Source organism: Callithrix jacchus, chromosome 2 (assembly GCF_049354715.1).
Source record: "Callithrix jacchus isolate 240 chromosome 2, calJac240_pri, whole genome shotgun sequence".
Lineage (NCBI taxonomy): Eukaryota > Metazoa > Chordata > Mammalia > Primates > Cebidae > Callithrix > Callithrix jacchus.
The window spans coordinates 199,583,411-199,655,499 of NC_133503.1; the positions used below are offsets into that span (position 1 = coordinate 199,583,411).

Sequence of the window (72,089 nt, forward strand, 5' to 3'; positions counted from 1 at the left end):
ATTTTCTGCCTGCTTAGTCCATCAGTTCTGGCAGTGACATGTTGAAGTTTAACTATGATAGTGGAGCTGTTTATTTCCCTTTCGGTTCGGTCAGTTTCTTCCTCATGTATTTTGACGCTCTGTTGTCTGACATATTCATGCCTTTAATTATGTCTTCCTTGAAAATTGACCCTCTTATTGTTAACGTCCCTCTTCATCACTGATCTTCCCTGTTCTGAAGAATGCTATGTTTGAAATTATTACAGCTATTCCTGCTTTTTATTCATGAGTGTCAGCATGTTACAACTTTCTCCATTCCTTCAATTTTAATTTTTCTGAGTCTTTATATATAATATGTGCTTTCTGTAAACAACATATAGCTGGATATTTAAAAACAAACTCATTTGACAATTATCTAAAAATAATTTCTCAAGCTATACACTTTAAAGTGCTTATTGGTAGAACTGGATGAATATCTACTATGTTGTTAACATTTCTCTATTTACTCCATTTATTCTTTTTTAAATTTCCTTTTTCTGCTATCTCTTATTTTATTGAGCATTTTATATAATTCTATTTTATCTTCTCTTTGAGCGCATCAATTTTAATTCTTTTAACATTTTTTTCATGTTTGCCTTTGAATTTACAGTATTTATTTTTACACGATCAAAAGCAACTTTCTAATACCACTCTACCTTGTCACATGTGGTGCAGGTACCTCATGCTGGAGCAATCCCAGTGCGTCTCTCCTATGCCTTGTGATGCTGTTGTCACTTATTCAACTTCACTGTGTTCTGTAACCTCCCAGGGCATCGTTACTGTTATTACTTTAAGCAGCCAGTTATCTTTCAGATAAATTAAGAATACCATCAATTAAAACATGTTGCTTTCATTTATTCCTTCTCTGACACTCTTCGTTTTAAAAAATGTAGATCCTGGTTTCTGATCTCTGTCCTTTTCTTTCTTTCTGGACACAGAACTTCTTTGAACGAATGTTTGCACAGTTCATTTGCTGGCAATGAATTGTCTCACTTTTTGCTTGTCTAACAAAGTATTTGTTCTTCATTTTTGAAGGATAATTTCATGGGATATAAGCATTCTAAATTGGTTGTTTTATTTCCTTCCATCACTTGAGATACTTCACTCCATTCTCTTCATATTTGCATAATTTATGATGACGAACACTGTAATGTTTATCCTTGATTTTCTATGGATAAGGTTTTTCCCTCCACCCCTGATTTCTTTCCAGATTTTTTTCCTTGTCTGATTTCTTGAAGTTTGAATGTGCTATGCCTATGAATGAACATATGTGTGTTTTGGTATTAATCCTGCTTGGTGTTCTCTAAGCTTCTTAGATGTGGCTCTTGGTATTATCCTTAATTTTGGAATGATCTGGGTCATTACTACTTTAAATATTTCTTCTGATGAGTTCTCTTTTTCTTCTCCTTCTGATGTTCCAATTACACTTATGTTACAACTTTTGAAATTGTCCCCAAATATGTGGGTGTTCCTTACTGTTTTTGTTGTTGTTATTTTTGTTGTTCGTCTGTTTTCTTGTTTTTGGTTTTGTTTTGCTTTTACTCTTCTCTTTCGGTCTGGAAGTTTCTATCGACATAGCTTCAAGCACACTGATTCTTTCCTTGGCTGTGTCTAGTCTCTCACAAGCCCATCAGAAGGATTTTAAAATTTCAGCTACAGCGCTCCTGATTTCTAGCATTTCCTTTAAATTCTCTCCTAGAATTTTCATCCCTCTGCTTGCATTACACATCTTTTTTGCATGTTTTATACTTTTTCCACTAGCGTTCTTAACATACTAATCATGGTTATTTTAAATTCTGTGTCTGCTAATTCCAACATCTGTGTCATGTCTGAGTCTGATTCTGATGGTTACTTTGCCACTTCAGACTATATTTTTCTTGCCTCTTTGCATGCCTTGTAATATTTTTTGAAAGTTGGATAATAAGAATGAAGCTTCATAGGCCTTTATGTGAGTATTCATGTGAATCTGGCTGGGAGCCAGGCTGCTGTTTTAATGTTTGCTGTGGCTCTAGGTGTTAGAGGCTTCAAATTCCCCTAGCGTCCTTGTGTTTTTTTTTAATCTTCCTTCTTGTCTTTGAGCTTCTTTTAGAACTCTCCTTCGAAAGTCTGTGACTTGCAGCAATTTTAGTTGTGCTCTACTGCTATATGGGAGCTCTGCTGGGCGTGGGAGGTAAGGGGCAGAGGAGGAGGCGTATCTGTAAGGTTCTAATTGAATGTCGGTGACTTGGTGGGCCTGTGTCTGTAGGCTGTGACCTTCACCAGTGTTTCTTCACGGGATAGGTTTCCCCTGCTCCCTGGCTGTAGCATTGTCAGTTTATTTCCTTAAAGCCTGGCCCCTTGTGACTAGTTTTCCGTTTAAGTGAACAAGAGCTAGAGATTTATTAATGCCCTTAACCCACCTGTGTTTTTCCCTGGAGAGTGAGCCTTTGCTACAGAGAAGATCTGGGTGCTTCCCCTCTCCCACTGCCTTTTTTTTTGTGTGCAAATGTAATAGGTACACATGCAGTTTTGTTATGGGAATATACTGTGTAGTGGCGTGGTGTAACCATCACCCAGATAATGTACATTGTATCCACTAAGTAATTTCCCATCCCACACTCCCTGCTCACCCTCCCACCCTTCCGAGTCTCTAGTGTCTAATATTCCACACTCCACATCCACCTGTACAAATGATTCAGCTCCTACTTATACATAAGAACGTGCAGCATTTGACTCTATTTCTGAGTTGTTTCACTTAAGAGTTTGATATTTCTTCCCTTTTCCCTGCCATAGCCAAAAGGGATCTTTCTTAGATCCTCACCATGGAAACCTGGTGTGTGTCCAGGTAGCAAAGCCCATGAACGTGTGGGCTCCCTCACGCCTCCTGCCATGCTGTGGTTTCCAGAAATTTCTCAGTCTCTTGCTGGTCTGCACTAAGCCTCCAGCAACTCAGACGAGCGAGTGTGTGCTTCCTCCAGTCCGTGGCTCCAGCGCTCCTGCTCCGGGTACACAGACCGTGGTGGGTACATAGCTCCTGTTGTGCCTGTTTTTCTAGATTTGGGGGTGGAGGTTTGCCCTTCAGTCTCATTTTTCTGATGAGTCTAATTTTAAAAAAATTATTTTCAGTTGTTGAGCTTCTAAGAATGGATGGGAGTGTTGACTTCCAAGTTCTTTATTTGTCAGAGCTGAATCAGCAAGTCTTATGGGTTATGTTTGAGCTTTCCTTTCCACCTTTGGTTTTCTTGTTTGACTGAAGTTTTCTGGCATGCTTGCCTTTCTTTCCTTCCTTCCTTTTTTATTCCCTTTCTTCCTTCCTTATTTCCTTCCTTCCTTGCTTCCTTCACTCCCTCCCCCCTCCCTTTCTCCTCCTCCATCCTACTTACAGTTAACTGAGAGCTACTTGTAACTGTGAACTGATTTACTTTAATTTATTTATTTTCTCAATTTAGAAAATTATGACCCATTCTTTCATCACTTTTCTTTTCCTGTCCCATTCTTTTTGTTTCAAAGACTTCATTGGTTTATCCTGTAAATTCTTTTCTGCTTATTTCAAAGGCTGGGCCATCTCTGTGTGTGTGTGTGTGCCTATTAATTGCACTTTTTCTCTTCATTATGGTCTCCCCCCCCTTTTTTTTGCTTCTCTTTATGTTTAATAATTTCTAACTTTATAGTGAGTTTGTTGGATGTTGCATTGTAGAAACCCTGGATTTTGATTTCTTCCTCTATAGGTTGTCATATTTGCTCTGGGAGGCAATGTAATCACTAGATGAACACTTCCATTTAGTTCAATCCTGTCTAGGGACAGATTATTTAGCTTTTGCTCTTAGCCTGAGGATGAATCTGTTAGTCCTAGGATGTGATGCGTATTCCCACTGTGTGGCTCTTTTTGGGGTTCAGTGGGAAGTTCGAGGCATTTAGCCAGCCTGTCTAACTTGGTGAGACTTTTATGCCAAAGCCCAAGGGAATGAAAAATGTGAAAGAAGTGGAAATAAACCACAACGGAGAGAAATAAAGCAGTTAATAGAATAAACACACAAGATGGTCTAGGCTTTGGATTCTGTAGAAAATGTTCTTCATCAATGTCATAAAGTTCTGAGTCATTAACTTCAAATATTGTTGTTTTCTTCTCTATCTTCTTCCTCCTCTTTTCCTAGTAGTCAAGAAACATCTGTGCTAGGCAAACTCATTCCCTCTGTTCTCTCTCCTCTGTTATTTCTTCTATACCTTTGTCTCTCCCTCTTTATGATATTTATTTTTTTCTAATTTATTTTCCAATGTACTGATTTTCCCATCAGCTATGTCTAATCTGTTGGTGAAATAACACTGAATTTATCTCAGTTATATTATGTCAGCTCTAAAATGTTTTTAATCAAAATTTTAATTAGTTATTAATGTATATGCACACATACATACACTAGTGTCTGTTGTGTACGTGTGTGTGTGTGTGTGTGTGTGTGTAGGTATCTACCTATTCAAACAAGTGGAATATTGTCCTTTCGTGGGCAAAGCATATATATTTGGCCAAATAGTTACAAAATTCAAAATCAGTATCTCTGCTGTAAAATGTTTACAAGTTTAGAACAATGTTTACAATGGTAAGAAGAAATTCTTATATAACACTTTAACACCTTTCATTCATGTAAGTTCATTGGATCCTCATGACCTTATTATGTGAGCTAGTCATTATTCTTAGTCCCCTTTAAGAAATTTAGCAACTGAAAATCAGACAAGTTAAGTGATTTTCTGTTTGTTTCCTTAAAAGTGTTTTAATACATAATTTCAACCTTGTCTTCTGTTTTAATATTAAGTTATAGTTATTTAAAATCTGTGTTGAACATCTGTGCCTCCTTGAGTTTTTTTCTATTATATGTTTCTGTTGGTCTTCTTTTGTGAACTTTTATTTCTTTAAGTGTTTTTCTGTTTTAAATTGTGGCTGGATATGGTATTGCCAATCTGTATGGAAGAATATTAGGTCTAGAATGTTATTGCTTTCCTTCAGCGTAGAGTTACATTTATTTTGCAAGATGCCTGGCTACACAAACAATGTGAGATTACTTCTGCCTGATTTCAGGGCTTGAGATTGTTTTAAATTGAACTGAAATACTGTGAGAGTCTGCATTATAGACCCTTGTTCTTAGGGTGCAGCCTTTGGAAATCAAATCCAAGAGAAAGACTTCACCAGGATACTTCCTGCATAGGGCCTGGCGGGCCCTGATGCTAACCTCCATCTCTTTAGCTTTAAGAACATTTTAAATGTGTCAACATGCCCCTTGGCCACTCAACTTCCTCTGAATTTGGCACATGCCCCTAAAGAAAAGAAGTAGCCTAGAATGTCTGGTTCATGTGCCATGTTATTCACATCTGAGCCTGGTAATTCTTTACTATTTTGTTGAGTTTCTTGTTTTTGTATTTTGCACAGGTTTTCAGTTAGAGAGTACTTTTAATTATCAAGCCCACTGTTATTGGAGGCAGAAATCTCCTAATCTTGCTTTTATAATGTAGTCTTAGTCCTTCTTTTCACACTACTAATTTTAAACATTCTTCTTCCATAGTCTTTGACAAATAGTTTTATTACATAAATTATGGATCCTGTTCAATGTGTTTGCTTCTGACTCATAGAACATAGAATTTATAGAACATTTCCGCTTCTGTGTGTGTTTTAATGTTTGCTTATGAGCTCATTTTCTTCCTGTGTCCCAGTTTTCTCAGGTCCTGAACATGATACTATGGCATTATTTGGATTTTCTTTGCTTGAAAGTCCAGGACTTCTGCCAATTTAGAAATTAAAAGTTACCATGTTGACTCAGCATTCCCTTTACACACAAAAACATTAAATTTAAACTCCTAACCAGCTTCTGGTACTGATGCTGCTTAATTTCTCATGGATTGAGATATATTTTTCCATTGTATAGTCCCAGTGACACATAAACTTCCTCATTGCTGTCATAGGCCTAAGAACACTGTTCTTTTAAATCTGCTACTGAGGAAGAAACCCTTCATGGTGTTGGATTTTTGCAGGATTCTAGATTACAGCTTTCGTGGCTAAGAGGACATGGCATCTTCTAGCCATTTAGTCTCATATCTAGTTGCTACATCCTCATGTTTTTCTGGGGCACAGCACGCTCTCACATTTTATCGCCGTGATTTTGAGTTTTCTTTATACGTCTAGTACCTGAAGACAATCTTTCACTGTGAGTTTGACTACCTTGGTTATTATTTATTTATTTTGTTGCATCTAATTTAGCTTCCATTTGTCTTTGTAGTGGAAGAAGGATACAAATTAGCTCAACCCCACCCATATTGGAGGACTTAATTTATGAATGATATGTTTGAATTCATTGAGAAAGTTAAATATGATACAAAGTGCTAAAGGAATAAAAACTTCAGAGCTGTTGGAATCCGGGGTAATGGCTGCAGATTGGGGTTATCACAGGGCACAGGGTGGGTTGTACTGTGGAACTCCCAAGCCAAGTAGAACCTGGACAGTAATAGTCTCTACCATATTCCTGTTGGAAACACCAATGCAGTTTTAGTAGAATGACACAATTTATAGTATTAAATTCAACAAAAGTATGTAACTAATAAGTCAAGACTAAAATGACAATTTAATTTGTCAACTTGTTTTCGTTTTATAGCTGCATAAAAGCTATAGGCATAAGGATTTCTTATTTGGATTTATTAATATGTTTGTAAATTTTCAAGTATTAGTATACTAAAAATTATATTAACACTAGAATTCCATGAAAATACTTTAATTTAAAGTAGTATACAGATTAACAAGCTTGCGTAAATTGTCTACACCATAAGAACCTTGGAACACACAATTGAAAATGTTTTCTGTCGTATGTTTCAAATTGCGAGCTGTGTTTTTATACCTCTATGCCAACCTAAGTTAAATAGAACTTAAAAAAATAACATCTCAGCTAACTACCAAATGAAACAAAGGAGCTAAAACTGATGGTTGAATTTAAGTCATAATCCTAACTAAAATCAGGTCACAATTAGCACTAAGTTTTTGGAGATTCCAGGCACTTGTGTCTCGTTTATGGTGTTGGACCATGAGCACAACTATGTGCAGAAGCCGGTTGGGCAGAACTTGGGAGGGACAGGGATGAGGAGGGGCTATCAAGCACTTCTTAGAACTCCCTGGGGTTGTTTGCGTCCTTTTTGGGGACCTTGGCTCCTGACTGGAGAGAAGGCAGCAGAGAGCCTGTTTTGGGAGAGGCGGAGTGCTGCAGTAGTGACAATGTTTCGCAAGTCTTACGGCCGAGGCCGGAGTCTGCAAAATGCTCCTTTATTCTCTTCCTCTGTACTTCTTCTGAAGCTTCTTCCCATTTGTAAGATTTTTCTCTCCAGTACAGTGTGGGGAAAGGTCTGGTTGTAACATCTCCTTCTGAATCCCCACCCCTTCTCCCTTTACTCTGTGCTCTCTGGACCCGTTCCAACATAAGCACAACAGCACAAAATCTTTGGAGATGTTCTAAGGGCCAATTACTTTTCAGTACAAAGAAACAGAAAGAATAATTCCATAGCCAGTAATGGAAACGTTGCACATTTTCACCTAAATTTGGGTCCTCTTTGCTCTGAGGGTTTGGTCAGATGGAAATGAAATCATCCTGTGTCTTCCTGCTTCCATTTTTCAAGACTTTTTCACTGCTTGTGTTGCTCCTGGGGCTAGAGCCCATCTGTTTCCTCTTTCTACTTCTTTTTCCCTTGCAGCCTTCTGGAAAAGGACCGGAGGCAATTCTGAACTGTAGCTCCATGGTGCAAACATCAGAGCTGACCTTTCACAAGTGCATTAGAGATGAAAATAGGGGCTCTGTTACAGAGGTGTTTCAGAGGGGGCAGCACAGGACTTGGTGACCTGTGGGGTGGGAGGAGGATGGGAGGTTTAAGTAGAGGGACGAGAAAGGATTTCACATTTCCAGTTTACCTGACTGGGTGGATTGAAGTATGCTTCGGACGTATCTGAAAAATGGATGACATTCAGTGATAACGAGAAGGTCGAGAGGACAGCTGCAGCGAAAACAGAAGCATTGCTGTGATCACATCTGCGCTTTTCCAGTGGGGAGCTCAGGAGAGTAGGAAAAGGACCAGTCACAGCGGGGCACTGAGATATTTTGGGGGCAGGTAGATATCAGGCTTTTCTCATCCCACCTTCTTGAGGGGATGGCTGGGGTGTTGTTGACACTCAGCCTGCTGCTTAGAAGAGGAGAAGCGAGCAAACACTGCAAAGGTTGCTCATAGCTCTCTGCTCGCTGCTTTGTTGTGACAAGGAGTTCAATGAAACCACCATTTTCAAAAAGCTTCTCTTCTGAGATATGAATGCTGTTCCTTTCTCGGCTTTTTTTTTTTTTTTTGCATTAACAGGAAGAAGAATTACCTCTGAGTCTAGCTCCAAAAGCTGCAGCTATCGTTTTGGCTGCTTTCTGTGTGATCAAATATTGAAGGTGAATGTAGGAAAATGGACAGCAGGGTGAAGGTGCAGAGTTATGTAAGAGCCGCATGAATGAAACATTAAATGCCACGAATCAGGAGCGGGCTCTGAAATCCTGGACCTAGTGCTGTGCTGCTATTTGGACTCTGTTTTGGAGTTCTGAGAAATCAATATGAAAAACCATATTCCAGGAACAACTTAAAAGAAGTGTCCGCTGACCTCGAAGCAAGACCCAGAGTGCTTGCATCCATTAGCTCGTGGCCTGGGAGAATTGCCAATATCAAATGAGAGGGACAACGAACTCTCCAACATCACGGGAGAAACATCTTCCTCTCAGAGCCTCGGAGCATGGCATGGCAAGGGACAGCAGCACCCAGCACCTGCAGGCATTTGGGTTCATGAGAACGTGAAAAGCGAGTATAGCAAAATGTTGAAAAATGTGTAGTTTAGACTTTACAAAAAAAAGGCAAGTCTATTACTTTTAAATACACAAATTGACTCAAGCTAGCCATGGTGAGTGCTACGTTTGAGGGGTCTTGATTTCATGAGGGATTATTCTAGCTCATATATGATTACCCTGTTGGCATTAATGATTTTTTTTCCCCAGATATATCTAAAAGCAATTCAGTTTCTTGAGGAGTAAACTTGTCTTTCTTTTTCTTACATGTTTTAGGTTAGACACTGTTGTTTCGAAGAGCCCAGGGAAGTGACTTTTGCACGGGCCTTTTGCAGATGGCTGCTGGCGGACCCCATGCTCTGGGTGACTGTGAGGACAGTGGTGAACAAGGGCCATTTGTGAGGACACACCCAGCCGGCCTCCTCTGCAGGCTCTGTTTGCAGATGTTGATTCACCGACAGCCTGCTGGGCTCCGGGAGGCCCCTCCTTCCCAGTAACTCCCACTCAGAGCATTGACTAGTTTCTGCTGAAAGGCACCTGGAGTCTAAGTGGGGGTGGCTTCTGCAGACAAATCAGCAAGACCATGTGACAGGGACTGCAGTATAAGTGAGCACGGGGAACACAGGAGTGGGGTACACAGGGAGGGAGAAGTTTGCTCTGCTGCAGTGGAAGTGGGGCTCGGGGTGTCATGCAGAGGTGCATCTATCGGTTTAAATTTTGAAAGAGGAATTGGCTGAGGAACTCCCCCGCCCCAGGGAGAACATTAATCTATTCATGAGGGGTCTACCCCATGACCCAAACTCCTCCCCACCTCTGACGTTGGGATCAAATTTCAACATGAGGTTTGGTGGGGCAAATATCCAAATTGTAGCAACATCCAGGTGTGGAAAGGTAAGAGCATCCTTTTCTATTGTTTTCTTGAGACATGGTCTTGTTCTGTTACCCAAGCTAGAGTGCAATGACGTGGTGAGACACAGCCTTGTTCTGTCAACCAAGCTAGAGGGCATAGTTCACTGCAGCCTCAACCTCCTGGAGTCAAGCAATCCATCCACCTCAACCTCCTGAGAAGCTGGGACTACTAGTGACTGCCACCATGCCTGGCTATTTTTTTTTTTTATTGTCTGTTTTTTTTAAACAGAGATGGGAAAGGAATCTGAGATAAAGGGGCAATGAAGGGCTAGGCCCCTGGATGCGAAGCCATGTGCTACCTTTAGGGGCCTATGTGGATAGGGTGGGATTGAATAGTGATGGCATGTGGGTATCTGTGTGCGGGGAGTGTATGTTGAGGGGGAGGACCTTTCATTTGGGATCACGACAGATGGAACCAGACTGATAGCAACAACAGGGGCTATGCTGGTGGGTAGTTTTCATGTCCCTGCAGATACTTGGTTTTACCCTACTGACTGTAAGTTTCAAAGGTAACACAGAGTTCTCATGTATCTTTCATCCAACTCCTCTACTATCAAATCTTCTATTACTTCAGTATATTTGTCAAAGCTAAGAAATTAATGCTGGCAATACCATTAACTAAACTACAGACTTTATTAAGTTTTCATCAGTTTTTCCTTTAAGGATTTTTTTCCATGCCAGGACCCAGCCAGGATCCCATCTGAATTTAGTCCTCACTCCTCCTTCCTCTCCACCAACCTGTGACAGTTCCTCAGTGTTTCCTCAGTCTTTCATGACCCGGACACACTGGAAGACTGCTGGCTGGGCACTTGGCAAAACATCTCCCAATCTGCATGTGCGTGATGTTTTCTCATGATCAGAGAGAGGCTATACTTTTAGGAAGAGTTCCACAGAGGTGAGGCACCCTCCTCAGCATCCAATCAGGGGTCTGGGATGTCCACGGGACTCACCACTGGGGATTTTAACCTGGATCACTGTTGAAGGTGTTTTTTTTTTGTGTGTGTATGTGTGGGATTTCTTGACTGTAAAGTTACTATAATTCCCTTTTTGATTTTGGAGGAGCTACTTTGAGGTAATGTAAAATCATTTTCCTCCTTAAACTTTTTCCCATTGGTTTTAGCATTCATTAGTGGCTCTTGCCTGAAACAATATATTTTTTTGAGAAGAAGTCTTGCTCTGTCACCCAGGCTGGAGTGCTGTGGCATGATCTTGGCTCACTGTGACCTCCTCCTCCTAGGTTCAAATGATTCTCCTGCCTCAGCCTCCTGAGTAGCTGGGATTACAGACACACACCATCACACCTGGCTAATTTTTATTTTTGCTGGAGACAGGGTTTCACCATGTTGGCCAGCTTTGTCTTGAACTTCTGACCTCATGTGATCTGCCTGCCTTGTGCTCCCAAAGTGCTGGGATTGCAGGCATGAGATACTACATCTGGCCAACAATTTTTACTGTGGTGTTCCCATGGTGATTTTCTGGTTCCTTCATCTCTCCTACATGTATTAAATGGATTTTTTGTAGGAAAGATTTGCCAGATATTTATTTATAACAGTGTTCACTCATGGACATTTATTTGAGCCTTTGGGTGACAATCCAGTATCTTCATTATTATGGCTTTGGCAGCTCAAATGATTTCAGCTTTGGACATTGGCTGCTCTTTCTGTTTGGCTTCTATGCTTTTTTGATGTGCTCCTGCCCATCCATCCATCTGTCCATCCATCCATCTGTGCATCTAGCCATCTGTCCATCTCCCTGTCCATCCACCTGTCCATCTGTCCATCTATCCATCTGTCCATCCATCTCCCCATCCATCCAACCCTCCATCCATCCGTCCATCCATCCATCTGTTCATCTCTCTATCCATCCATCTGTCCATCTCTCCATCTATCCATCCATCTGTCCATACATCCATCTATTTACTTACTTATTTTTGAGCACTTTTTTACTCTATGGAACTACAATATACTGCATGCTTGTCTTATCTTTCCCTGCCCCTAGCTAGAATTTTGTTTTCTTAAAGAAAGAATGGCATGATAAGAGACATACTCAGAAAGTTCACTTTGTGGAGGACAGATGGGCGTGTACAGGGGGCAAGAGTTGCCATGCTCAAGCTGGAGCCAAGGCTGGGTGGCAGGGTGGTGGAAAATGTGGATGTGGATAGGTGTTTAGAGCGCAGCATTGATCATTTCCCTGCTGGCTAGCGTGCTTTGTCTGTGGGAATCCTGAGGACAGGTGGATCCCGCGCCTTCATGGGATGGGAAATACAGTGGGGCTGGGCTTGGCGTACTCGGCTTCCAGCAGCCATTCTCTCCTTCGGGTTCTCAGCTCTCTTCTCTTTCTTCTCGGCGGTGGGGGAGGGGCGCTATTTTGAGGAAGAAAGTGAGCCTTCGTTCAGTGTTATCTCTGCTTTTAGTGTTGTCTTCTTTCAGTGTTGGCTCCTCTCCTTTCTTATCAGGGCAGAAATGAATGGGGCTGGTTTCTTGCTCGGCAGACCTGTCTTGTCTGAGTGGTGTGAGGCTGACATTTCTTCTTGCTCTGCCAGCTCCGTGATGGGAGCTGGGAGATGAATATCACAGCGAAGGTGACTGTTCTCAGGAAGCTGATGATTCTAGGTCACAAAATAAACAAGTGAATAAGCAATTCAGCGGATTCCAAAGAGTGGGCTAACGTGGGGTCATGTGATGAAAACGGGCTGAGAATGGGAGGGGGTTCATTTTGATCAAGTAGTTAGTGGAGATTCCATTAAAGAGGGACATCTGAGTGAAGGTCTTCATGAAAGAGCCATGTAAAGATCCAGAAAGCCACAGGAAGCTACCGACCAGTTGCTGATGGAGTGAGAGGGTTTATATTTAAATCTGTGGCATCTTTATATTGCAGGCATTTTATTATTAAATTGATTCTGTTTTATAACATAAGTTTATGTCACCATCTGGCCTCATCCTATTTAGTCCACATCCCACCGAGGCACACACATGTGCACACATGACCACACATGAACATGTGCAGGTATTTCGCTTGTCACAGTGGCCTTGCCTGAACATGCCTGCTTCATGCCTTTGTGCACACTGTTCCCTGTCTATGGAATATCTTTCTTCCTCCTGTGTCTGCAAGCTCACCTCAAGTGTCACTTCTCTCCTGTGACTCACTCACTGAGAGCAGCTGCACAGAGACGGGGCATGACTTTCAGCCGTGCATTCTCCTGGCATTTATGTTGCTGGGGTCCAGGTCTCAACCTTGCCCTTGCCCAAGGTTGTCTAAGTTCCAAAAGAATTACAAATATGACTGACACAGTCAATTTCCTTATTTATGATCTCCTTCTAGAGGCCAGAAGTCTTCCAAGCTCTGACTGCCCCAATTTAGGGCAATTTTTAGAATCAGCATCTCCTCAGTACTGAAGATTTTTATTTGCCTTTCCATCTCCTCTCTCCTCTCTCTGCTACCTGCTGTGTGCTGGAGAAGACTGACTCTCATGGCCCAATTCTCCAAGGTTCTCTTGCCCTCTGCCTTCCTATCGAGTTTGGCCAGTGGCGCTGGAAGATGGTCTGCCAGTTCCCACCCATAAGGTCGTGGTGCCATGTGAATTTCTGCACTGAAGGCCACAGTTTCTTCCCATGCAGCTGCTTTCTCTGGGTCCTGGGAAGCACACCTCCCCTTTTCCTTTTGGGTCTAGGGTTGCCAGGGTCTCCCTGGAGCTGCATCCCCTGTTGTCAGTTTCTCTTAACTCTGCACACACCTGTGTAAGTGCTACCTTTCCTCAGTTGACTTGTTGCTCATACTTAAACAAAGAGGATCCAGATTTAGATACTTGAGAAGCCAAATAATAATAAAAATAGTTAATAAGTAATTATTATAATAAACATAATAAAATATATTTTTTAATATACAATATATTTTTAAAATATAAAAATAATAAAAACTCCAGCAAAAGGAGTTCAGTTGTCTTAAGGAACATTCCATCAAGTCCTTTATTTTCCTTTTCTATTGCTGCACAGCATGTCACCAAAGACTTGGAGTCTGAAGCAGCACAGTTCTGCAGGTCGAAAGTCCAGGCATGGCTAGTTGATCTTTCACCTTGGGATCTCGTGAACGTGAAATCAAGCTGTTGGCCTGGCTGCTTTATCATCTGGAAGTTCTGGGTAAGTCTGTCTCCCAGCTTATTGAAGCGGATGGCAGAATTCAGTTCTTTGTGTTGCAGGATGGAGGTCTCTATTCTGTTTCAGGCAGCCACGTGGGGGCCGTTCTCAGTGCCTGGAAGCAGCACCTTTTCCTGCTCCATGGCCTCTCTGTCTTCAACGGCAGCAATGGGGGAATTCCCCTTGTATCAAATTCCCCTCAATTCTGAACCTCCTCCTCCAAGGACAGCCACATCCTCTTAGGGGCTCCCCCAGTGAGGTGAAACCTGCAAGAACCATCCCCTTTATTTAAAGCCAACTGTGCCATAAAACATGACCTCACCACTTGAGTGATGTCCCAGCATCTTTGCAGGTCCTGCTCACTGCAAAGGGGGTTCCAGAGGGAGGTTTTGGGGTCATTGCTGGTCATTTTATAATTCTGCCCACACAGTTCCAAAAAGGCCTGAGGGAACATCAATTGTTTTCTTCTGCAACGGAAAGAGAATGTGTGTTCTTTACATTCTGGGCCTTTCCTTTGAAAGAAATGGACAAAACCGGCTGCCTCTGGATCACAGCCCTAGCCTTTGTGTGTGTCTAGGATTCCCCTGGAAGCGTGTCGCTCTCCTGGGAGGTATCTGGAAAGATAGGAGATGGTTTTTGTTTTCATCACTACTAAGCGAGCTGCTGGCATTTGGGGGCTTGGGCCAAGGGTGCAGACCACTCCCACAATGCGAGGGACAGTCCTGATCAGGACTTCTGCCTATGTGGTTTTGTAGGAGAGAACACTATATGGTGAATTAGGGTTTTGCTAACTAAATTATGATCCCGTTCCAGCTGCCTCCAGGACAATACCGCCAGCTCATGCTTTTGGCAAACACTTTGATCTGTCTTTGCACAATATGTCCATTTTTAGATGATGAGTGGGCTCTGGGAACCTTGATTTAAAAAAAGCCTTTAAGTGACATCAGTGACACAGAGCTGAGGCTCAGGCTGTGATGGAGAAAATGATGCCAGAATAGTCTTTGCCTGGCTGCTGGGGAAGGCTGCACCCACCGCGGGCAATGCTGAGTCCTGGAAGGTGGATGTGGTGTTTGAATAGGCTGACCTCTCCCCATTTAAAATAGCTTCTCTCATTTTGGGGGGACCCCCAAATCCAGTGCTTGGATGAGCCTTGTGGATTTTGCTTTTTCAGCTTCTCTTGAATCTGTCTCCCGCTTTCTTCGGACGCTTCACAACCCTTTTGACCGACAGCTCCTTCACGACCTCACACCGCGTGTCAGGCACCATCCTAATCGCACCTGCTTATGACTTGCCCTGATGCTTCCTTTTGTTTCTCTTTCCCAGGCGAGGCTCACCCCAATTAATTCTTCATTCTGACAGTCTCAAGTCATCACATCAGGTTATTAATCACAACCTTTCAGGCCCTCCTTGGTTCAAAATCCTTAGCAGGCAAGAGCCAGGCCTCCCCCATGTGCTTCCAAACCAGCTGTTTGGTACTGTCCCTAAGCCCAGCCATCACCCTGCCATTCAGACCAGGTTTTCTGGGCTTAGTTTATCCTTTGCTGTGCTTAATCTGGGTGTTTTCCTTAAAATGTATCCTCTTGTCTTTGCTCAGCAAAATGAAATCCATTCTATAAGCACCTTACTAAAGACTTTGTTATATAAAGACTAAGCTATAAACATTTTCCTGAAAAGATGTCATTTGTTCCTGGCTGAGGTGGGGAGGTACCCGCTTTCTTTCTTTGAGTTTTCCTGTGTGCTCATCCATCAGGCAGCATGCCTGGTTTCTCCTGCGCATTTTCAATCAGCATTTGCAGGGCTGCATTTCTCGTGTGGTTGCCACAGGGCTCATAGTGTTGAGTGTTGCTAAGTATATAGGAAGTTCTTTCCTTCTCTGAAGACTTTGAAAATAGGACGTGAGACATATGTGGCACTGACAGAGTAATATATGCAAATGGCAGGGCCACCCTGACTGCTATATCACGATGGTGCTGCACTTTCAAGGCATAGGGATTTTCCCCACTCATAAGCACCCTCAGACAGAACTCACATTTGGTATCTGTTTTTCATTTCCTAAGGCATTATAGCATATGCTGTCTATTTGATGTTCTTTATAACCACTCTGTGGGAGTTGTATAATATGAATAATACGTAGGAATAGTATCCGTTGTGCTGTATTTCCTACATGCTCAGTATTGATTGGCATAGAAGACCTTTGTCATCATGGAAAATGAATTACACAAAAAGTTCAGTATCATAGTCTATATCACGTCTTTCTTCCCAAATCTGGCTGGAGCTATAATAGTGTATACAAACACAGCATCTCTATGTGTCACATAAGGATACATCACTTTTACTCAATGTATTTTCCCAAAATGGACGTGTCTCTAACCTCAGCTCTTTGCAATTGAGATGAGAGAAACTGCTGACTTCTGTTTACTCATGGCATTCTTGAGGAGTAGTGTAGCCTGGGAGCCAGGGCCTCTATAATCTTTCACACATTTCTTCCCTTACATGGCTGGCTAACATGGGAGTTAAAGACTTAAATTTTTTCTGCAAGTCTCCATTTGTTTCACAAAGAAACAAATATCCAAAGACCCTGCCTAAGTTGTCACGTTGGGACATCTCTGGGGAGTGTGTCAGGAGCAGAGGGGAGCCCGCTTTTAGCCACCATGGAACATACCCATATTCTGGGCTACAAGTGCTGAGAAAGAGATTTCTCCCACCCAGCATCATTATTGGAAGCAACCGGGCTGTGGTGCAAAGTCATTTTCATCATAAATGAGTCTCTTTGTTTGCTGGGCTTGCACTAGCTGGAGTGCTGCATCAGGCCACGTTTGTGAGCTTGCTGTTGGGGTTCAACAAGTGGGGGCTTCAAGAAACTCTTCTGGATCTTCTCCACACAGCCCCTGGGCTCTAGGCCTGGTGTCTGGGTGATGCATCCCCACGTCTGCTGCTCCTTGTGCAGGTCAGGTTCTCAGGAAGAGAGTTTGCACACGGTGTTTGCTAGGAAGGGCCTGCGGATCACCAGCTGGAGAAAGGGGAAGGAAGCAAGATGGAGCAGAAGGAGAAGCTGGGCTCTGACACAGGCCTGATGGAGACATTGGTCACCTTCACGAGGCTCTGGAGCTAACTGGCCCATCAGAGTTGTCCTGACTTAGCCAGTTGTTCCTAACCCTGCCTTGATCAGGCGCCAGGTGTGAGCCTCCTTTGGAAAAGGCATGCTCTCGGGTGAGGAGGTTCCTATATTAGTTCGTTTTTACACTGCCAATAAAGACATACCCAAAACTGGGAAGAAAAAGAGATTTGATTGGACTTACAGTTCCGCATGGCTAGGGAGGTCTCAGAATCATGGTGGGGCATGAAAGGCACTTCTTATGTGGAGGCAGCAAGAGAAAAATGAGGAAAAAGCAAAAGTGGCAACCCCTGAAAAACTCATCAGATTTTGTGAGTCTTATTCACTATCACAAGAATAGCACAGGAAAGACTGGCCCACATGATTCAATTACCTCCCCTTGGGTCTCTCCCACAACATGTGGGAATTCTTGGAGTTAAAATTCAAGCTGAGATTTGGATGGGGACACAGCCAAACCATATCAGTTCTTATAACTGGATCCATCCCCGAAGAAGCAGATGAAAGTTGTCTGCCAGCAAGTCCTTCTGTGGAGAGGTGTCTAAGCTGTGCCATTATTTCCATCATAGCTTCTCTTCATACCATCCACTCAGTGTGGTTGTGTTTCCCCACCAGACTCAGAACGTATATCAGTCAGCTTAGACCACATTAGGCTGCAGTAACGAGGATCCCCACCTCTCAGTGGTTGCAACAGTTACTTCTTGCTTAAGCCAAATATCCAGCGCAGGTTACCTGTGCCTCTGGTTTGCAGCCTCTTTACTCTGAACCCCAGCTGACATAAGCCCCGACCTTGGACATGGCTGAGCTCCACCAGAGAGAAAGGGAGTCCACACAGCCCCATCATGGCTTTGAAAGCTTCAGTTCAGAAGGGCCAATAGACTTCCTCCAAGATTTTGTCAGCCAAAGCAAGCCACACAATCGTGCCTGCTGCCTGTAATTCTCTCACAGGTTGGGTGCAGGAAGGGGTCAGTGACTATTTTTATAATAATATGTCCTACAGGGAAAGCACGGTCGTGATTGGGCACTTGATGATGAGCTAGAACTCACAGAAGGAAGACCGCCCTCAAAGGAGATACATACATTTGTAATTTAAATCACATTTGCCTCCTAAATGTGGAAGAACTAATCAGAACTCTTTCAGCCAATGGGCAAGAAGCAGAGCAGAGCTCGGCTGGAAGTAATGTTGTCCTGAGAGCGACCTGTTCATTCTGTCTTTGGTTCTCTGACTTTCCTTTCTTCACATGAGGTATTTGTATTTGTTTTTCCTTCTTTTCCAAAACTGCTTTCAGAAAAAGCACTTGACGGGCAATGGTCTTTAACCATGCCCTCTAGCAAAATAAATAAGTAAATAAATAAAGACTTTTTCTATTATAATTTGGTGCACTCAAAAACTAAAACAAAATCTTTACATCACAGTACTTACTCTTGCTACAGATGCATTTTAGTATTTCCTATTCTGTCCCAGCCTATCTTCTGCAAAATTGCTAGTTGTGACCAATAAATTGATTTATTTTACAGACCTCCAATGGTTTGTATAATTTTCTATGGTTTGCTATGGAATTTTCAGTTATGATTTTTATTTTGCTGATGTGGTTATCTTCTAATCCTAGTTTATAGAATGTTTTGATCACTAAAGACTGAATTTTTGGTCTCTTCGAGATAATTACAGGGGTTTTCCCCTTTAATTCTATTAATGTCATATATTACCTTGATTTCTGTATGTTGAACCACCCTTACATTTCAGAGATAAATCCCACTGGGTCATGGTGATTTTGTTTTTTTCTGAGATGGAGTTTTACTCTGCTGCCCAGGGTGGAGTACCGTGGCTCCATCTCAGCTCACTGCAGCCTCTGCCTCCTGGGTTCAAGCAATTCTCCTGCTGCAGCCTCCTGAGGAGCTGGGACTACAGGTGCCTGCCACCACACTCAGCTAATTTTTTGTGTTTTTAATAGAGATGGGGTTTCACCATGTTGACCAGGTTGGTCTCAAACTCCTGACCTCAAGTGATCTGGCCACCTTGGCCTCCCAGAAAAAAAAATTATATGTTGATCTTTGTATGTTGAACTACTCTTACATTTCAGAAATAAATTCCACTGGGTCATGGTGAAAAATAACTTACCATAACCTGGGTGGCTTAAAATAATAGAAGTTGATTCTCTCACACTTGTGAGGCCAGAAGTCTAAAGCCAAGGGATATTTGAGGGCTCCAGGGAGGATCCCTGTCAGGCTGCTGGTAGTCCTTGGCTCATAGCTGTGCCACTCCAGCCTGTCCCCGTTATTGTGTGGCTTCTTCTGCAGTTATTCTCTTCTTGTAAAGACACCAGTCATATGGCATTATGGCCACTCTAACAGCCTCATCTTAACTTCAACTCAGTAGGGTCATAATTAAAAATTTGCAGAGAGCAGCTTGTGAAGGTGAAATGTCTGATACTTCAAGGCTATTTTGCCACTGTTGCAAGTTATCTTTTCAAAGAAGCTCCAAATCTCAACTTAAAGAAATGGTATTCCACCCTCTCAGTTTTGGCAGTCCTTCATAACCCGCAGAGAAGAGTTAGTAATGTGAGGTGGGTTGCTAGGCAGACATGCAGGGTAGGACACAGCCTCCTATCCCTCCCCAGGATGTCAGGCAACCATCAAGTGATGGTCAGGCAGTTGTTAAACTGTCTTTGCAAAATAATAATTGGTTGTAGCCAGCACCAAGGAAAGGCAGTCTCCCAATAAAGAGAAAACATCTGAAGTTGATAATCAGCACCTTCCCAATAAGATCTCGGGAGTTGGGCAAGTGCACTCAAGCATGCGTGCTAAGAGGCAAAACGTCAGAGTTTAACCAGTAGATGACCTTTCTTTAAGAACACCCAATCGGTAAGGAAAAAGCACCTGTAATGAGCATACTCACAACTTCAGTAAACACTGCACCCAACCTTTCAAGTTGCTTACATCTCACCCCAAGGAAAAAAATCAAGGGAGAAGAAACATGAATCTTGGAACCATGCCAATGTGTAAAACCCCCAAGCCAAGGGTTGAACGAAGTGCTTGGATCTCTCAAGCCACCCACTCGGCCCTCTTCCAGTTGTACTTCACTTCCCTTCATTCCTGCTCTAAAACTTTTTAATAAACTTTAACTCCTGCTCTAAAACTTGCCTTGGTTCTCACCCTGTCTTAGGCCCCTGGGCCAAATTCTTTCTCCAAGGAGGGAAGAATCAAATTACTGCTGCCCCACACAAATTCACTGCTGCTAACAATAAGTCACCCCTCTGAGCAGAAGCAGTTCCTCTGTGCAATGCTTGGACTTCCTGCAGGATTTTGCCTGCCCCTGCCTCATAAAGAATGACGTTGGCATTTCTGCCCCTGAACTCAGACTCAGACGCTGAGTCACCTGCAAGAAGATTGGAGAGAGTTTGGGGTAGGCTGGTCTTGGAATATTTTCAATAATCCCAAATGTCCCAAGTCAGAAACCCAAAAGTAAATGTCTTGGAAGCTATGTCCTTGAGATACTTCTCTGACAGAAGATGTCTTCAGCTCCTTTAGATTCAAACGGGCAATTTACTATCAGACTTCATTTCTGCTGAGTGCATTAAGTTACACTGAAGAAGAGTGAGGCAAAACCAGGAAGTCTTTTCATATTCCAAATAAAACTTATCAGTAAGATTCCGAGGGAGGTCCAATTCAAATGACTCCCAAATTGTTGAAACACAGAGCCGACACTGTATATAAACACAGTTTGAGACAATCATTATGTTTGCCAGCTCTCAAGGAGCTTGAGCTGTCAAGTTCCTGTTGCTTCTGTCTGAATGAGTGACATTTACTACCTTTAAACACTGGGATGAAGGAGGAACTGTATATGCCTCCCAGGGTAACGCCAGGCACCATGAAATCGCCAATCAGAGTTATTATTGCTTCCATCCTCTGACTTTTCTTACACTAGTGTAAACTTCCATTTTCATTAAAAACTATTCTCTAAGATTAACATCAGATTGATAACTTTTAGGTAGCTTCCATGCTGAGGTAAAATTTTTAACTGCTCATCACAAAGAATTCTTCCATGTGTTGCAATAAAATTGAACTAATCCTTGTTCAAATAAAATGAATACTACTTGTTTCTTTGGACAGATTTAGACAAAATAAACATGCATGACCACAGTCATTTATATATAACCATAGTTGTGAAACACCTTTGAGATTATTTCATTTGAGATAACTTTTAAGGACTTAAGGGGCTGAACAATTGTCTACGTCCTTACAGCTATATTTCTAACAACTTCATAAAGAAACTTTAAGAAATAGTAAAATAGTGACTCTCCTATAAATATTCACAACATACATCAAAATGTAATCAAAGATTCCCCGTGTTTCCCTTCCCAATTGGGTGTTCTTAGAGGAAGGTCGTATACTGGTTAAACTCTGCCATTTTGCCTCTTAGCATGCATGCTTGAGTGCACTTACTAAGTCCTGAGGTCTTATTGGGAAGCTGCTGATTACCAGGGGTCCATTTCACAAGGGATGGTCCCCTTCCCAGGGATGAAGATGTTACGTCGGCCTGTGCATGAAGGAAATGATGGTGGGGAAACAGGAAATGAACCAGTTTAGGGTCCCGGGCTTCCCTCGCATCAGCTAATGTGGCCTGAGGATACACTTGGCTACTTCATTCCATGCAAAATGTTGTTTTCTTTGCATCGTAGCACATTTCAATTCAGTTTCCCGCAGTCGGAATGTCGAAAGCCAGTGCTAACCCTCCACTCCTTTGCAGAAACGCCCTCTCGTCCCTGCCCTGCATTGCCCTTTGCTTGGGTGATGAGCACGGCTGTACCTGAAATAGCTTTAACATGTGGTAGCTGTAGGCAGAGGTGGCATTTCATTCATTGATTAGAGGTAAGGCTTGGATTCTAGTTGTTTTTTTGCATGAAAATTGTTCATGGTCTTTTGTATATGCTACTGGATAACTTTAAGAAATAGTAAAATAGCGACTTTCATATAAATATACAGAACACACATCAAAGATTTATTGAACTTTTTAAGTAATGAGTGGGCCAGTGTGATGGTATAACTGGTTCAAAGGGAAATGAAAACAAACAAACAAATACACACACACGTGTCAACCATCAGAAATATGGAAACCTATTCACAAATAGATGCCAAGTTAGTCACTATTCACAGGGCTATAATCAAAGACATCTCCACAAAACACAATTTTCTTTCGTATACACAAGAACCACTGCATTAGTATTCTACCACTTACACGCTGATATAATAGCTCGAAGACCACCAAAGGCAGGGTCACCTAGAAGGGTGCCCTAGATATAATTTTTGCTCATTTCCAAGTCTTTTGTACTTTTCCTGACACTATGTTTGGAATGCTGCCCTGGGACTCATCTTTAATATTTCATATAAAGTTTGCCAACAAAGTTAAAACACATATATTTCTACATCTAATTCGTATGAAGGTAAGTGAGCTTAGCAGCAGAATAATTCTCTTACAGAATTAAGTTTTTTGGCTAAAATCATAATTTTTACTTCATCAGCTGGATGCATTCAGAATTGATAAAAAATGCATCTACGCTGTAAGATCCGGTTGAAGATTTTCTACTCCAGCGTGCACAGGAAACCCCAATAAAGTCATTAATAATGTCTAGTGGGGAAGCCTCGGGTCAGGGTCACAGCTTTCTGACTGGCTGCGTGACCTTGAACAGAATTCCTCTGCCCTCAGCCACTGGATTTTGGCATCGTCATCTGTAAAGCACAGTGTTTAGTAACTCCTGATTCTCTCAGCACAAAATTCAGTGATTGCCTTTTATATCTCCACAGTAGATTCTGAATCCTGAGCATGTTCCTTAGCAAATGCTGTGTGGTGTCTCTCAAGGACCATCAGAGGAACCTCCCAGGCCTGGTCCAGGGACCATTAGCATCCATGGCTCTGCAGGAGCTTTCTGTCTCTCGTCAAGTTCTCACCTTCACCTTTAGATATAATTTTTAGAAACCCGTAAACTTACTTATCAATGTATTCTTCTTTGAAAATGCTGAGAATAAAACAATGATCAGTGGACACTGGTTCCTTCATGTAAGCAAAATGTGAAACGCCAACTAGCTCAGAAATAGGAGATGAACATAAATAGCCCCATCAGCCGCGCCACCCACTCCCAGCGAATCACCGTTCTGATAAGCTTTCTAATGAGCAGAACCCCGAGCCACTCAGTCCCAGCGAATCACCATTCCGATAAGCTTTCCAATGAGCAGAACCGTGTTTTCGAACATGAAACCTTCACCAGGCTTTATGTGAAGCACTTCGAAGATGTTATTTATGTTAAGCCCTCAGATTCGGTTGTTCCATTTTATAGAAGAGGTAACTGGTTTTCTGAGGGTTTTACAGACACACTATGACCGCAGATAGTGCTGAGCTGAGAACTGCAAGACATAGGCAGGAGATAGGAGTTGTTCTGTCCACGCAATGCTTGTTGTACATTAGCCTCAAAAGCCTGATTGCTAAAGATAAGCGTACAACCGAAATTCAAGCTTCATCAAAAGCTGGGGCTTTCTGAGAGATGCGTCCCTCTCTCTCCTACCATCTCGTGCCTGTGAACTGCACTCTAGCCAGGACAGGCAAGAGCTGGTGGAAGTGCTCAGGAGCCGTGGGCATGGTGAACTACAGGTTACGGCTGATAGCTGGATTTTCAAATAATTTAATTTAAATTAAAAGCATGTTAAATGTTTAACTTGAACTCTTTAATTAAAATTTGAGCTCTTTAACAACTTGAACTCTTTAATTAAAATTGGTGATATCTGGAGTTTGTCTATTTCAGCTTCATGACCTACATTGAATTGCACAGAGCTCACTTCGTTAAGCTTTGTAGATGTCACTTGCTGTCGCTAAGAAAGTTAACCTTGACTTCTCCCTGACCCCAAGTTTGGCATTGATTTTGCCATCACTCAGGACAATGAAGATGTTTTCCCATTTGGATCTGGAAGAAGGATTTGAACAGAATAGATACTAAACATGTTTTTAGTATCTACTTAACAAATTTTCAGCAGCAGGTTGTCTGCTTACAGAAAAAAAATCTCTTTATTGGAGGAAGAGAACACTGTTGTGAAGGCAGTGACTTGCTCAGAAGGGAATGTGGTGGCAGCGCTTTCCATGATGACATCTAGATTTTAACTATGTACAAAGTCTCGTTATTTCCTTCATGAACTTAGATTTCAAAAAATCTTTATTTTAAGCTATTGGCCTTTAAAAAATAGAGTTGGGGCTGGGTGTGGTGACTCATGCTTGTAATCCCCAACTCCGGGAGGCTGAAGCAGGTGGATCACATGAGATTGGGAGTTTGACAGCAGCCTGACCAACATGGAGAAACCCCATTTCTACTAAAAGTAAAAACAATTAGCCAGGCATGGTGGCACATGCCTGTAATCCCAGCTACTCAGGAGGCTGAGGTAGGAGAATTGGTTGAACCCAGGAGGTGGAGGTTGTGGTGAGCCGAGATCGTGCCATTGCACTCCAGCCTGGGTAACAAGAGAGAAACTCTATCAAAAAAAAAAAAAAATAGAGTTGGAATGCAGAGAAGTTGTTAAGAGCAGGTACTTGTAGTTTATGGGCTCAGTTTCACACCTGTCTTGGCCATATATGCTGTGCAACCTTGCAAAAGTTACTTAACGTCTCTGAGTCAAATGATAATGCTAAGAGCTTCACCTCATCGGGTCGTTGTGAGAACTAAGCAGGTTAACATTAGCCCATAACGAGTGCTCAGTAGATATTTTTGACGGTCATTGTTATTTCTTACATAGGTAGACAAGGAGAACAATCTTAGATTCAAAAAAGAATACCTGACAAAGGACAGTGCTGCTGAGGTTCACAGATCAAACCTATTTAGAGTCATTTCTTTGCACAGTGAACAATGGTGAACAGGACTAATATGAAGCCAGAACCACACCCACCAGTAGGATGGCTGGAAGTGCAAGGGGCTGCAGCTGCCTGCACTTCTTCCCTGCAGAGTTCTTCCCTGCAGAGTTCCTAGGCAGCGAGGTGGCATTTCTGCTCTCAGGAGGCATCGTGGTGTCATCTACTCTGGATGCAAGCAGAGGTGTTATGTTTTTCAGTTGTTTGCAGCACAGAAAGCACCCACATAGAACTCTCAGCGTCAAATCCTAGGAACCCACAGATGCTGACTGTTGCAAAGAGAGACAGCATTTAGCTCCCAAATAACGCGACTGCGAGCACAAGTCAATGGGGATTTGGCTCACTCCTTCTCAGCACTGATACCTCCAGCTCCTGCTGTCTTGATGGATCCCAGTATTCACAGCGTGGCTCAATCAATGAGGCGGGCATTCAGTTGTCAGCTATTTCTTTATTTGGTAGCTCCATCTAGTGATATTTTAATGATTGCTAATCATTCATGAATAAAGAAATGTTGACAAGAAAGTAAAAGTAATCGCAAACAATGTACTGACCATGGAAAATACTTTAGGCTAGAGGTTCTTTAGTTATGGGTATTAGGGAATAGTTTACATTTTCAGTGTAGCGTACTGATTGATTTTCATTGAAAATTATTATTATTTACTCAAGAAGTCATGTATTCATTTAAATATAAGCATTTTGCTCCTATGATCATTTTGTTCATTGCTGGGGCTGGAAATACAGTGTGCCACCTTGGGTCTTCTGAGATGCAGACACTAAGGTAGGTTTAGATATGAGAGAGATTGTCAGGGAAATGTCTGTGAAAGATAAGGGAAGATGAGGAGGTGGGAGAGCCTCCAGACTGAGAGGTGGATCTGATGCCTGTGAACAGCGAGAAGGAAGAAAGGGCTGAGTAGAAACATCTCATGTACAGTGCAGGTCTGAGAAGGATTTGGCCAGGCTGATGAGGTCTCCTCATGCCAAACCTGCTTGTTAGAGAAGTCCTGGTCCAGCAGGAATGGGCAGGTACCGGCCATACTCAGGCACTGGCTGGAGCATCCCAGGGAAAGTGTGGCTATGGCATGAATGCAGTGCTGGGTCCAGAGGGCCAGCACTGGTCCTGCCATTCAGCAATGGCCCCTGCAGCAGGAAAGCAGAGTGTGCATCTTCACGGCAGTTATAGCAACCTGTAAGACTCAGTCTCTGATTTCAAGAAGCACACAACATGGCTGGGATGTGGAATGTGATCCTCCATCGGTGCATGTCCAGGGCTCCTGTGTAGGTGCGTGAGTAATATGCACATGTGCAGCTTTTGGAAACAATCCTGGGCCAATCCTGGGACTGACTTGCTACAATTGCATGTAATTATTACTGGCAGAATCAAGTTCTTCTGCTTAATTCAGTGTATTCTTGTTGAGACACCTGATGTTCCAGTCCTGAGGGAGTACAGGGAGTGAATAAATTGTGAACAAGACAGACACAGAGCCATGATTGCCATGCCTTCCACACACAACTCCAGGTCCTTTGAATCTGTCCTCTTTTGTTTCCTTTACTAGACTGTGAGCGCTTAGAAGATACAAACTATAATTCAGTTCCTCTGTGATTTTCATGGGTAGCACCTCGTAGACACTGAACATATATCTGTTGATTTGTGCTGTTATTGTTACAGGAAAGTGTTGTGAAATTATAATACATCAGAATTATCGTTGCCATTATAGTTGATCCCAAAACCAATTTTCCTTCCATACCATTTCTCCTTGCATACTCTTTCAAGGGAAAAGAGAAACATCCTCTAGTAAATCCTCCTATGTGAGTGCCACTCATAGCCCAGAATAATTATTAAGATGACAGCAGACAGTAGGTAATAAAATAAAAGACTAATCTTTTTCCCTCCCCTGCACTCTGTCCCTTGCAGACGTGAGGCTTTTCCTTTGTTCCTGTCACTCTGGCTCAAACCTTCTTCAGGTGGGAAGGTGCTGACACTCACTTCTTTCTCCCACACTTAAATCCCTGCTTAGGGAAGCATTGAATGTCAGGTTCATACTACTTCCTGAAATTGCAGTCTCATGTCTTTCTCTTCTAGGCTGTTTGCTGCCCCATGACCAAGGTCAGGAAAAGGTGAGCTACAATTGAAATGCACTCATCCGAAGGCTGCAGGGGTGCCTTCTTTGTACTTTCAGTATTTTTATTATGAAAACACTTAGAGTAATACAGAGAATAATATGAGACCACCAGAAACTATCACTCAGTTTTGCCAGATTCGTATTTTACCATATCCGCTTCATTCGTTTAAAGGCATAAACTATTTTAGCTGAGTCTTGCAAACGTCCTGTGTTAGGTCTTTTTTGCACTGCTATAAAGAAGTAGCTAAGACTGGGTAATTTATGAGAAAAGAGGTTTCATTGGCTCACAGTTCTGTAGTCCATTCTCACTTGGTTAATAGAGACAGACCTGAGACTGGGTAATTTACCTGAGTCAATTACCTGAGACTGTAATTGATTCACAGTTCAGCATGGCTGGGAAGGCCTCAGGAAACGTACAATCATGGTGGAAGGCGAAACAAGCATGTCCTTCTTCACATGGTGGCAGCAAGGAGAAGTGCTGAGCAACGGGGAAAAGCCCCTTATAAAACCATCAGATCTCATGAGAACTAACTCACATGCCCCCATGTTTCAATCATCTCCACCTGGTTCCTCTCATGATGCCCAGGGATTATAGGAACTACAATTCAAGATGAGATTTGGGTGGGAACACAGCTAAACCGTATCAATTGTATGGGAAGCATAGTGGCATCTGTTTCTGCAGAGGCCTCAGGAAGCTTCTAGTCATGGCAGAAGGTGAAGGGGGAGCTGGTGCATCACATGGAGAGAGCAGGAACAGGAGTGGGTGAGGTGCCACATGCTTCTAAGTCATCAGATCTTGCAAGAACTCAGCCACTATGGTGAGGACAGCACCAAGAGCATGGTGCTAAACTGTAAGAAATCTGCCGTCATGATCCCGTACCTCCTGCCAGCCCCATCTCTACCACTGGGGATTACAAATGATGTCACCTCCCTAACTCCACTCACTCGCTTATCACTCCTGGGTGTGTTTTATATTTTCACATCAGACGCATCTCCATAAACAATAAATCATCTTGTTTTGCATGTTTTTAAACTTGAAATAAATTATACCCGTAATCCCAGCACTTGGGAGGCCGAGGCGGGTGGATCACAAGGTCAACAGATCAAGACCATCCTGGTCAACATGGTGAAACCCCGTCTCTACTAAAAATACAGAAAATTAGCTGGGCATGGTGGCACGTGCCTGTAATCCCAGCTACTCGGGAGGTTGAGGCAGGAGAATTGCCTGAACCCAGGAGGCGGCGGTTGCGGTGAGCCGAGATCGCGCCATTGCACTCCAGCCTGGGTAACAAGAGCGAAACTCAGTCTCAAAAAAAATAATAAAAAAATAATAAATTACAACTATTTTAATATCTATGAGTGAGGTTCCAAACACTGCCCTGATTCAGTGATTGGTCCAGGAGGAATCACAAGACTCGGCACATAATTGTTCACTTCATGCTATGATTGATTACAGGGAGCAGACACAGAGCAAAACCAGCACAGGGAAAAGGCACATGGAGAGAAGTGTGGGGGAAAACCAGGCTCGAGCTTCTGAGACTCTCTGACTGGTGTCACACAGCATGCATTTAATTGTCCTAGCAATGAGGTAAGACAACACATGTAAAGGTTGTCAACTAAAGAAGCTCATTGGAGACTCAGTGTCTAAGGTGTTTATTGGGAGTTGATCATATCAGTTGATCATATTTGCCCGACACATATATGTGGGCACCGTTTGTCTGACACACATTCCAGATTCTCCGAAGGAGAGCAGGTGTCCGGCATAACCATGTGATCTGTATAGTTTAGTCTCAGTGAGCCACTCTTATCAGCCTGGGAATACTGGGAACCCTCTTAGCAACCACGGCCTCAGACACTAGCCAAGGGCCCACTTGACACACAGGCCTTTCCAGGGAGAGTGGCCTCAGGCCTGTGATGTTAACTCTTTCCTGAACAGAATCTATATGGCGGCCAGGCATGATGGCTCATGCCTGTAATCCCAGTACTTTGAGAGGCTAAGGTGGGTAGATCATGAGGCCAAGAGATAGAGACCATCCTGGCCAACACACTGAAACCCCATCTCTACTAAAAATACAAAAAGTAGCTGGGTGTGGTGGCGCACACCTGTAGTCCCAGCTATTTGGGAGGCTGAGGCAGGAGAATCACTTGAACCTGGGAGGGGGAGGTTGCAGTGAGCCGAGATCATGTCATTGCACTCCAGCCTGGTGACAGAGCAAGACTCCATCTAAAAATAAATAAATAAATAAATAAAAGAATCCATGTGGCAATTTGCCTTCATTATTCAACATTATGATTTGAAAATTCATGCATCTGATACATTTAGATTTGGTTTACTTATTTATTTTTACATTATTATTTCAATAAACATTTAAGCTATTTCTCATTTTTTACCCTTGCAAACAGTAGTGCAATAACAATTCTTGGATATCTTCTTGGGCACATATACAAGTTTCTCCAAACTAGAGTGTGTGCACATCTTCCTCTCTGCTAAGAGAGACCAGTATGCTTTCCAAATTGTGACAACTTTCTCACCAGAAGTGTGAATGCTCACTTCTTTACCTCCTTACCTATGCTTGACATTGTCAGACTTTAAGTTTTACTCATTTGATAAGAATAAGGAGAGGGCTTCTTTAATTTTACAATTCTTCAGGTGTGCACTCACCTGGGAAGGAAGCTGTTTTATAAGGCAGGGACTTGGGTTTCTGGACACAATCCAAGCAGGCTCAAACCCAGACAGAGCGGAGAGGATGGGGCTGCTTCTCCCTAACCATTTCCATCTCTGGCAAGGGTGGTCTTAGTAACACTGAAATAACATCAAAGGAAATTGCATTTCATGAGCTATTACATTTATCCATGATTGAACGCTGCCAGTTTCTGGGTAAAAAGTAACCAAGGTTCTTTCCATGATTCATACAGTACTCAGAAATCCCTGGCTTCCTAGAACCCCCATAATAAAAACATCGAAGCTCTAAGCAATAATTCCTAATAATACTTTTTTTTTTTTATTTGGCAGAAGAATGTCAGGAACAAGGCCAGGCACAAATGTAGCAGCTTTGCAAATCTCTACAAAGCTTTCTTCAGGGACTGACTTCTCTGAATTTCCTAAGACAGGAGTATGGGCAAGTGGTGTCCACTTGTGTATCGCACAGGTGGGCAGGAGCCTGGGCTGGTGCTGTGCCTCTTCTGCAGAGACTTATCCAGTGCACCACGGTCTGTGACATAAAGGAACTTGCAGTCCGGTGAGGGCAGCCAGTCCAAATCAGCAGCTCTCAAGCTCTCCTGTGTGGACCCACCCAGCAATGTAGAGAAGCTATGTTTGCAGCACAAATCCCTTCTAATTCAAAGGGGCTTGACTGCAGAGAGGTATTTATTACAAGGCTGGAGTGTGCTCTGGGTGAATCGTGCACCGCTCCCAACATTGGTAAGTTGAAATCCTAAACTCCAGTACCTCAGTCGATGACTGCATTTGGAGGTCGGGTCTTGAAAGAGGTCATTTAGGTAAAGTGAGTTCATTGGAGTGGGCCCTAATCCAGCTTGACTGAGGTCCTTATAAGAGGAGGGTGTTAGGACACAGACACACCCAGAGGGAAGACCATGTGAGGACACAAGGAAAATATGCCATTGATAAGCCAAGGAGAGAGAAACCAAGACTGCTGACACCTGCCAGCCCCAGAGCTTCAAGACAGTAAGGTTTTATTGCTTAAGCCACCCCACCTTGGTATTTTGTTACAGCAGCCCTAGCTGACGCATATGGGAAGCATCGTGGAGGAAGGACTTGCAGGGAGAGGAGGAGGAGTAGGGATGCAAGGAGGAACAAGAGCCCACTGCATCTGCCTCCTTTATTTCTCTTCCCATCCCTGCCCCCCCTTGATATTCCCATGGTAGAAAGCATGCCAGCTGACAGAGCCCCTCCTCCACAGTGTGGCACTTTAGCCACCTAGAGAGGAACTCATATCCTCTACCCAGCTTAAGTTTCAGAATTCCCTGGGGTGGGACTTAAGTTGGCTCATCTTGGGTCAGGGTTGCCCTAGACATGCCACGGAGGGGTGAGGGGTGATGAGAAAGGGCTGTGCGGGGGTGACCATGGATGGTTTGGGGTTGGGCACTTGGGCAGAAGATGGTCCAGGAAGCTGCTGAACAGATGAAGACTGAGTGCTGTGAGAGGTGGCACTGCTTTCTTGTGGGGAGAGGTGTCTTAGCTATGGGCTAAACTTCAGGACCAGAGAGAGCTTTAGGACCGGAGAGAAGGTATGTTGTCACGGAGAAGGGGCCTTTGCTGGAGCAGAACCGGAGCACCCAGGGCCTGGCCTAGGTATTTCATCTTGGCCTTCAGAGGATGCTTGAAAGGCATCAAGGAGGACAGTGGTGTGTGCAGCCTCACATCCTTGGACTAACATCTTCCTAGTCAAGTAGAGTGCTGGTTAGTAAAACAGACTTATAGCGACGTACGATACCTACTAAATCAGACTTTCTGGGGTGGGAGCCAGGAATTTAAGTTTTTAACAAGCTCTCCAAGCAATTTGAAGGCACATTGGAGACTCAGAATCACGGATCTGGCACCTGTGGGGAAGCCACTTGGGAGCTGCCGGCAAAGACTTCCCCCTCCCTGGCTCTCCCCTGCCCTTTGTTTGTTACTTTTAACCTTTTCCTAACACTTCTTGGTTACTTTGTGAGGCAGGATTGCATTTGGATAATCACACCAGTCGCTATAGGACACATGAGTGTGATTGTGCATTATATGTGTATATATGGGTTGTGTGCACATTTCCATGTTATTTGTATGTGTATGTGTGTGTAGTGTGCACCTCCCCATACTTGCATGTATGTTACTTGCATGTATGCATGTGTGTGCTGTGTGGACATCTCCGTGTTACTTGTACATGTGTGCATATGCGTGTGCTCGTGCAAACCTGAGACTATTTCCTATGGAATCCTTGAGCATGTGCTACATGAAACCAACACCTCCGCAATGGGCAAGCAAAATGCAGCAAAAGAAAACTGCTCAGATAAAACAATGAAGACAGCAAAAGCAGCTTGGAGTAGTAAGATTTTCCTGCAAGGCCGATGTGAAGTGCTCTCACGTTGAAGTCAGATGTGCACGCAAGATACATTTCAGAGTCCTTTTCTATTTTTTGTTTTCTGTAAAAAAGCAAGCTAGGAAGCTCTCTGGTGAGGAGGGGCCCACTGGCAGGAGTGCGACACTGCGCCTGACTCTCCTGGGACGTAGTCCACTGTCAGCCCCCCTCTCTTTAGCTGACAATGTTTCGTGAGGGCTGCTTAGGATGTAGAGAGAGTCGCTCATGGTTCCCGTCATGCGTCACTTGGCCATAAATGATCTTTACTGGTATTGTTTCCTCACGTATGCAGGATGCACACGCAATCCAGGATGAGTTCTCCCCAGGGGCTGTTTACAAAGGGAAAGTGATCCCGGCTTGAACAACTAGAGAGAGAGTCCTGAGGGTGACATCTGGGATGACATAGGATGCAAGAGCAGCAAAAGTCAGGTGAGAACGTGTGAAGAAGGTGCTGCCATGTTCTGGACCAGTTTTAATCCATCTATTGAGGGAGCGTTATCTTTCGCTGAGCCATCAAGCTCTTTCCTGCCACTCTGCTTCTCTGAGCCTGTGTCAGTGCAGTGCACTCTGGCCATGTCCGCCACTTGTCCGATCAACGCTGCCCACAGATTAGGGAGCAGGGCTGAGTCCGCTCTGCTTGGTGGCTGTGAGTTCCCTTACACATGTCTGCAGTATTCAGTAATGCATGTGTAATACTGTGGGAATTCTAACACCCTGGACAAATACTACTACCACTTATTATTCATTTATTTGTAGTATTTATTATATACTGATACCATTATTACCATTATCTTTTTTTTTTTTTTTTTTTTTTTGAGACGGAGTTTCGCTCTTGTTACCCAGGCTGGAGTGCAATGGCGTGATCTCGGCTCACCGCAACCTCTGCCTCCTGGGTTCAGGCAATTCTCCTGCCTCAGCCTCCTGAGTAGCTGGGATTACAGGCAAGCACCACCATGCCCAGCTAATTTTTTGTATTTTTTAGTAGAGACGGGGTTTCACCATGTCGACCAGGATGGTCTTGATCTCTTGACCTCGTGATCCACCTGCCTCGGCCTCCCAAAGTGCTGGGATTACAGGCTTGAGCCACCATGCCCGGCCCTATTACCATTATCTTAATTGATTCTATCCTGGCAGCATTTTGTCAGTTGCTCTAAATGTCGAAGGTAGCAAGCTCCTCCCCATAAAGAGAGGGCTTACCTGCCCCGAAATGCCCAGACACCTGTTCTGCCAAGGTGCCCCGGTCTTCCAGGTTTAGCAACAGCTCTTGAGTTTAGACTTTCTGTATGAAAATACGTTGCCAACCCATTAGTTTAAAACTTGGACATGGAAGCAGATACTGCACTGTACCTTTGGGATGCAGACAAGAGAATCAGAGGCGGCCCCCCTCCTTGACCACTTGGAGCCCACGTTTTGGAGAGAAGGCAGTTACTGATCAGATATTAGACATGTTCTTTCATGCAGTAGAAGACGCTGAGCTAAGAGCATGCGTCCCAGAGCTGGGATTCCCTGAGGAGAGAGGCAGGTTGTGTTGCAGAAGTGCCTTCGCTTTGGAAATAGGTGGCCCTGGGAGGCTGCAGTGGACTCAGGGAGACTGACTGGGTGAGAGGATGCTCCAGCGGGTGGTGTGGTGATGGTGAGGCATGGGCTCATTCAAGAGATGTTTAGGAAGGGAGACTGGCCTGCATTGGTGCTGAATTGGTACTGGGAGAAGAGAAAGAGAAGCAAGGACTGTGCCCAGGATGTGACTTGTGCAGCTGGATGGTGGGAGCACCAGTCACTGGGGAGGGAACACTGGGGACCGTGTTTGCAGTGGGAGGGGTGTGCCTGGGGGTGAATTCAGCCACTGGCATGTTGAGCTAGAGATTGTGTTGAGACACTCGAGTAAAGATAACGAGTGTGCACTTAGAAGGGAGGACCCAGGGCTCAGAAGCAAAGTCTGCACCTGGGAAAGGCACCTTGGGGGCTTTGGGGAGGCAGGTGGCATTCAAGAACTGCCTGCGGCCTGCACTGCTGTATCATCGCCACGTTAATTGTTTTCAGCTACCAGCTCCACTGGACCCAGAGGTTCTATGGACGAGGGCCTGGGGTGGAGACTGATACGAGCTGACTTGTGCGTCTTCAAGATCCCTTTTGACTGCTATGTGGCTAATGGACTGGAGCTGGAGGGGCTGTCAAGGGGAGCAGGGAGACTGAATATGTCTATTTTGATCATCCAGGTGAGAGATGTTGTTGGTCCAGACTTGGCTTTGGGCTATTTTGCAGGTGGAGTTAATAGAATTTGCTGAAGTGTTATACGTAGGATGTGAGAGAAACTTAGAAATCAAGAATAATTCTTTGATGTTTTGTCTGAGCAACTAGGACCATGGTGTGCCATTGCTCAGAGCTGGGAGGCTGGAGGGAAGCATAATTCTTAAGGAGGGATGTGCTGTTTAGATGTCTGTTTGTATTCATCCACTTTCATATTGCTGTGAAGAAATACCTGAGACTGGGTAATTTATAAAGAAAAAGAGGTTTAATGAACTCACAGTTCCACATGGCTGGGGAGGCCTCACAATCATGGTGGAAGGTAAAAGAGGAACAAAGACACATCTTACATGGCGACAGGCAAGAGAGCATGTGAAAGGGGAACTGCCTTTCACAAAACCATCAGATCTCCTGAGAATTATTCACCATCAAGAGAACAGCAGGAGAAAGACTCACTCCCATGATTCAATTACCTTTCACTGGGTCCCTCCCACAACATGTGGGAATTATAGGAGCTTACAATTCACAGTGAGATTTGGGTGGGGACAAAGCCAAACCATATCACCATTCAACACCCAAGTGGAGACATTGGGAGAGGGATGGCCATTGAGGTAGAGTTGCTGGCAGCCCAGGACCACAGAGGGACATTGGATGGAAGGGGAGGGTCCCAAGAATTGGGATCCCTGTGGCTGAAGCCACTTTCATGTACTCTGAAATGTTGCCTTAGGAAGTGGGGAGGAGGTGGTGGGTCTCAGGATGTGGCTCCCTCTCTCCACTCCTTCCTAGCTCCATGTACACATAATTATTCAGATAAATTAAGCTTGGAATGATCACCAAAGGAAACTCAACTATTTCTGTAGATTCTTTTAGTTTCCCATCTCCTTTGTACCTCTAAGGCATTTGACAGGGAAGGGTGGGTAGGGTAAGGAGAGAGTTGGCCTTCTCATAAACATTAGCACAAAGGAGAGTGGAAACTTCCTACTAGCTCTCTGGGCCATGGCCTGGCCTCCTAAGTGGCCACACTTGACTACTAAAGAGGCTGTTTGATCTTTGGAAAATTCTGGAGCTGGTTAAGGCTCAGTCCACATTACTTTCTTCTCATGCCTTCAATATTCTGCCTGATACCTACCGAGCCACCTGCTTTGCCATTATCTCAATGAAGAGTCCATCCTCTCATGGGCCCCCAACTTATCTACTCATCCTGTTCTCAGAATAACCTGTTTGATTCTCCCAGAGACCCTTGAGTTTTATCCTAGGACCCATGAGAAGGAGGGAGGCGCTTGGGGAAATTCAGGGACAGCAAGCCTGCATCTTAAATTGTTTCCTTTTCTGTCTTCACATCTTAATACACGTGTTCTACTTCTTTCTGGATTAAGTGATTTTCTGTGCTGGGTACAGTTGCATGTACTTGTTAAACTGTGGTCAGTACTTATTCTAAAACGCCTCTTGGCTCTTACAACAATTGCAATGTAAAGATGGCAGCAGCAGCCAGTGCAGCCTGTGAGCCGCACCGTCAAAGGTTGAGGTCCTGGATGTCCTGATGCATCATCCCTGGAGGGCCAGCTGCACTGACCCCTCCAGCAGGGGAGCAAAGCTGGGATATTCTACATTATACAAACATCTGGGAGCATCCCACCTGGCCAGGTTTCTGACTGGTCATTGTCAACCATTTTTTGGCCTCAATGCCCCCTTTTAAAAAGATGGAACAGGATATGCAGCCAAAACCTACAATCTTTGAGCGCCTTCCTTGTGTGGTCCTGTGGAGAGGTCCTGCGGTCCTCAACTCCTCATGAGAGAGCAGGTGCTGGCCTCCTGGGTAGACCTGGAGCCTGGGAGTCCATGACCTGAGGAACTTATAGCTGTCTCCGGGATGATGATCTGCAATCACCCCTCTGTGGAGTCTCCTCTCCCTATCTCTGGTCTGCTGTGTGGGCATCTGGCAGCCCAAGGCCACTGTGAGTAGGGAGAGTGGGCCACTGGCTCCCTTCCTGGAAATGGGTGTCCAGGGCTATATGCAGCTTCTTAGCTGAGGTTTGTAATGTACAAATCAGCATCAGATGGGGTCTTTCTAGTCCTAACATAAACCCAATTTCCAACTTACTGGGACTAGTTTTTAAGCTATTTTGGGGGGAGTAGATTCAGGCATTTCACACTGTTTTTATGTAAAAACGTCCTCCTCCTTCTTCTAATCCCCCTCATTCTCCTCCTCCTTGTCTGCATCCTTCTCTCCTCCTCATCTTCCTCCACCTTCTATAGAATCGTTTGCTCCTTTTCTCTGGCCACCAATTCTTCTACAGACTCTTTGGAATCAGATCTTATGGTGTTTATGTCTCTGAGAGCTGGGTGACATAAATCAAATCAAATCAGGCTTGATTTTCTACTTCATATTTCGGGAACTTTGTTCCTGTAATCTTTCCACTTATTGATTTAAGACAAATGGTGCTCTCTTTAATTTGTGAGTTCCCCACTTCAGCCTTGCTTTGTTGATTGAATACCTGTGGCCTAATACTTCTGAGAAGAATTTCCCTAGGTCATTAATGCAACATTATCAAAAGTCATTTTCGAAATCAGATTTATTTCCACTGTTATAAATCTTCATTTTGATCCTCATAAGAGCTTCCTGGAAATCTTTTAGGCTCTGTTTCAAAATTGATTCGATAAGATTTGACATATTTTTCAGAGGGCCTCAGAATGACAAGGAAAATCTTCTTTGGATATTATTGGCATTAAAGGACCTGAGTGTCCCAACAGAATTATTTCCTACATTATTATCTTCATTTACTTTATGGATTAATTTTATGGTAGAAGAAGCTGCCTGCTGATTTCTTCTGGGAAACACACAAGGGGTCCAGATTTTAATATATTCTTTCACTCTGCCAAGAAAACTTCAGGAAGTCACAGCTTTGTGAATAGATATAAGCAGGATCTCGGAATTCATTTGTGGGGTAGTCTACATTTAATCCACTAGACAAAATCTTAAAGTTCCTCTCTATGCAAAAGCCTCATTAAGTATAAATTAATTGATAGATGGTTTCATCTTTTTGCTTTAAATTATTTCAGAAGGTGCATGGTTTGGCTTTCATTTCTAAGACAGTTAGCTATGAATGGCTAATTTCAACAAAGGTTTACACCCATCTTGAAGTCCTTGTCTATTTAACTCTTGCTGATGAGTAGAAATAGATTCTAATAAAGCAGCCAGGCAGATAGATGAGCCAAAGCTTGTAGCAGCTACTGAAATGGAAATACAGCTACCAGAGGCCATAGGGAGCATTAAAGCGGTTGCTGGAGGCCTAATTCTCTAACAGAGTGCCTGAAGTCCAGGGTAGCTGTGGCCGCTTAGCTGGAAGCAACCTCGGCATGTTCCTCTGGGGAGATTCCACCTCGCTGCTGGGTCAAGGCTAAGGATCCTGATAGCCTGTGAGCTCTGGGTAGCATGTGGAAGGCTATGCTGGGTATTTCACAGAGGCTGCTTTCTGGTTGCCCAAGAGGTGCCTTGAGGATTTGAAGGGGAGGAGGATCAGGGAGAAGTGTGAGTGCTCACATAGGATTGAGGCATTGCCTGGCTGGAGCTGGAGATGAGACAGGGCTCTGGGCTATGGGAGGTGATATGCTCCATGGGACCCAGGGTACAGTCAGAGGTTCCCCCATAGGGCCTGGCCAGAGGATATGAAAGCCAGGGTAGGCCAAGGCCAGAGATCAGCAGGTGAACAAGGTAACAGAAAGCGGCAGCACTTAGCACTGGGGGTCTGGTGGGAGGCAGCTGTGGAGGTGAAGGTCAGGAGCTCTCATCCACGCCTTCACTCCTGGCTTTTGCGATTTCATGCAGTCCTGCAGGGATGGGGCATAGAAACCTGGGTTGCACCCTCCTCATGGCATTCTCACCTGCTAGGCACAGTGATCCCAGGATAGGGAGGGATGGGGAAGGACTGTTCTATACACTTGTCAGCTTCCAGACCCTGCCTTGAGGAAGTACAGCTCTGGGCATGGGAAGCCACCTCCCCTGTGTACTTTAGTACCCACAGGGCTCAAAATAGCAAGCCTCAGTGTGTCTGGGGACCACAAGAGACATCCTCAAGTGGGCCTGGATGGACGTCCATCACACAGTACGTGCCTATGCTCTTGGTTTTGACATGAACTAATCTCTGTGTTGTTTTCTCATGAAATGTGGCATTGGGTGACAAATATCATTACAGAGACTGATGGGGACTACATTTGCTACCCCTGGGGAGCCAGAGGTGGCCATGTGACTAAATCTGGGCTGACAGGACATGGGTAGAACTGATTTCTGCACCCCCAGGTTGTGTCCTGAGCTGTGACGCCCCAACATCACTTGTCTCAGACTCTGTCCCTTCCCTTTCCTTCCTATGGGTTAGAATGCATATGGTGGAGCAACAAGACAGAAAGAACCTGGGTTCCTGAATGGCTCCTGGGGGCAGTGCTGTCCCACCTGCCAGGCCAGCATAATGCAGCTGGTGAGTGAGAGATACTTCTTTTATAAGCACCTACATTTTGAAGCTTCTGAGGTTAGAGCTTTTTACTATGCACAGATCAATGCTTACTAAGGACTTGCTGTGTACTCCAGGCATCCTTCTAAGCTTTATCCAGATTGTCATATTTAATTCCCTTCATGACTCAGGAAGGATCACTATTGTCATCATTTTAAGCTGAAACAGAGGTGAAGAAAAATTGGGTAAGTTGTCCAGGGTTGCACAGAGACAAGGGATGAAGCTGGGATGTAAATGTTCTGACTCTAGAACTCGTGGCATTAAGTAGATGGAATCCCTCAGCAAGGACCTCTGGTCGTTGACAAAAGGAATGACTGGATGAGGCGGTCTTTGAAGATCTTAAGTCTCAACAGATACTCCCCAGGTGACTTTAGATGTGGGGCTGCATTGTCCCAGGAGGCTGCTTGAGATGCAGTACCATGACAGTGGCAGAGCTGAGCTGCCACGGAGTTCACTGCTTCAGTCTGTTGGGAACCCACAGGTTGCAGCAAAGCTGTCTGGCTGCTTCCCCAGGGCTGTCAGATTTCCTTTCTAAGTGTTGGATCCTGTAAAAACTCACGCCTCTCCTTGAGGCTGCACTGGTTTCTCTGGGGACTTCACTTTCTGTTCCTGCATAGCGTCCACTGATTTCTTTTTTTTTAATTTTAAAATTTATTGTATTTTTATTTTTTTGAGATGGAGTCTTGCTCTGTCACCCAGGCTGGAGTGCAGTGGTGCAATCTTGGCTCCCTGCAACCTCTGCTTCCCAGATTCAAGCGATTCTCCTGCCTCAGCCTCCCGAGTAGCTGGGATTACAGGTGCATGCCACCACGCCTGGCTAATTTTATATGATTTTAGTAGGGGCAGGGTTTCACCGTATTAGCCAGGATGATTTCAATCTCTTGAACTCGTGATCCTACCTGCCTCAGCCTCCCATAGTGCTGGGTTTACAGGCGTGAGCCACTGGCCACTTCCACTGATTTCTGAAGGGTCAGATCTCACCATTGCGGTAGGAATTCAAGTCTTTCTGTGTTTTCAGTGAAGCTGTTTATTTGGAAGTGAGGAAATATTATGGACGACAGTGTGAGCTATGCCTGCAGGGGTAGATTGAAGGTGATGGGGTGGAAATTCCAGTGGGGAGCCAGGGCTTTGTTGAACAAGGTCCTGGCTTCACGTTCTAGAGGTCACTTGGCCTATTATAGATGGTTGGGGTCAACCTGTCCCAGGAACCCACAGTTGGGAAGACATCACCGAGGCTTTGGCTTCCAGGCTTGCTTAGACCTGGCAGCAACCTGCCACCTTCTAAAACTCGAGAACTAGCCTTCAAGAGCCTGCAGAAGCCTCTGAAAGCAATTTCAAATTCAAATGACATCAGACCTAAATCAGGATCTGAGGACAGTGATTTTAATCAATCACTCAGGTTTGCTGCTTTATACTCCTGGCAAAAAGTAGATTTAGCCCATTTAATAAGATGGCCCAGCCAAAGAGTGACCAGGGCCCTGTGGGGTCCTCACTTGGGGAATTGCAGAGCAGATTGTGGGAAGAGCCAGCACCTGCCTGGGTGGCTGGGTGTCCAGGGACCCCCAGGGGGAACTGTTTATGCCCAAGGGTTTCTGACTGACACTCCTTGTTTAGAAGGTGACCCTGAGCAGAGAACCTTTTAATTAGCTCACAGATCCAGCCTGCTTTGTGTGGGTGACTGTCAGTTTCTTTGCCTTGTGCGGCCCTCTGTTGCTATGGCAGCACTCTCCTAACAATGCATTTTTGGGGCAGAGGCGAGAATTTATAGGGGAGGCTGCCCTGCGCGGCGCCCAACCAGAGCATCAATAGCCTAATCAGACCTCAAGGTTAGACACGGGGCTGTCTGTGAGTTCCATTACTCACTGGGGGGTGGTGAAAGGATGCTTGTTTATCTTTTCAAAAAATGAAGTAATTAATTTAAAAACTGACATATGGAAATATGTATTTATCATGTGCAATGTGATGTTTTGAAGTATTATACGTAATTGGGTTAACCCATATAGTTTTCATTTTTTGGGTGAGAACACTTACCAGGCAGTCCGTATTTTTCAAGAATGCAGATGATCGTTGCTAACTAGAGTCACCGTGCTGTAGAGTAAAGCACTTAAACTTACTCCTCCTATCTCACTGTAAATATGTGTTCTTTCAGCAGCATCTCCCCAAACCCCTTTCTACCCTAACCACCCAGCCACTCTCTGCTTCTGTGAAGTGAACCTTATACAGGGTCTACAGCCAAAGGAAACAAAATCAGCCTGTGACAAAGATGCTTGTTGTAGCACTAGTCACAGTAGCCAAGTTATGGAATCAATTTAAGTGTCCATTAAAAGACGAGTGGATAAGAAAATGTGCATATACACAGTGGAATACTATTCAGCCTTAAAAAGGAAGGCAGTCCTGTCCTTTTCCACAACATGGATGAATCTGGAAGATATATTAAGTGAAATAAGCCAGGCACAGGAAGCTTGCTCATTTTAAGGCTAAAACAGAAACAAAAATACCAAACTTTCTAAAAAAAAAATACCTAGGAAGGCTGGGTGTGGTGGCTCATGCCTGTAATCCCAGCACTTTGGGAAGCCAAGGCAGGCGGATCATGGGTCAAGAGATCAAGACCATCTTGGCCAACATGAAGAAACCCCGTCTCTAGTAAAAAATACAAAAATTAGCTGGGCGTGGTTGCACATGCCTGTAGTCCCAGCTACTTGGGAGGCTGAAGCAGGAGAATTGCTTGAACCCAGAAGGTGGTGGTTGCAGTGAGCCGAGATTGTGCCACTGCACTCCAGCCAGGTACCTGGCGACACAGCAAGACTCTGCCACAAAAAAAAAAAAAAAAATACCTAGGAAGTGACAATGCTCCTTAGCTGTGGATTTTGACTTTCCTAACAACTATTCCTATGGAGATGGGAAAAACATAAGAAAATATTTATTAACAGTAATACATGCCTACCCCAATCCATTTGTTTAGCAATACTAAGTCACAAGGGAAGGGGATTAAAACCCTGAGATCCAGTCCACACAGAATCCACAGTCTCCTGAGTCATATCAACATCTCTGATCATATAAACAGGTTTACTCTGCCCCATGAGGATGTATCAGGATGGGATGATCCTAGGACAGATGCGGCATCTTTGCAAAGGGCTCTACGCTCTGGAGGCACTGTTGAAATCCTGCTGTGGATCCTTCACCCTGTATGGAGGGAAAGAAATGGGCCTGGCCACAGGTAAATTCAGGCCAAGCCTAGAATGTGGCCTTGAGTGCTTGACCTAGGAGTCTGATCTTAGAGACCCCAGTCTGGGATGGTACACTCAGGAGCCTGAGGGACAGTTGCGAAGGACACCACCTCTTTCTGGCTCTCATCTTCGTTTCTGTCTCCTTTCACCAGCTCCACCAGGCCTGCACTGTACATCCTCATCAGGGGCCCTGCGTCCACTGCTGGCTTAGCGTCTATACTGTGCCTCCCTCTACCTGTTGGGGTGTGGTGGGCTTTGGGTTCCTGTGAGCCTCTGGGGTTCTAGTTGGCCTGATTACGGGTGGTCAGTGTTGGCATGGTGCTGGCATACAGGGCAGCCTGGGCCAGAGGCTAATGAAACTGGGTTCCGTTTCATCTTGTGATGTGATCCCATGGGGCACCATGAATCCTTAGATCCTCAGGGGAGTGAGGCTCATGCCATGGACACGGGGTTGCTTCACGGCAGAGGGAAGATTTGCCACATCCATACTGATAAGAGTGTTTCATTAAGTGCTAAATAACGACTGCAATTACATTACTTGCAGCATACTTGATTATTTAATTCAGGCTGTTGAGGAATTAATTACTATTTAATCAGCATAGTCGTTTAGAGGATAGGCGCAATCATGAAGTTTCGGTGCTGGTAATGACACACCACTCCTCTTTCTCTCGATCGGATATGTTCAAACAGCTGGAAGCCACCTTCCATCAGCACCCTGGATCCTCTAAATCCAGACAAATGTGGGCTGTGTGGTGGCTGAGCACCCACAAGGAGGTTCTATCTTTAGGGCACCGAGGACATTGCCAGTCTTGTGCCATCACTACTGGGGGCTCTGAACATAGGCAGGAGTGTCTCCAATGGTGAATGCCACAGCTGAAATCCCCAGGGGTCAACTGGGTGTTTGTGAGTTGGAAAACCAAAATTTATTCAAACATTTCCAATGGGCAGGCATTGCTCAGAGGAGAGGGATGATTAAAACAAATGAACAAACGAACTTCTTCTCTCCCCAAAACACTGTCAAGAGGATGAGAAGACAAGCCACAGACTGGGATATTTGCAAAAGACATATCTGATTAAAAAATAATCCTGCTATATAAAATATACAAATAACTCTTAAAACTCAACAATAAGAAAGCAAAAAACCTAGTTTAAAATTGGGCAAAAGACCTCACCAGACACCTCACCAAGAAGATATACAAAGAGAAAATGAGGCTCTGCATGATGGCTCAAACCTGTAATCCCAGCATTTTGGGAGGCTAAGATGGGTGAATCACCTGAGGTTAAGAGTTTCACCTGGGCAACATGGTGAAACCTCGCTTCTACTGCAAATACAAAAATTAGCCAGATATGGTGGTGGGTCCTTGTAATCCCAGCTACTTGGGAGGCTGAGGCAGGAGAATCTCTTGAACTCTGGAGGCAGAGGTTACAGCTAGCTGAGGTTCCGTCATTGCACTCTAGTCCAGGAGACAGAGTAAGACTCTGTCTCAAAACAAACAAACAAAGGCAAATAATTATATAAAATGATGTTTGACATCACATGGCATCAGGGAGCTGCAGATTAAAACAAAAATAAGATCCTGCTAAATACCTATTAGAATGGCCAGAATACAGAACACTGACACCACCACATGCTGGCAAGGATGTGAAGCAATGGGAACTCCCATTCACTGCAGATGGGAATGCAAAATGATACAGCCACTCAGGTAGGCAGTGTGGTGGCTTCTTATAAAACTAAACATGCTCTTACCAAAGGATCCAGCAATTGTGCTCTTGTATTTACCCAAAAGAGTTGAAAACTTGTGTCCACGAGCATATAGATGCTCATAGCAGCTTTATTCATATATCAAAACTGGAAAGAATCAAGATGTCTTTCAGAAGATAATGAATAAACTGTGCCATATCCAGACAATAGAAGATTTTTTCATGCTAAAAATAAATGAGCTCTGAAACCATGAAAAGACGTGGAGGAACCTCAGATGCATACAGCTGAGTGAAGGAAGTCAGCCCGAAGAGGCTGCCTACTGTGCATTTCTGACCGTAGGACATTCTGGAAAAGGCAAAACTATGAAACACTGAAACAGGTATCGGGGTGACGGATGGGATGAATGGGTGCAGCACAGGGGAAATTTTTAGGTCAGTGAAATTACTCTGTATGATACCATAATGTGGATGCCTGTCATTGACCATTTCAAGGCAGCAGAGTGAATCCTAATGTAAACCATGGACTCTGAGTAATACCAATGTGTCAGTGTAGGGTCATTAGTTGTAACAATTGTAACATTGTAGCAAGCTCTATTGGGACCCGTTGATGAAATAAAAAGCCGTGTGTGCATGGGCCCAGGGTCTGTACTAAAACTCTATGCACTTTATAAACAATTTTGCTGTGATTCTAAAACTGCTGTCAAAAATAAAGCTTATTAATTTAAAAAATACACAGGACTTTGAACAATATTACAACGGGCATCTCAAGATGACTGGAGGATCACCGCTTTTAATCATGTGTAGCTGCGGACCTGTGGTTTTTGCATAGAGCCGACCAAGTTCTTGACTGACTGCTTCAGATGGAAGCATGCATGGATGAAGCCTGAACAGTCAGCCAGCATTTTTCACTTTTTGTGATGCTGCTGGAAAAATGAGAATGCGAGTGACATGCTCTGGCTAGATCTTGACAAGGTTTTCGAGTGTTTTAGGTTCTTGTTGATCAGCAGGAATTTGGAGAAAGATTACTGTGAAAACCTCAAACCTTAGACAAGAAACCTCGTCTTGTCATTCTCTTGACAGTGTTTTTGAGTAGAAGTTTGTTTGTTTTAATCACCCCTCTCCTCTGGGCGATGCTGGCCCATTGGACATTTTAGAATACATGAGAATGGTGTGCACTTTCTCATGTGGTCTCTGGGGATCTCTCTCTGTGGGTTGTGGATGATTTTCCCTGTGATTGGTTTGAGCATCTGAAGTTAAACAAGAGACTGATAGAAAATATGGAGGGAGGCTTTTTTGTGCAAAGATGTCAATTGCAGTCAATCTGTAGCATTCTCAATTAACTTTATTTTAATGGCTAAAATTTATTGGGTGCCTCATAAGTACTAGAGATACTTAAAATTTCTAACAACCCTGTGAGAAAGTATTGCTCTCATTCTCCTATAAATGAGGAAGTAAGACTCAGAGAGGTTAAGTGGCTTATAAAGTGGGGATTCCAACCCTCTTTTGACGGACTCCAAAGCCAGTGTTTCTCTCTCTGGGCCTCATGCAGAGTCCTCATCCCGTTCTGACTAAACATGGGGAAATTTCAGCTCAGCCGTCCACAAACCTTTATATCACCCAGAAAATTCCATTGATCATTGTCAAAAATAAAATCAGGTAAACATGAAAAATTTGAAAGTTTATTGTGGGTGCAAAAGAACAATTTGAAAACCAGGAGACTTCAAACCTAATGTGCTAAGAGGAAGCTCAGGCTGACTTAGAACACAAAAATGAGGCAGTCATTTTACCCTTTGCAGTGGCCGCCGATAGATACAGTGAGGTTTTCGGACAGCAGAGGATTAGTTAAAAGGGATCATCTTGCTTCATTTTTGGAAGGTGACTCAAGTTTTTTTTTTAATGACCAGAGGCATTTACAAGAAACAACCTAAGTTTCCTTTGGTGGCCTAGCTAGTTTTGTCTGCTCAAGAGATTCTCAAGCCTGGCCTTCATTTTATGTTACTATAGCACCATCTTCCAGAAGGGCCTGCTTTAGCTAAGAAAGACTGTGCTGTGAGATGCAAGTGGGCCTGGAGCCATGGATCAAATCTCACTTTCCTTCACCTAAGAGATGCCACTTGTTGCCCATGGACATTCCAGCTCCACTTCTCTGTACATTCAGCTTAGTAAACCAAAGTCCAGTTCAAGACACCTTGGGGCTCCCACAGTGTTGTAAACACACAGACGATCCCCACAGAAGGCCAGAATCCCAGAATCTGTCCCCAGCATGGGGACTTCCTCACAGGTCTGGTCCCCACTTCTGGAACTAGAGGGCACAAATCCGGTCTCAACAGCCCACCATAGTTTCAGCAGCTCTGAGTAGAAGAGAGCTGTTTCTTTATGGTCAGCTCGGACTGGCCTGCCTCTAGCTTCCTCTTCTTATGGTGATCCTGCTTATAATTACACAGAATAATGCTCCCCATCACAGGTCAGTTGGCGGAGGAGAGTTCCAGACCACTCCCCAGGCTTCCCCAGCTGGCTTTAAAAAAAAAAAAAAAATACTGTAGTGAGAAGACCCCTGTCCTAACTCACCTTTGAATTAAGATTTCGTTTTGGTGTATGTGGAGAAGATTAGGTACTCTTTGCACAATGTTTCTTGGAGTCCTATTGCTTTAATTTACAATATGGGAGAAGGTGGTGGTGGATGCATCAGAATCCTTGCGTTTTGTTTCACTATAGGCACAAGGGAGAAGGAGGCAGTGGGTGCCATCAATGGGAAGGGAGCATCCCAGGCTGGCAAACCCAAACTCAAAGGCACTCTTGAACCAGCAGGCAGATGAACTTGTGGCCTTGCCTCACCAGCCTGTCCCCCTGTGCCAGCCCCAAAGCCCCATGCGTGTCTCACTTCTTACTTTGTGTTCCCACTGGAGACTGTTTTACAAATTCAAACTCAGTGGAACAAAGTGGATTTCAGAGATGAGGATACAAACCCTACACTGCTCAGTTTCCCCTTTTTAAAGAGGCTTAAGCAAATCAAGTGATATTTCTATTATAATATTGAAGGACAGAAATAGCATGTGTATATTAGCTGGAAAATCAAATAAACTGAACTTCCTCCTTATTTCTGTGTACCCCTTTCATCTCAAAACTGGTAAGAAAAATAACTAATCTAGAGGGAATTTGTTTTGTTTCCCCCCATATATATATATATACATATATACACACATATACGTTATTTCTCAAAGTATGCTCTGGAAGATAGGGAAGAAAATCCCATCTGCTTTAGAGCTGTTATTAATATAGTGTTTGTGATTTCATCTGGGAATTTCTTTGCACACACAGTGATACACTTAAAGGTTTAATTCAGTTGTTATTTTCCTCTGATGACAGTCTTGTATCTGAATACCACTCCTTCCTGGATGTAGAGAGAAATAAAAGCTTTCTGTAACCAGCAAAATAAACAGCAGACTCATTTCTCACCTTCAATTTTAATTCATTGAAATGCCAGTGTTGCTCTCACCTGACATCTTTTTATTACTGCTCCCACGATAAGGTGAATCTTATTGCTGCCTTTGTGCCATTGACCCCTTATGTCTTATTAGGTTTGAATTCCAGAATAGAAGTAGATCAGGGCAGAGAATCATAAAAGCAAGTCGTAGCAGCACTAGATGAAAAGATCTTAAGAGGTGAAGAATTCGCGGTGCTGCTTAAATGCAATGTAATTTCAAGACTCAAAGATGGATATTTTCTGTAAAGTTCAGGAGAAGATGAGAGATTTGCTGCACTGGGAACTTGAGAATGTATAAATTAGCAGGGCAAGTACATAGGCAGGATCATTCTGAATGCATGATAATCTGCATGTTAGCATTTATAGTTGCCTTGTATAAATAAGGGACAATTTCAATTCTGCCATTCCTGCAAGAAAGGCTGACATATTTTGGACTCTTCATTTAAAATAATGCATGCTGTGTTCCACAGGACATTTTTACACTGTATTTGTTAATCTGCCATCATGAGAATCTACAGTGCAAGGGCAGTCTTGAGTTTTGTGGCTGGGCACACGATGCAGTGAAATTGAGAATACATTTTCTTGGCACCAAGCATGAATTATGGTTTCCATAATGGGCTGCAGTTCTCTGTAAAATGCTTCCTATTTATTGAAAGTAAATGTTAAATTGTTAACAGTGTATTTCTCTGCATTTCTCAAATTATTATTTTATGGCAAGAAATGAAATATGGATTGAAGTCATAAAAGCCTTTATATGAAGCATCAATTCAAAACAGTTTTCTGCAGCACAGCGTGGATGTGAATCGATGGATGGCAACGGTCTGTACCCAGCCTCTCCAAAGCGGTAGGCAACCTATTAGTGGTTGTGGGCCTTAGGTGGCCACTAGCCCATGGCATGCTTGCAGAACCTGGCTGAGGGGTACTGTGCATCCAAGAGATGGCCACGTCCTAGGAATATGCAGTTGAACTCTGTGTGACAGTTAGTGGAGGTGGGCAAGTTTGTGTGTGTGTGTGTGTGAGAGAGTGTGTGTGAGTGTGTGTGTGAGTGTGAGTGTGTGTGTGTGTGTGTACTGGTGCTGTGGATGAAAAGCCATGATTCATGTTTCATTTGACTGTGGTTTCCATGGCACCCTCTTGATGTTCCTGGTCTTTCTCTATGGGGATGAGCTGCATCTGCTACTATCACTGATTTGAACCCTAGAATATATATCTGAGCTGCACAGATGTACCCCAGTGAATGTGAAGGGGCATTTTTGGGATCTGCCTGGAGCCCAGGAAGAAGGTGAGGGATGAATTGCAGAACAGCTCCAGGAGCACTACAGAACGTTAGTGCTGGAGACAACCTGGTGAAGTTCATCTGAGAATGTGGCCCATTTTAGGCATTGGAGCTGAGTGGGGCCATGAATTGGTTGCCTGTGGCTGCTATAACAAAGTAGCATGCATCTGGTGGCTTAAACTAACAGCAATGTGTCTTTCTGTCGTGGAGGTCAGAAGTCCAAAACCAAGGTGTGGGCAGGCCCTGCTTCCTCTGATGCCTCCAGAAAAGCATCTTCTGTGCCTCTTCTAACTTTAGATGGTTGCTGGCATTCTTGTGGCTGCATCACTGCAGTCTCCACCTGAATCTTCACATCCTGTTACCCCTGTGTGTGTGTCTAAATCTTCCTCTCCTTATGAGGACAGAAGTCATTGCATAGGTCTACCCTAGTTCAGCATGACCTTATTTTAACTTGATCACAATGACCCTGTCTCCGTCCACATGTCCACCATCACCCTATGCTCCAACCCACGTTGTAAACGGGAATTGTAGGATTCTAAGCAAAATTCACCTAGGGATCCCTTACTCTTGGACATTTTTACTAAAATTGTAAATAGACCAAGACCCTGTTTCCAAATAAGGTCAAATCCACAGGTTTCAGGAAGACATATGTCTTGGGAGGACACTATTCAACCCAGCACAAGTCCTACATCTAGTTCTTTCCAGTGGCCTGTGGTGGAATTAACGTGGGCCACTTCTGAGCTGAAGCACTTAAGAGTTGGTGCAAGACCTTCTGGTACCCTCTTCTGTTGGGCCTTGTGGAGCTACACGTGGTGGGTAGGAAGCAATTACATGCTAGTGAAGCCTCCCTGGGCTTCTGTGCAAGGGGGAATTATGCTAGGTAGTCACCTGGTCTTGCAATGAACGTCGCGAGAATTAGTAAAAACCTACCCTGAGCTGTGTTAAGCCACCTGGGGTGGCAGGCTGGGTGGAGAAGCAATCTTCTTGGTTGATGAATTTGAGTGCCTTATAGGACAGAGGTGTCCCCTCACCCTTGTTTCACACCTGCCCCTCTGAGGACCTATGTCCTCTCCTCTTTCTTGGGCTGAGCTCAGGGTGAAGATTCTATCCTAGCCAGGGGAGTACTGTGTGGTCCAGCACTGCCAGTGATGGCAACTAATTAAATCTCACTAATTCTGAGGGCAGGGTTCTCCTTGGCAGGCTGGCTTGACATGTCTTCAATGTCAACCTAACCAAAATAAAGGCATGAATGTTCTTTTAACTCTTATGTTCAGGGTACATGTGCACGTTTGCCATATAGGTAAACTTTGTTGTAGGGGTTTGTTCTACAGATTATTTCACCACTCAGGTTTTAAGCCAAGTACCCATTAGTTATTTTTCCGAATACTCTTCCTCCTCCTACCCTCCACTCTTTGATATGCCTCAGTGTCTGTTGTTTGCCTCTATGTGTCAATGTATTCTTGCCATTTAGCTCTGTAAGGGAGAACACGTGGTATTTGATTTTCTGTTCCTGCATTAGTTTGCTAAGGATAATGCATCTGGCTCCATCCCTGTTCTTGCAAAAGACATCATCTCATTTTTTTTTATGGCTGAATAGTATTCCATGGTGTATATGTACCACATTTTCTTTATTCAATCTACCATTGATGGGCATCAGGGTTGATTCCATGTCTTTGCTATTGTGAATAGTTCTGCAGTGAACACACATGTGCATGTATCTTTATAATAGAATGGTTGGTATTTCCTTGAATATATACCCAGTAATGGAATTTCTGGGCCAAATGGTATTTCTGCTTTTAGGTCTTTGAGGAATCACCACACTGCTTTCTGCTATAGTTGAAATAATTCACACTCCCACTAATAGTGTATAAACATTCCTTTTTCTTCACAACCTTACCAGATCTGTTATTTTTGGACTTTTCAATCATAGTCATTCTGACTGATGAGATGCTATTGCATGTGGTTTTGCTGTGCATGTCTCTAATGATCAGTAATGTTAGGTTTTTTCATATGCATGTTGGTTGCATGTATGTCTTCTTTTGAAAAGTGTCTGTTCATGTTCTTTGCCCACTTTTTAATGGGATTATTTGTTTCTTCTTGTAAATTTGTTTAAGTTCCTTATAGATGCTGGATATTAAACCTTTGTTAGATGCACAGTTTGCAAAACTTTTCTCCCATCCTGTAGGTTGTTTACTCTGTTGAGAATGTTTTTGTTTGTTATGAAGGCTCTCTTTAGCTAATTAGATCCTATTTGTCAATTTTTGCTTTTGTTGTGATTACTCTTGGCATCTTCATCACGAATCTTTGCTTCTCCTATGTCCAGAATGATTTTGCCTAGGTTGTCTTCCAGAGTTTTTATAGTTTTGGGTTTTACATTTCAGTCTACCAATCACTTTTCCTAAGTTTTTCTTCTGAATGGTTTAAAACCTGAGTGTGGAAAAAAGGATGGAATTCATTAGCTCCTAACAGAGATATTATATCTATAAAACAAAACATTTGATATAGGAAAACCCAGAATGGTACATAGCTTTTGGAATATAAAATAATACATAGTCATAAATAATAATAGTAATCATAACAATAACTCAAGTTCACATAGGGCTATTATGTTCCAGGCATTGTTTCAAGCACATTCTGCCTGTCTGTCTATCTATCTATCTATCTATCTATCTATCTATCTATCTATCTATCTATCTATCTATTGTATGTATGTATGTATGTATTTATCTCCCTCTGCCTATCTATATCCGCCTATCTATCTATCTATTGTATGTATGTATGTATGTATGTAAGTATGTATGTATCTATCTATCTCCCTCTGCCTATCTATCTCTGCCTATCTATCTATCTGTCTATCCATCCATCCTCATTTAATCCCCATGTCAATCTTCTGAAGTGGATACTGTTGCTCTTCTCATGTTGTAAAGTTGAAACTGAGTCACAGAGACATAAAGTAACCTGTCCATAATGTCTTCAGAGTGTTTACACTTAATTAGATTGTCTTCTAAGACATGACTGCTAAAATAAAAATTCCAGTAGAATGACTGAATGAGATAAAGGAAATTATCCACAACATAGAGAAAGGGATATGACATATAAAAAAACATGCTATCTCTACCTATTTATATAGAAAGGTAGATATAGATAAAATTAATCACCTCTGAAATTTGCAATAATGTCGAGCCACAGAAACAGCAGAAAAGAACCTGAGATGTGGTCAGGCTGTAGCTTATATGAATGGTAAGTTCCCTTGCTCCACCCAGCTTTCCTCAAGTCTGTCCTACCACATCATACACAGGATACTGTCTTCTTTCTGAAGAGAATGGATGGCAATAGCAATGACAGCAGCTGCCTCCTGATGAAATTTATGTGCCAGTGTCTGTGTTTCAGTGCCTTTTGTACACTCTAATTTTGTTGCTGCCACCTCCTTGCCTCACAGACGAGGAGCAGAGGCTCAGTGTAGGTAATGTCGCGGGGGATGTGGGTCTCTTCTGGTAGCCCCTCTGCAGCCTCCTGCACTCTGCACTGCTGTCTGTCCTGGAAGCTCCTCCCTGATCTCTGGCTTCCAAACAGGTTTTTCCAGGAGGAAACTCCATTAGGAGATAAAGACATTTATTCTCCAGGCTTCTTCTCTGGCAGGAGATAAAAGCATGTGTTCTCCCGGCATCCTTTCTGGCACTCCCTTTGGGCTGGCTTCTCTCTAGGTGACCAGATCCACACGATGCTCCTGCACCTTCTTGTCATCTTTTCAGGCCTAGGCCTGGTAACAGCTCTTCTGCTACAAGTCTTGATCTACAGCGCTCTCTCTTGTGTTTCTCCTGTACCCACACCTTTGTAAATAGTCCCTTAATGACAAAATTCTTCTCCAGTGCCCCTACTTCTTTTCTTTTCTTCCTTTTTTTTTTTTTGAGACAGAGTCTCACTCTGTTTCCCAGACTGGAGTGCAACCTCCATCTCCCGGAACCTGCCAGGCTCACTGCAACCTCTGCCTCCCAGGTTCAAGTGATTTTCCTGCTTCAGCCTCCCAAGTAGTTGGGACTACAGGTGCATGCCAGTGCACCCGGCTAATTTTTGTATTTTTAGGAGAGACGAGGTTTCTCTGTGTTAGCCAGGCTGGTCTCAAACTCCTAACCTCAGGTGATCTGCCTGCCTTGGCCTCCCAAAGTGCTGGGGTTATAGGCTTGAGCCACTGTGCTTGGCCCGAGTATTTCTAAGGGTTCATCTATTTCATGCTGCAACATGACAGATCAAGCAGGTGAATGGAAGACCCGGGCGCCAGTTTCATGTTTAGGGTTTCTAGGAGCCAGGTTCCTGACGGACACTGTCTGCAACACTCTCTCACCTTTCTCAGTTTTCAGTCACGGAAGCAGGCTTTTGGTCCTGTATACTGTTGGTGTTGGTTACTGAGTTATCCCATGGGCTTAGGAATTCTTCTGGCTGAAAGGTAAATGTCACCAACACAGAACAAATAGCACTGTCTAGAATTCACATTGCCCCTTGGTATATTTTTATTAGGACTTAAAGGCCTAAAGGTTGAGAGCAAATAAGGCGAGTAGTTGAAAACCTAAAGCAAAGACAGTCATGTTTCTGAGGAACCTAGGGGAAAACCTAATGTGTCATCAGATACCAAATCTTCAGATAAGCGATGTGTGATGTGGAAGGTCTGGTGATCATTCGAGCCTTGGTACTGTGATTCATCTGAAGTTACAAGACATGGACATGGAAAAGAGCTACATTAAAAAACATTGCATGGCTGGCTTCGGAAATGATTCTGGAACACTGGTATGAACAACACAAGCCATGCTCAGCCTTTCTTCATCTTGGACAGCTCTTTTAAGAAAGAAAGATTTCCTTATTCCTTATTCCGTACTCCTGTATTTTTTGCACTGTGTCAGGTGCTTGTATATGCTTTGTCTTACCTCATCTAAATAATAGCTTTAAGAGGCAGTTGCTATTGTACCTATTTATAGAGAAAAAAAGGCCAGAATTGAGAGAGGTGAATTGACTCATTCAGAGGCACAGATCTAGCAAGTGGTTGAACCAACTTCAAAAACAGATTTCCTAAAAGCATATATATTTTTTTCAGCTAGAATGGAAAATGTTTAGTACTAGGAGAAATAAAAATTTGAGAAAATCTTTTGAGGGCAGATTGTAATTATATTGCTCCTAGACAAATAATATCTTCCGGAAACAACAACAACAACAACAAAATCAAGTAAACAACTGATAAAAATGTAGTTAACGGGCCGGGCGCGGTGGCTCACGCCTGTAATCCCAGCACTTTGGGAGGCCGAGGCAGGTGGATCACAAGGTCAAGAGATCGATCATCCTGGTCAACATGGTGAAACCCCGTCTCTACTAAAAATACAAAAAATTAGCTGGGCATGGTGGTGCATGCCTGTAATCCCAGCTACTCGGGAGGCTGAGGCAGGAGAATTGCCTGAACCCAGGAGGCGGAGGTTGCGGTGAGCCGAGATCGCGCCATTGCACTCCAGCCTGGGTAACAAGAGCGAAACTCCGTCTCAAAAAAAAAAAAAAAAGGTTGTTAACACAAAAGTGGCCAGTGGTCCTGCACCTAGTCACCAGCCTTACAAAAACAAAACCTCCCTGTACATCACAACAGGGAAGGGACCTTAGGGTCACCCAGTCGTGAAATGTGCCCATCGCGTGACCACTTCATGCTGCCCGATCACACATTCCGAAACTGTTGGCTGCATATTCTCGAGAGGCTAGCAGTACGCAGGCGGTAATTTCTCATTCGGGGAAGCAGAGGCGTGTTTTGCTTTGTACTTTAAAAACAGTTATGTAGGACAAATGCTTTCTGGAGAAATAATTGTTCCCGAGAAAAGTTGTGGAAACTTATGGGCAGTACGTTTTCACTTTTAGTAGCGTATCGCTCTCCTCTGCCACCGGTGTATTCTTTTTAATCCATTAGTCTTTTCAACAGGTCATTCTATCTTCATACCTGCTGTTAGCCTGTGGACTTAAGTACGTGTTTTATCTCAGCTGTGATTCCACCTGTACGAAGTTCTCCTGAAGTCTTCTCTCACAGGATCCTTTCTGTCCTTTGCATCTGTGTCTTCTCCTGTCCTGGCTCATTCACATCAGCCAGAAACTAAGCTCTGCTCCAACTCAACTTAAAAGAAAGGAAGCAAAAGATAAAATAAAGACCTTGCTAGACCCTACCCACTCCTTTACTGTGTCTTCATTTCTTTCCTTACCCTGTAGCAGAAGCCTCCCTCTTCCCTTGTGGGACTTCGAGTCTCCCAGCATAAGCTTGCCTTCAGTCTCCTCCACGGCTTCCCTCCTCTTCTCAGCCCCAGGGCTCCCTCCTCCAATTGTTTCTCCCTCTGCTCTCTCCTGGGCACTCTCACCTGGTACCTTCCTTTTAAACACCATTATATGCTGGCAACTCCCCAAATTAATCCTCCAGCCCCTGAATGAGATGTGCAAATACGACTACTTCCATCTCCATTTGCAAACCTGAAGGATGTGTTAACGTGACGTGTCCAAAAGGTCCCCCACCTCCACTCCAAATGTGCTCCTCCCTCCATCTTCTCCACTCAGTGGCTGCCACCTCCACGGGTGTCTGGAAACTTGGCCAAGAACCCTGGAGCACTCCCTGTCTCTCCTTCCCTCACACTCCACCTCCAATTTATCAGCAAGGCTGCCCAACTTCAGCTTCCAAATCTATTCAGTCTGCCCCTTCATATCCATGGGTTCCACAGCCATAAACTCGACCAACCATGGATCAAAAATACTTGAAAAAAATTGTATCTTTGTTAAACATATAGACTTTTTCTGGTCCTTATTCTCCAAACAATATAGTATAAAACTATGCATCATTGTAACATTTACATTGTATTTAATATTATAAATAATCTAGAGGTTATTTAAAGCATGTGGGAGGGTATGCGTAGAATATATGCTGTACACACCAAACCATTTCATATCAGGGACTTGAGCATCTTCAAATATTGGTATCTAAGAGAACTCCTGCAACCAATCCCCTGTGGGGACTGAGGGATGAGGGTAAATCTGAACCTGTCTTGCTGCTTCCAGCACATCGACTCTGAAGAAAGCCTCCAGCATCTCTCATGACTTCCCCACTTGTCTGTCTTGTCTGTTTCGACCTGTTTCCTCCAGTGATTTCTTTATATAAAAGCCAAGGAAGCCTTTAAAAAATGTGACTGTGACCAGGTGCAGTGGCTCATGACTGTAATCCTAGAACTTTGGGAGGCCGAGGTGAGCGGATCATGAGGTCAAGAGATCGAGTCCATCTTGGCCAACATAGTGAAACCCCATCTCTACTAAAAATACAAAAAAGATTAGCCAGGCATGGTGGTGTGCACCTGTAATCCCAGCTACTTGGAAGGCTGAGGCGGGAGAATCTCTTGAACCCAGAGGCAGAGGTTGCAGTGAGCCAAGATTGTGCCACTGCACTCTAGCCTGGCCACAGAGTGAGATTCTGTCTCAAAAAAAAAAAAAAAAAAAGTGATCATAGTTGTTATTTTCAAGCTCAAGTTCTGCAATGCCTTCTCATCCCCTTCTGGATACAATCCAAGTTCATTACGATGAAATACAAGACTCAAAAAAAGCTGAGTCCTGCCTCTGCCCGTGCCGCATACTCATCCCACCTGATTCTACCCTCTGTCTGTGCGGCCCTACCTGCTGCTCCTTCACTCACGCACTGGTTGGATATTCACTGTGCGCCTCTCACATGCCAGATGTTGTTCTAGGCTTTGGAGACAGGAGTTTAAATTTAAGTGCCTGAGACAAGGGGCACATCTACACTTAGGGGAAGGTGGTGAGGTCTGCTGTGAAGGAAACAGTGGAGTCCAAGGACCCAGAGGAATGGGAGAAGGCATTTCAGATGGGGTGAGAGGGAACATCAAGGCACACACCTGCTGGGAGTAAATGAGAAGCCCCAAGTAGATGTGGAGGAAGAGCCAACTCACCTAGGGGCCCCAGTGGGCCAGACAGTTCTCCTCCTGACTGCCAGCAGGGCTGCCCCATTTAGCACTGGGTAAATCCCCCAGGTTTCTTGGACAAATCGTCAATGTGGGAAGGATTCCTTAGGAGAAGGAGATGCTCAACTCCTAGATGAGCTGGCACCATACAGACATGAAATATTTATTTAAAAAGTAAGAGATGTGGCCCTATCTTTACTCAAAGCTGATGAAGCAGGTAATAGTTATTCCATTAAAAAATCCTAAAAATAAAATAATTTTTAATCCAATTTTGAAAAAATTAAAAAATATTAAAATGAGTAACCGCTAGTGCAGTGCACAAGGCAATGTGGCGACACACAAACAGAACGTGCCTTTGTCCCTTCACTGGATAATGATGTCTGCTTTCATAGGAAGAGACTCGAGCATCACAAAATTCACAACTCAGAGTAAGCAGATTCCTCTAAACGTGGGAATCATTTGCAAAAGTGGCAGCTCTGGTCCCGCAATCTTCACGTCGTTTTCAGGCACCTCACCTGTTAGTAGGGTTAGAATCTTTAAAACAATGTCTTATTTAGCTCCATTCTGACCCTTGGATTTCAATTGCTTGTTATTAATCAGAACCTCATATTCTCAACTAAATATTGAAATTAAAATTAAAAAATGGGTTTATTTACTTCTCTTCAGTCTAGTTCCTATGAAATGAAATAATGTCTGATGTCGATCTACTTTCAAAGGAATTCTTCCAAATGAATAATGTTCTTGGGTGTATTTCCTTCTTTTAATTTCTTAAGCTAATAAACAACCACTTCAATCTTTATATGTTCTACCTAAAGGTGTTTTAAAAAATTACCATAGAAGTGATTAACTTTTATTCACAATTACGATTTTCATTTATATTTGGGGTATTTTTTATCTGAATTTCACTGGACATTTAATTTGTGTGTGTGTGGTTTGGAGAGAGTAGGTGCCAAGGAAAGGTTTAGGAAATGTACAAGTCTGGGATATCACACTCGCTAATGCTATTCATTCAACAGTGTTTACTAAGCAACTGCTACATTCCAGGCACTGTTAGAAATCCATGCTCTCATGAAGTTTACATTTTTCCTATAATATAATGTTTCCATTCCTTGCACAGAAAGATAAGTAATATATAGTTGAAATGCATAGATATATGCAGATATGAATACATAGGTAGGTAGGGATGTAGGTAGGTAGATTAACGTGTAGATAAATAGGTCGACAGAAAAAATGATGGACCTCCATATATTCATTTTATTCTCGACTGTATTCAATACCCATCTGTAGGATACAACTCAGTGTGTAATTGGGCCACACAAGTGTACAAAGCCGAAGATCCTATGGTCCCTCTGGGGGACTGCCAGTGTGCTTGGTCTGATTGGTGGGATTAGACAAGTGTACAGGTGAATGTGAAAGTAGGTTGAAGAAGGGCCCCCCAGAAAGTGGGCATGAGTTCAAGAAAGCGGCACGTCTCTGCAATAGAGTCGGGAGTGATGGGACAAACAGAGCGAATGTGAAATTGCTCTTTCAGCTGCAATCATAGGTAACGGGTTGAATAATGTGCACCCCAAATGTAGGTATGCCCAGAGCCTCAGAAGGACCTTATTCGGAATTAGGGTTTTTGCAGATGTAAATAAATCATGGATCTCTAAATAAAAGCATCCTAGGTTTAGGGTGGGCCCTAAATCTAATGACTTCTAAGAACAGAAGAGGACAGATGGACAGGAAGAGAAAGTTGTGTGAAGACAGAGGCAGAGATTGGAAGAATGTGGTCACAAGCTGAAGATGCAAGGATTGCTGGAGACACCAGCAGATGGGAGAGGCATGGGGCAAATTCTCCTCAAGAGCTTTGGGTAGGAAGTGGAGCCGTGCAGACATCTTGATTTTGGACTTCCAGCTTTCAGAACTGCGGGAGAAAGTATTTCCGACGTTGTAAGTCAACGGTTTTGTGGTATTTTATTAAGGCAGTCTTAGGGAACTAAGTCAGCATTACAGGAGAATGAGGAATTTTTTTCTCTGATGAAGCAGGAGAGATGTGGTCCTAATGGAGGAACTTGATAACTGAAAACTGGCAGCAGAAAGGTCTGTGTTAATTTCTTACAACTGCAGTAAACACCTGTATGACACTCCAAGAGTTACACATCTCCATGCTTCAATTTCCTCTTCTGCTTGAGAATAATAATAGTCTCAGCCTCATAGGTTCTGGCTCCAGAGCCTGTGTTCTTAACAGGAGTTTGAGTTAATCAGGGAAGGCTGTGACCAGAAGGAAGAGGAGGTAGTAGCGAGGGAGTGGGTAGGTCCGACCCTCAGAAGCAGACCTGAGGGAAGTCAGGGAGAGGCACATATACAGGTGGGTGTTGAAACTCAGACCTAAGAAAAAAGAATCCAGCAGCCTTGTGTGTTTTGCCTGAGGGATGCTGGGTACGCAGTTGGCACCTGTCATCCCCCTGTGGGCCAGAGGTGAACAGGAGCCAGCATTACCTGACAGTAACAAGGCACTTGGACCCTTGTTTTGTTGTTTTGTTTCCATTTCTTGAATGCTAAGTGTGGTCTGCAATATACTGAATTGTGTATTTCTGCCAATATGGAAAAAGCATGCTATTCCCAAGACTTCTGTCCTGACTGTAAGTACACTTGTTTGATGGCCAAGTGACCACATCCCTTTTTGTGCATCAGAAAGTTTGCTGCTAACACATCTGCTCTTGCTAAAGGAAGCCAAGCCAAGGCTTTGATTCAGCTGCCTGAGGGATGCCCATGAATAATAGAAAATGTCTCTCTTTTCTTCTTCTTTTTTTTATCATATTAAATAGACATTCTGGAGCCCACAGAATCCCCACTTCTCTTTGTTTTTTTTTTCTTTATATTTCGATATTGTTAAATAATTTCAAGCATCTTCTGGCCTGGATGACTACCAGCAGAGAGATGATGGGGTTTTCACTGATGTGTTACGTGGCTGCTTTTACTTTAAGGATCGATCTCCATTGGTAGAGAAAACCTCTGTCTCAACTCAAGTCTGTCTCTCAGTGACAAATAGATATTGTCTTGGATGTAGACACTGAAGCTTTTATTGACGGTATTTAAATTATGTAAGCATTGAACTAACAAATGAGTGAGCTGATGAATGAATGAATGGCAGTCGGTTTGAACAAAGAGATAAGGTGGAACCTAACAGTAGGTGAGGGAAGGGAACTTCCCAACAGTTCCTCAGCCAGGTCCATGACCACATCAAAGAAAAATGACTGCTGGGAGGTAGCAGATCATCAGGGTGTGGGGCCATTCATATCTGGACCTGGGGCTGGGCATGAGTGGTCACTACAGAAACATCTGGCTAACTGAATTCCTGAACAGAGCCTGGTTCTGCCAGGAACAGCTGGGAGAGAATGGGAATTGGACGTTGAGTTAAAAGGCAAAGGTGTCTGCTATAAGCTGTTTGTTCTATTTGTCGTATATGGTATATTTATATCAGAGAAACTTAATTTTTTTTAAACATCGCTCTCTGGTTTTCCTTTATGGTTTCCAGTACTAGTATAGGGGCATGAGAGCCTTCACCATGTCTCAGATCTCCATCTAGTTACCTAGGCTTCATTTTAGTGCGTATATGGTTTACATTGTTATATTTACATCTTGAGTCCATTTAGAAGTAAGATGAGAGAGTGGAGTCAGTATCTACCAGTATCCCTTAGTAAACAGATGATAGGGGTGCAGTCCGGGTTGAGAAAACCGGCAACTGCTGCTGAGGCCCGAGGGAGGAGCATGCACAGCAGCCGCTCCCAGCCACGGTTCCTTTCCAGCAACGGCTGGAACTGCAGGAGGGACCGCAGTGGCAGAGGGTGGCGGGGACAGTGATCTTGGCAGGCACATTCACTGGCAGAACAACGGTGCTGAAGGTGGTGTAAACTGGAGAAGAAAGGCTTTTCCCCTCCCCTCTTCCAAGTCCCAAACTGTCAGTGATCCCCATGGCTGATCCCAGTTTCAAACCAGAGGGCAAAGCCTCCTTGATAAGTCAGTTGTGGGGATTCACCCCTCTGCACATAGAGCTGGGCAAAGCTGGGCAGAGGGTGTGCGGTGGAGGGAGGGGACGCACAGTCGGCACCACAGTGACTGAGTTTCCCCAAACACTTAGGCAGTTATTGTAATTGTCTGTTTAATTATCTGTTCTTACCTCACCTTTGTCTGCTATTAACAAATTCTGATGATTGCTTGGTGTCTCTGCTATTTCACTAAAATGGCAAGAGTGAGTGTCTGATTAAAATTCAGGAAGTGTAGAACTTGGGTTCTTAAAGGAGTTTCTAGAAAATCATTATAAGGGCTGAGAGAAGGGGTAGTGGAAAATTCCATTGTTTTCATGACAGAAGACTTGTGTCCGTTCATCAGTTCATTCATTCATCAACACGCACTGATGACATCTGTGCTCTTGGCCACAAAGCAGGCAGCGGGGATGGTGAGAAGGCAGTTGGCACTGTTCCTGCTGGAGGCTGGTGGTCCAGGAATGGAGCTCTGGCGGTCCTGCAAGGAGGGCCCTAGGGAGGCACGTGGCGGGTGGGAGCTTCGAGTGGGCTTATACTTAGCCTAGGAAGCAACTTATAGGGATATCACCCTTTATAGGGTACTGGAAACTGTCATAGAACACCAATGATAATGGGACGCAGGTGCCATTGGTGATTTGGGAACGTCTGGGTTGTTCGTCCTCTGAGATCAGATTCCATTTGCAGATGTTGCTACACTTGCATCTGAGTCACGGCTATTCTTATAGCCAGAAAACTTTGAAACGAACAAGCACAGGGTTCTGGAGGAGGTTACAGAGGCCAGAATCATGCCCAATGAGACACCTGAGACTGCCATGGTAAAGCATCCTCAGGAAATCACATAGACAGAAGCCCTGTGCTCATAAATGATGGAATGACAGCAGCCACTGGCTATGTTCCTGTGATGTTTAATTCTATGTGTCAGCTTGGCAAGGCTGGGGCACCCAGACATTTGGTCCAATACTAGTCTACATGTTGCTGTGAAGGTATTTTCTATATGAGATTTACATTTAAATCATCAGACTTTGGAGATAGTAGATTAGCCTCCATAATGTGAGTGGGCCTTATCCAATCAGTCACAGGTTTTATTAGAAAAAGGCTGACCTGCCCAGGAAGAAGAGGCAAATCTGCCAGCAGATCATCTTTGGACTTCAACTATCATTCTTCCCTGAGCCTCCAGCCCACATGCCCACCCTACAGAATTTGGACTTATCAGCCTCCATAATCAGATGAGCCAATTGCTTAAATTGCTTAAAATCAACTCATCTCGGGCCAGGTGCGGTGGCTCACGCCTGTAATCCCAGCACTTTGGGAGGCCGAGGCGGGTGGATCACGAGGTCAAGAGATCGAGACCATCCTGGTCAACATGGTGAAACTCCATCTCTACTAAAAATACAAAAAATTAGCTGGGCACGGTGGCACGTGCCTGTAGTCCCAGCTACTCAGGAGACTGAGGCAGGAGAATTGCCTGAACCCAGGAGGCGGAGGTTGCGGTGAACCGAGATTGCGCCATTGCACTCCAGCCTGGGTAACAAGAGCAAAACTCCACCTCAATTAAAAAAAAAAACTCATCTCTCTCTGTCTCATATACACACACATGTGAGCCCACACACTATATAGAACCAAGATATGTATATGCATCTGTATATCCTTCTAGATAGATAGATAAATATAAATCTACAGCTAGATACACATCCTGGTTCTGTTTCTTTGGAGAATTCTGAATAATGCAGTTACTCATAAGAAAACTAATGACCTGAGATTCCATCGCCGAGAACTGATGTTAATGGCTCTTCATTTCTTTTCATATAATTTAATGCCCTCTCATTTTATTAAATAAAAAAATTTAAATGCAAAATGAGCATGTAGAAATATTTAGTTTGGAAATATCCATCTGCGCATGAGTGCGGGTAGCTGCAAGGATCTAATGAATGAATAAAGGGGAATGAATGAATACTGGCTCTATTAAGCACAGTCAAAAAGTCAACAGTCACTTTATTGCTCCATTTTTACTTTTCAAAACCATAAGCCAATTATCACCTATTCAAAATACTTAACTTTTAGTGTAGGCATTAATTGTATTAATCTAAGAAATTGTGTTTGCATTGGAAAAGATGAGTTAGAAATATTTTGAAATTTAATCCCCAGGAGGGCAAGCTCAGAAAATAATTTCAAAAGCTAACAACTCTGTCTCATTTGGAGTCATTATCCAACTCACTTTTAGTGCGTGGGTTAGAACTACAAAAAGTGGATAATGTGTACATTTAATGATTTCCTTCTCTCTTTCCTGAAGATCCTGATTGAGTAGAATGATACTCTACTGTCCCTAACTGTGGCTAAGAATAGTTTGTGCTGGACCCTGAATATTTACTCATAAAAATTCCACAAACAAAATTTTTGCAATGAGACTTCTGCAGTCATTCTTCCTGAGGAGGGATGCTGGAAGGAATGCCTGACTAAAGACACGGACAGGACAGCCTTGCCTGACAGCGGTAAACACAAAGCCAATAAAGCAAGCGACGGTAAAAGCAGGCTGGAGATGGAGAGAGTGGGCGTGTTCTCCCAGTGTACGGAAGTCAGATGTTAGAAGGCACCTTTATCATTGGAGTGAACATGGCTGTTGGATTACCCAGTCAATTTCTGGACAAAAACAAGTGGATTTTTTTCTTTATTTTGGAGACGGAGTTTCGCTCTTGTTACCCAGGCTGGAGTGCAATGGCGCGATCTCGGCTCACCGCAACCTCCGCCTCCTGGGTTCAGGCAATTCTCCTGCCTCAGCCCCCTGAGTAGCTGGGATTACAGGCACGCACCACCATGCCCAGCTAATTTTTTGTATTTTTAGTAGAGACGGAGTTTCACCATGTTGACCAGGATGGCCTCGATCTCTTGACCTCGTGATCCATCCACCTCGGCCTCCCAAAGTGCTGGGATTACAGGCGTGAGCCACCACGCCTGGCCAACAAGTGGATTTTTAATAAACAGAAAACATATTGTGGAGGCAAGTGGTACACTGTGATTCAGCCCAGACAAGAGCAAACCATCACATAATGTAAAATGCACCAGTGAAAGGAACCTACCAATGTCTGCTCAACAACAACGAAACGACTGTCTTACGTATGACAATCGTCATGATGCAAAAGCCACACTTAGACTGGATTGATCTCATTAAAATTCTGCTAGTTAACAGTAAGAGATGATAAACGGCTACCCAGCAGCACCACCACTAGGAATTTAAATTGGCATGATGAGAGGTAAACCCAGTCAAATATTTCATAAAGCAAAAGTGCTCTCAGTTCTTCTTTTCACAGAAAAGCTTCTGAAAAGGACATGCTTCCGTGGAACGACGTGGGGAGCCGTGTGGAGGATGCTAAGATAAACAAAACTGGGGCAAAGATTCCGGACTGCCTCCCAAGAGAAGCCCCCATGGCAACAGATCCCAGCAGCTCCTCTGGGCTCCTGCCTGTGCCCAAAGCCCAGGAGACTCTCTGCAGTGTCTTTAATTACAGTCAACACAGAGCAAAGTACCAGGCTCCTTCCTGAAATAAGAAATGGCTGGAGCCAAAACAGATGTGATTGGAGCAGGTCTAGGGGCAGGGAGCAGTGGAGGGCAGGAAAGAGCTGTGTGGTGACAAGATACATGACCTGGCAGATGCTCAATACTTTTTTCAAGAGCAATTTTTTGGTGCTGAAAAGCTCCCATGGGCCACCAAGTGCTTGGTGAGGTTGTTCTGCTTTTCCTGAAGAACTGGTTGTAGCTCCAGGATTGGTCTGGGGTGTTCTCATGTCTTTTTTTTTTTTTTTTTTTTTTTTGTGAGGTGGAGTCTCATTCTGTTGCCCAGGCTGGAGTGCAATGGCACAATCTTTCACCTCACTGCAACCTCTGCCTCCTGAGTTCAAATGATTCTCGTACCTTGGCCTCCTGAGTAGCTGGGATTATAGGAGCTCACCACCATACCAAGCTAATTTTTGTGTTTGTAGTAGAGATGGGGTTTCACTACATTGCCCAGGCTGGTCTTGAACACCTGACTTCAGGTGATCCACCTGCCTTGGCCTCCCAAAGTGCTGGGAGTACAGGTGTGAGCCACTGCACCTGTCCCACAGATAAGTCTTGGTCCAGGCGTAGGGTAGAAATTTCTTATCTGTTTGGGGAGAACAAGTGAGGCCTGCTCTCCCTTCAGCCAGCATGCAGGGCCGACAGCGTGAAAAGCAAAGGCACACACTTGGCCAGAACCATGTGAGTGGCAGACACGATGTTTTCATTTTCATAATTATGTTCTAAAATTTTTAATATATTATAAAGTCTCAGCCAAAGCTATGCACATATAACCCACCAGAAATCCTATCTTCTCTTTTAAATGTCCAGGAAAAAAAGTTTCACAGGATTTCTATAAAGGGCATTTATATGTAACTCATGTTTATAAATTTCTTCCTAAGAAAGGAATTGAAATAGAAATATTTCAATGAACTTCTGATCAGTTATGATCATTGGGCGTTTGTTAATTTCTTGTATATATGTATATATTTATACATATACAATAAGGTTATTTTTCCCTGTTAATCTCCTTTTCTTTGACAAGCATGCTATGGATGAAACTGTCCCTCCAAAATCACATGTTGAAGCTCTAATCCTCAGTGTGATTGTATTTGGAAATAGAACCTGAAGGAAGTGATGAAGCTTTAATGAGTCATAAGGATGAGTGTGGGACCCAAATCCAAGCACGTTGGTGGCCTGTGAGGAAGAGATCTCTCTTCTCTTTCTCTCCCTCTAAGAAGAGGCCACGTGAGCACACAGTGAGATGATGGCCGTCTGCGAACCAGGAAGAGAGGTCTCCCTGGAAATCCACTGTGCCGACACACTGATCTTGCATTCCAGCCTCAAGAACTATGGGAACAAAAATTTCTGTTTTTTTGAGGCTCTCAGTCTCCAGTATTTTGCTTTGGCAGACCAAGCTGACTTATTCAAAGCATGGGCTCTGTCTGCTCTGGGGTTTCTGCTCTGGAGTCCCCAGGGGTGTGTGGAATTGTTCTTGCTGTTGGGAACACCCACGGGTGCAGATCTCATGTGTACTCTCCTGAATGTGGCTTCAGTCCCACCCACCACATTCCCTTTACTCTCCATGCCTGGTTCTTCTGGCTCCTGCCTAACTCAGGAGCCTACCTTTCCTTAATCTGTTGTATTATCTTTTGCCTATCTCTCAGGGGAAATTTCCCAACCTTTCACTATTTGCATTTATATTTCTGGATGTAGTTTTTTTTTTTTTTTCTGTGCAGTATAATTTACATTTCTAAGTGGGTCCCAGGAAGCCCTCTCCAAGAATACAGTGAGGACTGTGTTTCGCAGCAGCGCAGATGCACTTGAGGTAGATGAACAAGCTCCTTTCTTCAAAATGCTTTGAACAAAGAGCTCATCCATTTACCCCATGAGAATGGTCAAAGAAAAAATGAAATCCAGGGTTACAACTTTAACTCCACCACAGATTGAACTAGAGTGAATTGAAATGAAGAGATAAAAAGAAACATAGTCCCACCACATTTCTTGACCCTTCATGCAAAAAGAAAGTTGCAAAACTCAGAATGAGGTAATAACCTGTCATGGCATTCTCATGGGAAGCTCTGCCCTGTGAATTAGTATGAAGGAAAAACAATCCAGGTGAAAAGATGGGGGAGAAGTGAGGAATTGAATGGGTTTGAATGGAAGTGACTCTGGTTCATGAGGCAAGCAGACCCGCCTTTTCTGGGCTGGCTCTTCAGATGCACAGGTCATCAGTGGGGCAACATCAAAGACTCGGTCAACTTCTGAGAGCCTAGAGCCAAGTTCTCGGCTTTGCTCAGTTCACATTTCACAGGAGGCACATTCTCACAACTCTACCCTATGTCACTGCAGGTTGCCCTGCATGAATTCTCTTTCCAAAAGGATTTGAATGTGGTCTCTAGAGTAATTGACAATGAAAAATGTTTAAAAACTTATTTTAAGTTATTTGAGTTCCAAAGAACAGTGTAAAAAGGTAAGCTCACACCTGTAATCCCAGCACTTTGGGTGGCTGAAGAGGGTGGATCATTTGTGGTCAGGAGTTCGAAATGAGCTTGGCCAACTTGGTGTTAATCTCTACTAAAAATACAAAAATTAGCCAGGCATGGTGGTGGGCACCTGTAATCTCGGCTACTTGGGAGGCTGAGGTAGGAGAATTGCTTGAACCCGGGAGGTGGAGGTTGCAGTGAGCTGAGATCACACCACTGCACTCCAGCCTGGGTGACAGGGTGAGACTGTCTTTAAAGAAAATAAAAGAAGAAGATAAGCTTGGGCACATTACAATTTATTTTCAGAAGTTGATTTGAGCAGTCAGGGATTCATGCACTGGGCAGCAACAGAACTGCAAGGGGTTCAGGGCTCCACTGAGGGAGTGTGAGGGGCAGACATTCACAGGCTGCTCAGGGAAGCAAGAGCAAGTAAATATCTGATTGGTTAAAGTGGAAAGTCCCTGGTTAGAGGTTTAGTTGGAAATTTCAGGGCAAAGTCTCTAGTTAGAGGTTAGTTGGCAGTTTCTGATTGGTTAAGTCTTTGGTTAGAAGTTAGTTGGCATTTTCTGATTGGTTAAGTCTCTGGTTAGAAGTTAGTTGGCAGTTTCTGATTGGTTAAGTCTCTGGTTAGAAGTTAGTTGGCAGTTTCTGATTGGTTAAGTCTCTGGTTAGAAGTTAGTTGGCAGTTTCTGATTGGTTAAGTCTCTGGTTAGAAGTTAGTTGGCAGTTTCTGATTGGTTAAGCTTAATTTCATCTTCCCAGGCTATGGCCATTCACCCTGAGGGGGGTTACAGTTACTTATGTAGGAACTCAAGTCACCGAAACTGTCTCAGCCTAATGGCCTCCCAACTGATTATTTTTAACAACAGTAATGATCACGGCTAAGAGCAACTGAGCATTCTAATATGCCAAATGCTGTTCTAAGTCACTTATATGCATCACCTCATTTGAACCTCATGACAAACCAGGAGGGCAGGAGCCATTATTAACCACATTTTATGGATAAAGATGCACAGAGAAGTGAAGGGGTGTGAACAAGATTGGGTAGTGAGCAGCTGGCAGAGCTGGGGTTGGGAAGTCGCTGGGCTGCAGCTTTCCTGCCCTTGACCCCATCAGTGCAGCAGAGATGCCTGTGTGTGTTCATGATGGCCAAAGTCAAGATCCTCAGCAGGCTGTAAGTCAAATGCTCCAAATAACCTTGCTTCTCATGCCTGTTCCAGTCACCCTACTCATTCTCTCTATAGTTGATCAAAGGGAAAACTCAGCTGAAAGCTGATTTTATGCTGTCAGTCTTTTTTCTTCTCTTTGCTAGGAAGATTACAAAATGTTGCCATAAAGGCATTTTTTGGCTGCCTGGACTCTTCCCAGGTACCTAGGGCCCCTTCCTCCATTCACCACATCAAGAGTCCCTAGTGCATTCTGATGCCCCATTCCTAACCTCAGCCCAGCCTGTTATTACATCTTTCCAGGCAGCAGGGATCAAATGGAGACCAAATTGCTGAGGGTCTGGTCTCAGAGTGACCTCTGTGTGACCACTGGCCTGGCCAGGGAGGTGGCCACCAGGGATTGCCCAGGGGACTGCATGGTTTCTAGGGAGGGCCTGAGGTGGGGCAGGAGAGGTTTGGCCACTTACCAGCTCCCAAGAGGGGCACCCCAGTCCCTTGGGGCACAAGGGGCAGTGGTGTTTGGTCACCCCAGCAAGTTCCAGGCAGGCTTCTCATGGACTGGGTCCAAAGCGGGTAGAGGTGCATGTGAGTGAGACTGCACCTCTTTTATTAAATAAGCAGCAGGGCCAGGGTGTGGGGGAGGTGAGCGAGTGGCTTAGGGCACAAAATGCAGGGAGGCAGCTTCTGTCTCACGGCTGATGCTCTGCTTGCTGGAGAGTGGGGCCTCCTTCCACCTTGCCCTGGGGACTCCACTGGACTCGCCCTAATAACAGCGGTCAGGGGTTGACTTGTGTTTCCCTCCACAAAAGAAATGTTGGAGTCCTGATCGCGGAACCTCAGAATGTGGCCTTATTTGGACTTGGGTCTTCACAGAGGTAGTGCAATTCAAATGAGGTTGTCGGGGTGAGCCTGAATCCACGTGACTGGTGTTCTTACGAGGAAGGGAGGGTTCTGACACCAGGCGTGCACATGGTGAGAAGGCTACGTGAAGGTGAGGCAGACGTGGGGGGATGCATCTCCAAGCCAAAGGATGCCCAAAGAGTGCCAGTTGCCACTGGAAGCTGGAGAGGGACCTGGGCCAGAGGCGCCCTCAGAGCCTCAAGAGGAAACAGCTGTGACCACAGCCCGATCTCAGACTCCAGGCCTCCCAACTGAGAGACGATAAATGTGTGTTGCTGCAGGTGCCCAGCATGAGGCACCGTTAGAGGCCTGCCAAGCCCTGGCCCTGACAAGCGTGTTTGCTTTGGTGCTCAGAGTGCAAAGTGCAGCACCCACTGAGTGGGGAGGGAGGAGGAGGTGTGGTGTCGGCTCTTCCCTGACTCTGGAGGTCCTGGCACCACTCAGCATTGGTTCAGAGCTTGATGTGGCAAGGCCTGGGCCCAGATGAGGTGGGAAGAGGCAGGAGTGGCTGGGTGGGGCTCCTGGACACAGCCTCGGAGTGAGGGGCTTGTATCAAAGCCCTCAGGAAAGGAGCGGGGAGAGGTTGTGGTGGGGGCAACACTGTCCTGGGAGTGCCTCTTGCAAACACATAAACAAACAATGCCTGTGGGGACCCCCAGATCTCAAGGGAGCCAGAGGTAAGGGCAGCTTTTTATGGGGCTAGAGGTTTTCCCAAACCAAGAGCACACAGACTGAAGTGGCTTGCACACGTGGAAATTACAAACCACTTTTTCCCTGCACAGTTGTTGCACACAGAGAATTTTGAGTTCATAAGGGCAGTGACTGCCTCCATTTAATGGACTTGGTTACGTGCCCGGCACCATCACACACAAAGGGAGAGCTGTACAGTATGAGGTCGTGAGGCTTTTAGAAATAGGGACCTTCACCAATTGCAGAACAAGCACTGGATTGAAAGTTCCAGCCCATGAGCATCCAGTAACTTTGATACCTCACACAGCCTTGCCAGGCCTTAGCTTACTCAGCAGTGTAATGAGACCACTTAATATCCTGTCTTAATATTTCACGGTTTTATAGTATGATTGTTTTTCTCTGAGATTGGGATTTAGGCACCACATAGAGACACATCTTTGTCTTCTCAAATGCAAATTAGAAACGGACAAGACTAAGAGTCCTGCCCCAGGGAGGAGACATGAACAAACATGGCGGGCATGGTGGCTCCATGTCGTTCAGCCAGGGGAGAGAGGTGGCTGAGAGGGCTCTCCTGGCCACCCAGGTGACTGGTGGTGCTCAACTGTCCCAAAACTCTAAATACAGCAGCCCAGGTGCTCATGGCTAGAGCATTGACAGGTGCTGAGTGGAGAAAGGCTGGAATTCATCAGTGGGTGGGTAGGGTCACCCAGCACATTCAGGGACTTCTCCAATTCCCACAGTTTTCAGGATTTCTCTTTGGATCCTGCTTGTAGTGAGAATAAAAACACTGCGGAGGCAGATATCACGTTTTAAGCTTGCGATGATTCAGCTTCCTGGGGAGCAGGTTGTGCTGTACTAAATGGCATGTCAACAAGCACCAGGAACAGTGGTAAACCGTTTATGAACCATCATAAATGTAGAGGAATAACACTTGGATAAAATAAGCCTGTTCCATCATGTCCCAAGCATAGATTACTAAATGAACATCTCATGCTGGATTTTCATCTAAACTTTAGTTAAGGTTTCTGTTTCTCTATCAAGCAACCAAAAACCTTTCCATTGTATGATGTGCTGAGATTTGATGAATGATCCCTCCTACCTGATTTTGTGCTGGCATTAGAAATTCATCATTTCAATTTATCATCCATCTCCTTGGTGTCAGAGCTGACTTGTTCTTTGCCTCGGCATTATTTCCCTTTGTGCTACTGGGAACAGCTTGCAGGCATCAGGCAGCCGAGGCTGGCTCAACCACAGTGACAGTGGGTCTTTGCCTTGGCATTATTTCCCTTTGTGCTACTGGGAACAGCTTGCAGGCATCAGGCAGCCGAGGCTGGCTCAACCACAGAGGCAGTGGGAGGTGTGGAGGGTGCCTGTTCCCTGCCCTGCATGAGGTGAGCTAGTTGGGCTCACAGGACTTCAGAGATAGCCTCCTGCCACTGACCACCAAATTCTCTGTGGTAGAAAAATGTCATCATACAAGTGCTTGCATTGAGCCTTCTCCAATGCCCTCTTGCTTCTCGTTGTCCAAGGCTTGATGAACTTGGCCTTCTCCACTCCAGCACAGCGGCACTTGAAGAAGTTAGCAGGGTGTATGGACTACAATGATGGACAGCAAGGGGATGTGCCAGGGCCGGCAGAGGCAGGGATTAGTTCCATCTGGGGTTGCAGTCAGGAGTCCAGGGCTAGAGCTGCCAGGCCAGGAGGCTCACGTGGGGGCATGTGGACATGAGGAAGGCTTCAGCAGGTGGCTCTGCCCCACCACCTGTGGAAACGTGTTTACAGGCCCCTTGCATCCTGAGACTGGGAGATGAATATGGGCCAGTGAGTTAAGAGCCAGGCAGAACCTCACAGACCGGGTGGGGTCTTGGTCAGTTTCTGTGCCTCTCCAGAGCAGCTGCTGACCTCTCCCAGGCACCGAGAGGCTCCTTGCCAGTGCTAGTTGTTTAGCTCTCTTTGAATCAGGCAGCTTCTTCCTGGGCACCCAGTGCCCAGTCCTGCCTTTTTTGCCTTCCAGCTTGCAAGCCTGGGTGGTTGCTAACACTCACCTGTAACAGCTGTTGAGTGTGGCTCTGTAAGGGCTGAGCCACAGCTCCCTGTGGACCTGGTCCTGTGGCCCAGCTCAGCAACACAGCATCTTCTGAGCCCTTTTGCACAGGGACCAGACCAGTGGTACATCCTCTGCTATGAGAGGTCTCTGTAGGGCCACCATATATGCAGTTCTAGAGGGCAGAAGAGGGTTGCACTGGGTCAAAGTGAACAATGCTATTGAGAAAGGCAGCCTCAGGGACACAGGCTTTCTACCCCTGCTCAGAGACATAAAAATGAGCCGGAGAGAGATCCAAGATGGCCAACTAGCAGCAGCTCGGGATTGCAGCCCCAGTGAAAGCACAGAGTGAGTGGACACCACATTTCCAGTTGAATTTTTGTTGCCCATGGACCAGGAGATTCCCAGTGGAGGAGCCCCGTGGGTCAGCAGCGCAACTCTTTTGGCTGGCATGGCTGTTTTGCCAGCACCCCGATGTGGCAGTTCTCAGTGTGGAGTATACGGGATTGGGAGCCCTTTTGGTTGGCATTTGAAACTCCAGGAAGGCAGAGTCACCCATTCAGCTGATTAAAGAGGGGACTGAAATGGGGAGCCAGACCGAGAGATTCCAAGGCAGAAAAGCACCACGAATCTCAACACCCTGTTTCAGCCAGTGCAGTGGGTCGCTGCAGGGGAAATTTCCCCACAACAAAACAGCAATTGGAAGCACTGAGGATTGAGTTTCACAGCAAGCACAGCTGAACCTGGGAAGGTCCAGTTCAGTGGATGAGGGGT

The 72,089-nt window shown here is 44.2% G+C and overlaps 1 long non-coding RNA gene across 1 annotated transcript; it reads left to right on the forward strand.

Moving 5' to 3' along the window:
- Positions 1–2,911: 2,911 nt before the first annotated feature.
- On the forward strand, positions 2,912–32,833 carry LOC144581627 (uncharacterized). Its single transcript, XR_013532694.1, has 4 exons — positions 2,912–3,016; positions 13,733–13,876; positions 17,986–28,578; positions 30,004–32,833. It is a non-coding gene; the product is annotated as an uncharacterized LOC144581627 (long non-coding RNA).
- The last annotated feature ends 39,256 nt before the right edge of the window (positions 32,834–72,089 follow it).